At 41.1% G+C, this 72,089-nt stretch overlaps 2 protein-coding genes across 2 annotated transcripts in view; both read right to left on the bottom strand.

Moving 5' to 3' along the window:
- Nucleotides 1-17,586: 17,586 nt before the first annotated feature.
- LOC308652508 (NXPE family member 3-like) lies at nt 17,587-41,050 on the bottom strand (the record flags this gene model as incomplete). Its single annotated transcript, XM_081300348.1, has 5 exons — nt 17,587-18,353; nt 23,790-24,002; nt 26,436-26,515; nt 32,262-33,016; nt 40,994-41,050. 5 exons carry the CDS (start codon nt 41,048-41,050, stop codon nt 17,821-17,823), a joined length of 1,638 nt encoding a protein of 545 aa, XP_081156474.1. The 3' UTR covers nt 17,587-17,820.
- Nucleotides 41,051-68,563: 27,513 nt separating this feature from the next.
- Nucleotides 68,564-72,089, bottom strand: part of LOC308651213 (NXPE family member 3-like) — a gene marked incomplete at both ends in the record, with an annotated part of 22,712 nt that continues 19,186 nt past the window's right edge. Inside the window, one exon of the mRNA XM_081298167.1 lies at nt 68,564-69,096. Coding sequence (XP_081154293.1) covers nt 68,564-69,096 — 533 coding nt within the window. The remainder of the gene's footprint in view (nt 69,097-72,089) is intronic.

Here is a 72,089-nt window from a genome sequence, read left to right as displayed (position 1 = left end):
GAATTAATGTTAAGAAGACAGATTAGCGCTTGGTCCTGGGCAACTTGTTCTTGTTCTTGTGCACAATGGTTTGTGCTCCTACTCTTGTTTGATTAAAATTAATAACAAGTTAACCACTTGCCATAATCATGGCACCGGTTCCAGTCAGTAAGTCAAGAAAGAATAGTCAAGGTATAGGCCACTAGTTTGGGACATTTCTAACTATTATTAAAAGTTAACTAAGCAGAAACAGCTCAAAGCAAAACGCGAACTGAAAGTACAAATGCTTGCTTATGCATAAGCCAAGATACATTCTTCTATTCTAATTGTAGCTACATAATATTTTGTTTTGTTTGAATAATGATTCCTGTTTTGTAACCACAAAGTACTGTAAGCCTGCCAAAATGAAAAGTATATATGATTAACTTCACAAATAAAGATTGGGATTCAGCACCTTCACTTTGGTGTCTGTGTTGTTTCTCCACCCCCACTTTCGTCGAATCCTCACCATCCATTCGTCTCCTGAGACCCCCTGTTGGAGCTGGACTCTGACACATGGTTTTGGGGCTCCCCTCTGCTCATCCCTTTCTGTGTTTTTGTTTGCATCTCTTATTGGCCCTTTAAGATGAGGGCAATGTTCTGTTGATCCTACTGATTGAGAGTCTCTTGAAAAAGGTCTTAGCTAAAAAAGCCACACACAGGTATGAACCTGTCTAAGTAAAAGATGATGTTTGACTGTGACAAAATCTGGTCATTGAGTGGTATTCTGAATCCATATCCAATCTTGCCATTGGAGCTGGTCTGTCCAAGGTTAGATAAATGGGAGAAGTGCTATCTGTGCAGGGTGCTGTGCAGCTGTATGAGAAAGACTCTGAACAGTCAGAAACTAAGCTGATGGTCCAAAAAAGGCCCTGCCTCTTATTTGCAAGGAGAGCAGGACACCAGAAGTTTAGAAAGACATAAATCCTTTCAGCCCCATGCAGGCAAGCTTGGGCCTGCCCCAGGCAGCCCCAGCTCACTCCACCCCTGAGATATGGGGAAAACCCCAAGAAAGCTTCCTGGGGTGTAGAGAAATGGGCAAAGAGGACTTGGCCTCCGTCCTGCCTCCCAGCCCCTTGGGTCATGGGATAAGGGGATTGGCTGGCCAAAAAGGACATGGCAGTGAGTGTTGAGACTGCTAGACCATGACCTGGGGACAGGAATGGTCTCCCCTTTTAAGATCTGACAGGACATCTGTCAGATGGTGGCCAGGGGACACCCATCACTGGGAGATGGGCCATGACCAATGGACTATTTGTCAAAACAGCTTGACTCCACAGCAAAAAAGATGTCCCCAGCCCACCCCACCTTTGGGCAGTAACTGTCACTTGTGATTTACTACAAGAGGTTGAGAAATTCCCTTGAGGACAACCCATTAATGTGTTTGTTCTCACCAAGTCTTGGTCCTACTTGAACAGGGAAGTAGCTACTGGCTGACTGCTGGGAGGAGGGGAGATACCAGGCAACCCCAAGGTCAACCTTAAAATGGTGTCCACCTCAAATCCAGCAGCACTGTTTCCATTAGATGATAATGAGACCCTACAACCTAACTGCCTGAAATCTTAAGAGAGTGTCTATTGTATCAGGTTAGACTTGTCTGATGAGCCCATCACAGAGCTGAACTGCGACCTCTTCATGGATGGGAGTAGCTTCATGGGAAATGGAGCTGCAGAGAGATGGACGTGCTGTGGTCACAGAACAGCAGGTATTAGGAGCTGAGGCTTTGCCACCTGGAACATCAGCACAGAAAGCTGAGCTAATTGTCCTGACAAGCACTCTCAGACTGTCCAAAGGAAAGAAGTGGCCCAGCAAGTGAGCTGGTTGATTGGATGGGCAACAGAAGGTATGCACAGCCTGGGATCCCAATCTAGAGGGAAAACAGAAAAGATAAATCACACCTTAAGAAAACACAGTGGTTGCCAGGCGTGGTGGTGCATGCCTATAATCCCAGAAGCTCAGAAGGCTAGCACAGGAGGGTTGTGATTTCAAAGCCAGCCTCAGAAAGTGTGAGGTGCTAAGCAACTCAATGAGACCCTGTCTCTAAATAAAACACAAAATAGGACTTGGGATGTGGCTAAGTGGTTGAGTACCCCTCAGTTCAATCTCCAGTAGTCAAAAAAAAAAAAAAAAACAGTGGTTAAACTATGCTAAGAAACTCACCTGCAATGCCGTTAGGGTGTTGCCAACTGCTCACTTCAATAAGGGCATTCCCAGAAGCATGCTTAAATTGAGCCCAGGAAGAAACTGTATAGTAGAGACCCTTCCTGGTAACCTGGGGAAGGAGAGGGACAAAATGTGGCTATAGCAAAAAAAAACTAGATTAATATAGTATGTAGGACAATCAGTCAAATATTAATTGCTATATGTGAGTGTGCTTCTTCCAGATCCCCATCAAGATTGAATCACATCTCCATCTCTTCTAATAAAAGTCCCAAAGAAGCTGTACATGGTGTAATCCCAGTGACTAAGGAGGTTGAAGCAAAGGATTGCAAGTTCAAAGCCAGTCTCAGCAACTTAGTGAAGCACTTGGCAATTCAGCGAAACTCTGGGTCTAATAAAATATTTTAAAAGGTCTGGGATGTGGCTCAGTGGTTAAGCACCCCTGGGTTCAATCCTCAGGGTGTGTGTGTGTGTGTGTGTGTGTGTGTGTATGTATGTATATATATATATATATATATATATATATATATATATATATATATCCAAAAAAATGACAATAGGAGGTAATAATTTTCCATTCCAGGACCCCCTTCATTGCCCAGTTTCAGAAGGAAGCAGCTTGGAGATGACATTGTCCATAGACATTGACAGTGAGCACATATAACAGGTGTTCATTCCATGCTTTGAAGATAATTCTCACTGCTCAGGCACTGCAGCTTATTTGAAAACTGGTTTTGTTTGTTTGATTGGTTTATTCCCTTCCTTTTCTCCTTCTCTCCCTCCCCAATAATGGTAGAAACAATATTAACCTTCTTCCTGCCCTAGGCCAAGTTATCCTTCAGCCAACACACCACAGGAATGAAGGAGTCCAGGCTTCAGGACTGGCACTCGAGCATCTGAGACATGGCAGTCTCTCAAAGCAACAAGTGAATTAGGACTCCTTACAGGGTCCAGCTGGAGTGTAGCCTTTGAATCGCCTCTTTAAAAGCCTTTTGTTGCGCTGGGGATATGGCTCAAGCGGTAGCGCGCTCGCCTCGCATGCGTGCGGCCCGGGTTCGATCCTCAGCACCACATACCAACAAAGATGTTGTGTCCGCTGAGAACTAAAAATAAATGCTAAAAATTCTCTCTCTCTACTCTCTCACTAAAGAAAAAAAAATAAAAGCCTTTTGTTCCCCTTGCAGAAGCACAGCCTCTGGGACAGGAGTACCCTGAGTTTCTCCTTTGCTAGCAGAGCAATAGAACTTCTTTATCCTTTTTCCTCAAAACCTTGTCCTCATTATTGGATTGGCTTTGTGATAAGAACAGAACTCCCTCCCTCCAGTATCTTTATTTTTAAATTTTTCTGTGGTGCTGAGATATGGACCAGTGCTTCACTCATGCTAGTCAAGTGCTCCACCACTAAGCCACCCCAGCCCAAGAACAGAACTTTTAATATCAACAACTTACCTGGCACAGAAGTTGCTAGAGCCAGAGCCAGCCAAACACTTAATTACTGGGTCAGGGAAGAGGTAGATTTCATCCTGCTCCACGGAGGTGCAATGAAATTGGCCAGAAAATAGGTTTCATTTAAAGCCAGCTATGAAGAAAGAAGACTTTGTTGGTTGGTTGGTTCCTTGCATACAAGAAAGAAGGTTGCTGACACTAACAGGGACAGGACCCAGGGAGGAATCCCCTAGGAAGCAGGCAAGAGCAAGACCCCCCCTTCCCTCTAACCCTCCAAGGTACTGTGGGGAGGACGGGAGCAAATATCCCAACAGCCACTAGTAGGTGGGGCAGAAATGTTTGCAGAATCTCAGCCACAGACTCACAAAGCCTAGAATAGAAAAATAGGTTAGACTAGGCATAGTAATGGTGAGTACATAATACTCCCCGCTACTACAGCAGGTGAGCAGTAAGGTTTCAAGTTCAAGGTCAGCCTAAACAATTTAGTGAGACCCTTTCTCAAAATAAAAAGTAAAGAGTGTGGAGGATGTGGCTCAGTGGTAGAGCACTTGCCTAGCCTGTGCAAGGTCCTTGGTTTAATCCATAGAGAAAGGAAAGTGACCATGACACTTGGAGCAAACAAGAGATCTTTACTGTGGTGGTGTCTGATTAACAGCGAAGGAAGAGAAAAAGAGAGTGGGGGAGAAAGGAGAGAGCATTGAAGAGAGAAGAAAGAGAGAGAGTGGGGAGAGAAGAGAGAGAGAGAGAGAGAGAGAGAGAGAGAGAGAAGAAAGATAGAGTGAAGAGAGGGGAGAGTTTTTATAGCCAAAATCTAATGGGGCCTTTGGGTCTGCAAGCTGCCTTGTTGGCGTACAGTGATTGGATCACACAGTAGTTGTTAAGGGTGTCATCTTCTGCCTTCAGGCAGACTGGGCAGGGGCTAGATGTGGGTTTCCATTGCACCAGAATGGTGGGGGTCGAGTGTTTAGACTTGAAGCAAACAAGCGATAAGGAACCAGACAGGTGAGGGTGAGGGTAGAGTGTTCAGCCCATCCTGTAACTAACATTTGTTTAGCCTGCTCTGTAACTATCATTCCTCCCTTTTTGTTTTTCTAAGTGGTGGGGGGATGGCATAATTCAATCTGGCTACTTCCTGCTGAGAGGGGGAGGCATGGGGCCTACCTGGGAGAGAGAGAGGGAATGTTCAGAGGACAGGCTTGAGAATGCCAGGGTAGCTAGAGATAACATCCAATAACTATAGATACTTATCTTGGAAGGGACAAAGTCCATAAAGGTTCCTTGAAGCCATAGGTCGTCAATGGCATCAAACCATTCCTGAGCGGTTGGAGATCCTTGGTATCAGCCATTGGTCCTATTGTAGGAACTCTAGGAAATACTGGAGGTGGCTTTGTTGAATCCAATAATGTTAAGGATGACTGAAAGGGCAATCGCCTTGACTATAAACTGATAGTGGGTTTTGCCATCTGGTGCCATGTCGCTTGGATGTAGAAGTGCCATCTGTTGGGTTGGGATAGAAGATTGAGAGAGATTAATGATTATTAAAAGAAGAAGAAGGTTGGCAAGAAATCTTGAGTTTGGTGGGCCCCAATGTGGTGGAAGCCCAGAACTGGACATTTGGAACAAGCACCTTTTTAAGGTGGGAAACATGGAACCAGGGGGTGTGGCCCAAAAGCTTAGCCACCTTTGGGGTAGTAAGTATGACTGTATGGGGTCCTGTCTAGCGAGGTTCCAACAATTGAGGATGCAGTTCCCAAAGTAAGACTGTGCCACCCAGTTGAAGAGGGTCCGATTCAGTTTGTGGTTGCGTTGGGATTGAGGCAATGGATGGTGCAGAAGGCACCAATCTGTGTGTTCCCTTAGGAGTTTGTATAGAATTGTGAGATAGGGCAGGTAGGACATAAGGAGAGGAGGAGTGACTGAAAAGTTTTGGTTGATTAAGAAAGGGAATCTATAGAGTAGCTCAAAGGGGCTAAGGCTCTAGGGGGTGCCCAAATTCGGGTGAGGGTCAACAGCAGGAGATTGGGTGAAGAGAGTCTGAGTTCAATAGCAAGTTTAGTGAGATGATCCTTGAGAATGCTGTTATCCCTCTCAACCTTACCCAAGGACAGGGATCAGTAGGGGATGTGGAGCCTCCAAGTGATGTTGAGGCCTTTGGATACTAGTTGAACAACTTGAGAAATGAAGGCCTGACCATTGTCTGACTGGATGGAGGCAGGAAGTCTGAACCTGGGAATGATCTGTTCAATGAGGATGGAGGGAATGGTATTAGCAATTTCCCTAGAAGTAGGGAAGGCTTCTATCCATCCTAAAAAAGTATCAACCAAAGTAAGTAGGTAGTGAAGCTTTTTGTGCCTAGGCATGTGAGTGAAGTCGATCTGCCAGTCTTCGCCTGGCTGGTGGCTCCTTATCTGATGCCTGGAGAGTTTAGGTTTGATGCCCTCTTGTGAGGATACTGTAGAGCAGACAGAAAAAGCAGAGTGGACCTGCTGGAGAGTAGTTCTCATTCCTGGGAAGTGAAAGAAGAGTTGTAAAAACTGGAAAAGGGGTTAGAGAGGGTTTTATATAGGGGCAGAGTCTCTGGAGCAGGAGTTGGTCATGAGTCATAGGTCTCCATCTTGGGCATCAGGGGCTGGTAGTCTTAAAGTTAACAGTTGATTGACCAACTGGTTGGTGAATTTGTGTATCTGATCTTAGAGTAACTTTTGTAGGCAATTTAATAGAGATGGTCCTATTAGGAGAAACATAAAGAGTACTAATAGGGAGTCCTGTGAGGTGGAGGAGCCAAGGCCATACTTGACTGAACATTCCCTATGGAGACTGTTGGCCTAGTTGCTGTCTCCTCTTTTCTAGCTGTTATTGTCCTTCATCACCCCCAGGGATAACTGTGTTTTTGGTTTAACTGTTTTTGGTAGGTATTTAAGATCAAGCTGGTCAAAATTGATTTTGTTTCTATCTATTGTTAAGAGTCAGCTGAGTTCTCATAGGAGTCACTCATGGGGGAACTTGAGAGCAGCTTCTTCGTTCTGCTAGTGCCATTTGCACTAGGATGGGTCCAGGTCTTGCTTGACTATGCGGCTTCCCTTGGAAGCATCGGGGGTGTCTCCTTTTTCCAATGACCCTCCTATTTACAGCAAGTGCACTGATTGGCTTTTCATTCTCCAGTGGTCTCATTAATCTCCCTGATTGGGAGGTTATGTGGCCCAGAGTTCAAAGCTCTTTAGAGAAGTTCCCTGTTCCCTGGATTCAGACTGACTCAGAGGGTAAGAGCCAAGTATTGGGGTTTTCTTGTCCCTTTTAATTTATTTTTAATTTTAAGTCTTGATCTTGAACATCTAGCAAGTCAGTCTCACCAGTCTTAAATTAAGAGTACTGGGCTTCAACTGAATCTGGCCTATTTTGGAGTCATTCTGATATGTAGTAAGATGGGAGGCAGAAACTTATCTCAGGTAAGGCAGGATTCTTTATAAATCTTAGATAAGTGTTCTAGTATTGAAGCTGATCTTTGCTTCTTAAATATTGTTTTATAAGGTTTACATATATTGTTGTTCAAGGTCACATGAATATTAGCTAACACACTATGATATTACATTTAAATTGTATCCCGGTATGTAGTACTTTAATCTTATTGATAACAGGTCCAGTTACAGAACATTAAATGATATAAATAAGTCTCCAATGTTATTCTTATAAGCCTAAAATTACCATGCAACCTTTTGGAGAACATCAGCTTGATATAATTTCCTTTTAAAGCTTCTACCTTAAGACTTGTATACCTGGAAAATATGAACACATTTAATATACAAAGAAGAGTAATAGCTCCGTAATTACACTGATGTTTTTATATTAATCAGGTTTAGCTCTTAAAAAAATAATATATTACAATATTGCAAAATAACAGTTGTTGTTTAACTATAGTTGTATAATCCTTAATTTCTTCAAGAGTACTTGTTCAAAACACTTACATATATAGCCAAATTACACAGACCTTCTTTATCACTTACTTAAACCTTCTTATTTACTTAATCACATAGACTCTCTTATCCAGAAACACCCTTTTTTCCCTTCAATTAAATCCATACCTAGGTCTTCTAATTTCTCTTCCCCATCTGTTAACTCCTTATTTATTCACATTTTCAAACAATCTTTGTAAATTTCTGAATTTAGGCAAATTATTCCATTTTAATAAGAAATATATTCTTATTTATACTATACAGTTAATCACATGAAAACATAAACAATGAAACATAAACAATGTTTATGTTCATGAAAACATAAACAATGAAACATAAACAATGTTTATGTTCATGAAAACATAAACAATGTTTAAGTACATAGAACTAAAATGTTGTAGGGATGGACAAGGCAAGGCACCTAAGATAGCAGGAAACAGTTTTATTTGGCTGTAGCCAGATTCAGAGGGCACGCTTCTGCTGTAATCAATTAATCCCCTGAACCCCGAGTTTAGGCAGTTTCAGAATTTTATACCCAGCATATAAGGAGAGGGATTCAGAAGTTCACAGTCTGCAGAAGTTCACATAAAATCAGCTTTTTCTTTCACTGTTCTGGACATGTTAACCCTTCAAGGACAACACCTGAGAAGGGGAGATCTTTTTCTTCCCTGTCTTTCCTCCCCCTGCCAGCTGTTACCATGGAGCCCAATTGGTAACTTCTCTTATCTTAGAAATGTAGACAACACTGTGAAGCTCCAGCTTCATATTTCTACAAACTACTATTCTGGATGAATGTTTGTGGAAAACTAGTAAGGGGGTATCTAGCATCTGGAGTGCTGATTTTTTCCCAACCAGTGGCCAAGTAAAATAGGGCAACACAAAAAGAGGAAGTTTATCTACATTGAACTCTTTTGTAGAGACTTTTTTGCTGACAGTCCTAAAATCAGCCATGGTGAAGATTTCTGAAGAAGGTCAGACTTTTCTGTGGCCTAGGTAGTGTGGCGGGGGGATGGGAAGATAGGGCTGAGAGCAGCTTGGGTGGATCTGAGAATGAGGAAGGAGATGTAAAAGAATAATGGGAATGGGGTTTGGGGTTTCCCCTAGCAAGGAAAACTTGACCAGTAGAACAGGTAGAGCAGAGGGGAGGATGGGAGTGAATATCCCCAAAAGCCTGTAAGGGATTTTAATTCTTAGTAACCTTGTTTTCAATGATGACAAAGCAACTTTAAAGGTCATTTTCACCAGATCTCGGATAGGGGTCTGAGGACCCTCCTCAGCTTGTTCGAGCTTTGGGTTAGCTGGTGAGAGGGCCTGGTGGGACTGGGTATGGGCACTGAAGGGAGAAGAGAGGAGTGAATCGGGGGAGGGATACCTTCAGTACCTGCTAGCTCATGCAAGGGGGAAATGGTGTGAGGAAGTGTGGTGGAGTAGGTTTTTGATCTAGTAATTGGAGGGGAGAAAGCAGGTTGTTGAGGTGGGGGTGATGGTGGAAGGGCTGGGGTAGAAGGTTGAGGATGAGGACCTATTTGATCCAGGTGATAGGGTGGAGATTCATCAGCAGGGAAAGTAGTGGATGAGTCTGGAGGTGGAGAAAGTTGGGGGTCAGTGGTTGGGGGCGTTGGTTTGCAAGCTAGAAGAATTTGTAGAGGTTTGCAAGAGGTGCAGAGAGCAGAATTGGATCAGAGCAAGGAAAATGTTTGAATATAGGAGATCATTACCCACTTTTTCGAATGCTCATAGCAATTGTAGAGATCCCTTAGAATAGAGGCATCTAAAGACCCAAAAGGGGGCCATTTATTTTGACTGTCTAGGGGGCAATCCTGGGTGCTATATTTGATCAATTTGGGGGGTTTAATATCTGGTGTCAAGGAGAGGGTTTTGAGATTGTCGAAAAGAGAGAGTCGACAGGCAGAGAGGATGCATTACCCATGTTGCAAATGTAGTGTGTGTGTGTGGGGGGGCTAATTTATTGGCAAAAGAGGCGTCCCCACTAGAGCCAAAAATTAGACAGTGCCCAGTGGCAGGATTGAGCTGCAGAGACTGTTCATCACCAATTTCTGACAATCGAGGCTCCTGTCCTGGACGGCGCCAGAGCCGTGAGAGACCTTGGCCAAGGCTTTTTGGGACCCCTCCTGAAAAGGCTGGTGACTCCCAGGGCCAGAGAAGGAGAGGGGAAGGGGAGGGTAAGTGTATTTCTACCGGCCGAGTCTTAAAGGTGAGAGGACATTAGGAGGGCCACCGCGACCATGAAGGTCTGGGTGGGGTGTGATATTCAGTTCTCTGTTGTGTTCCCGGAGGTTACACAGTCCTTTGAGAGTGACATATAAAGTCTACGCTGGGGAAGGGGAAGGGAAATAATTTTGGACCTGAGAGTTGAATCTGAGGGAGGAGAGAGTCCCTGAGGACCACCGTGGCCTTGAAGGCTGTGGTGGGGTGCTTTCCTCCCCGAAGGTGAGTAAAGAGATTTGCTGGACAATCAATGGTCAAATCCTCCCAAAACCACCATTGGGTTTAGGACTCCAGGAAGGGGAAACTCACCAATTGAAGGCGGTGGTGGATGTAGTTCTGGCGGTCGAGAAAATGGGTTCAGGTCGTCTGGTGAGTAGCATTTTTGAAGGAAGAGGGACCCAGAAGTGGTTTCACCCTCTTCCTGGGTTTCAGCACCAAATGAAAGGAAAGTGACCACGACACTCTGAGCAACCAAGAGATCTTTATTGCAGTGGTGTCTGATTAACAGGGAAGGAGGATAGAGAGAGAGAGAGAGAGAGAGAGAGAGAGAGAGAGAGAGAGAGAGAAATAAAATAAAGGTATTGTGTCCAAGTACAACTAAAAATAAATTTTAAAAATGTTTTAAAATTTTTCCCTGTAAAATAAGATATAGGTTTGTCTGAAGAAAAACTCCCTGTTCACTGAGCTGTAGAAGACACAAGGAAGGGAGTCCTGTCGGATTTTTGGGGGGTGGAAGTAATAGTGATTGAACCCAGGGGCACTTAACCACTGAGCTACATTCCCTGACTTATTTTTTTAATATTCATTTTTGGATAGAATATCTTTATTTTTATGTGGTGCTGAGGATTGAACTTAGGACCTCTCACGTGCTAGGTAAGTGCTCTACTGCTGAGCCATAACCCCAGCCCTCCCAGCCCTATTTTTAAATTTCATTTAGAGTCAGGGTCTTAGGGCTTCACTAAGTTGCTGAGGCTGGCTTTGAACTCACAATCCTCCTGCCTTAGCCTCCCAAGCCACTGGGATTACAGGTGTGCACCACCATGACTGGCTAGTGCAGTTGTTTTAAGGACATTCAAAATAACAGGGTCTCTGAGAAGCATCTGTTTGGTTCCTTGGCCCATTTATTGATTGGGTTATTTGTTATTTTGGTGTTAAGTTTTTTGAGTTCTTTATATATCCTAGAGATTAATGCTCTATCTGATGTGCATATGATAAAAATTTTTTCCCATTCTGTGTTCTCTCTCTTCACCTCACTGGTTGTTCCTTTTGCCGAGAAGCAGCTTTTCAGTTCTCAGAAGATGATATACAATCAATCAACAAATATGTGAAAAAAATATTCAACATCTAGCAATTCAAGAAATGCAAATAAGGGCTGGGGATGTGGCTCAAGCGGTAGCGCGCTCGCCTGGCATGCGTGCTGCCCGGGTTCGATCCTCAGCACCACATACCAACAAAGATGTTGTGTCCACCTAGAACTAGAAAATAAATATTAAAAATTCTCTCCCCCCCCCTCTCTCTCTCCTCTCTCACTCTCTCTTTAAAAAAAAAAGAAATGCAAATAAGATTTCATCTCACTCCAGTCAGAATGACAGCTATGAAGAGCACGAACAACAGTAAGTGTTGGCGAGGTTGTGGGGAAAAAGGCACACTCATACATTGATGGTAGGACTGCAAATTGGTATAACCAATATGGAAAGCAATATGGAGATTCCTTGGAAAACTTGGAATGGAACCATAATTTGACCCAGTTATCCCACTCCTCCGTTTATACACAAAGATCTTCAAAGAGCATACTACAAGGACCCAGCCACATCAATGTTTATAGCAGCACAATTCACAATCGCTAAATTGTGGAACCAACTTAAATGCCCTTCAATAGATGAATAGATAAAGAAATTGTGGTACATATACACAATGAATTATTACTGAGCATTAAAATAGAGTAAAATCATGGCATTTGCAGGTAAATGGATGGAGTTGTAGATTATGATGCTACGTGAAGTAAGCCATTACCAAAAAACCAAGGGCCAAATGTTTTCTCTAATATGTCGATGCTGATCCACAATGGGGGTAGGGGGAGCAAGGGAGGAATGGAGGAACTTTAGATAGGGCAAAGGGGAGAGAGAAAAAGGGAGGGGGCATGGGGATAGGAAAGATGGTGGAAAGAGATGGACATCATTACCCTAAGTACATGTATGAACACACGAATGGTGTGACTCTACTTTGTGTACAACCAGAGACATGAAAAATCTTGTTCTATATGTGTACTATGCGTTGAAATGCATTCTGCTATCACGTGCAACAAATTAGAATAAATAAATTTAAAATAAAAAGATAACAGGGTCTCTGAGGGGAATGGAGTTTGGTTGAATAAGGTTATGGGTACAAGGGGTGAGGGAGGGAGTCATGCTCAGTGGTCTACAAGATGGAAGTCCAGCCTTTTCATATCTTTCCTGGTCAGTAGATTCCATGATGGGCTGTGGTCAGTGAGCTGTTCCTCTGAGTAGTCAAGCAAGTCTGGGAGCTGAGCACAAAGTAAGCCCTCACCAGAAGCCACCCCCAAGTGGTGACAGGCACCTGCCTTTCCCTGGGGCATATATTGCTGTAGCCCTGCTCCTAGACCAGGAAACTAGTCTGGACATACTGGAAAAATCTATAGCTTCCTTAAGTCATCTTTCAGAAAATGTACTTTCCAAATGTACAAATAGTTTGAGAAAATAAAGCCTGAGCTCCAGGTGGAGACTCTTTGGAAGAAATCAATCTTCAGCTGTACCCAGAGTCATTTTTAGCAAATGCGAGTCATAACCCTGAACATGATAGATAAAATTCTAGGAACTGTTGCGTATTTCTGCTGTCTCCTTTTGTCTCACTTAATCTTCAACTAAAAACTAAACAAACAAATTTCCATGTGATTTATGTCATCCCTGGGCATCTCTGTTCCCCGACCTAGAATGTTCTCCTGATGCTCTGTGCCTGACTGATCCAAAATCCTCTTCCAGATCTCAGCTCAGGTGTCTCCTATTTGTGGAATTCTTCCCTGGGCACGGAAGGATGACTTTCCTGTGAACTTGCATATTTCACCTCTATTATCACACTTTCCACAGGAAACTGTAATCACCACTAACCCCGGCAGCATAATCCCATAGCCTGATTAACCAGACTTCTTGTTTCAAGAAACAGAGGCCAATCCTGGCTGATTGTGGAAATGGACTATTAATAAAAGGATTCTTGACAGCCCATGTAAGTGTTGGGAGATTAGAAAAATGCTAAGTTGTCAGGAACTAAACCCTTAAACCACACTCAGAACGTGTCCGATGAGGCATTTTGATGCTGCATCAAAAATGTGTTTCTATTCCAAGGGTCAGACTCTATGACCACAGCCACTGAGAGACTAGGTAGTTCTGATGACACCCTCCCCAGCAGAATGGATTCTACATGGACTTCCTTTTTCCAGTTAGTCTCTTGCGAATTGAAGAATATGATAGTATGGAAGCCAAGAGAAGAGAAGAATTCAAGAAGGGAAAAATGATCTGTGATGTTAAAGGTTGCAGAAAGAATGATCAAAAGGTAAGGATTGGAAATTGTCCATTGATTTACCTGAAAGAGGCTTTTAATTTCCTTGGTGAGAATGGGTTTGATTGAAGGGAGTGGTAGTCAATTGAGAAGTGAAAAGGCAGAAAATTATTTTCATAATCTTAACTTGAAGAGATTCTTGTTGATCATATCTGAAGGAAGTTAACAGTCCAAACGATGATAGTAATTTATTGTAGACCATTGAAAAATGAGTCCATATTGACACAGATGAATGAACAAATAAATAAATTAGGATTGCTTTATTACAGTAGAATGACAACTAACACTGACATGTAGAAGGAGTAATGGAATGAGAAGAATCACCATTTGCAACTATCAAAGTAATAATGGTTTTAGGGGGGGAAAAGGTTGCTTAAACTGGTAGATAAAAGCTCAAGAAGGAACATGATGTCTACATACTCTCAAATGTATTCCCATTAATTATTTGCTAATTGCAAAGGGAGATCTAGTGGAACCACTTTAGCCATTAATCAAAGTAACATCATCAAGATTAGAGCAAAATTGGCACCATATAGTTCCTGAGCTGAATTGAAATGCTACATCACTCTTGTGGTGTTCCAAGAGCACGTAACTTGAAATTAATTACTAGAGACTTCAAAAATACTCCCAGTAGGGACTTTCTATGAAATAATGCCATGTATGCTCCAAAAGAAAGACCAAGAAAATAAAAGCAGCAGATTAAAGGAGATGACAGGGAAATGAAAAATTAATGCCCAATGGAATATTACTCAGTCATAAGGAAGAATGAAATTACAGCATTTGCAGGTAAATGGATGGAACTGGAGGCTGGCATGCTAAGTGAAATAAGCCAATCCCCAAAAACCAAAGGCTGAATGTTCTCTCTGGATGCTGACTCCCAAAGGGGGGTGGGGTGGGGGTGTGCAAATTCACCAGTTTGGATGGGGGGAGTAGGAAGAGGAATGGGGGGAAGGGTGGGGTGATAGGAATAGGAAAGACAGTAGAATGAATAGGACATGACTTTCCTACGTTCATATATTAATACATGACCAGTGTAACTCCACATCATGTACAACCACAAGAATGGTAAGTTATAATTGACGAATGTATATGTCAAAATACATTCTACAGTCATGTATAACTAAAAAGAACAAATAAAAATATTTTTAAAAATTAAAAATAAAATTAAAAAGAAAGAACATCTTATTACCATGTGACAAAAAAAAGAAAAGAAAAGAAAAAGAAGAAGAAAACTAAATGCTGTCTGTGTTTGGATCCTGATCCAGGAAAAATAATATCTATGGGGAACATTATTGGGATAACTTACTAAATTTGATATAGACTAGATATGAGATTATCCATATTAAGTTTCCTGAATTTGATCATTATACTCTGGATATTGAAGAAAATATGCTTGGTTTCGGGAGAGTCACTCTGAAGTACTTAGGAGAGAAGAGGAATGATATATGTAACTTTCTCTCAAATGGTTCAAAAAATGAAATGCTGAAAAGAATCCTGAATGTTGAGGGTGTGAGAACAAGCTTTGGGGTGGGTTTCAGAGTAGACTGTAGAATGAATTTAACTTATTTAACTTAGTAGAATTTAACTTATTTTCCCTAGCCTTAGAAATTTTATGATTATTTTATATGGTTCCTTAAAAGTAGTATTATGAATTTCAACCACCAAATTTAAGATTACTGACCCTGAGTTCTCCCTAGAAGAACCACTCCCCTTCCCACAGAAGTCCCTTCTTCAGAATTCTTCTGTAGTGAAGACCCACTGGAAAAGCCTCTCTCAGCTCCTGTTTGTCTGAAATGTTTTCACTTTATCTTTTCTTATGAACTGACTGGTGTCTCCCATATTCCTATGTCACCCCCAATGTGACTGTCTGTAGATAGCATCTTTATGGTAATGAAGGTTAAGTGAGGTGCTAAGCTCAGTCCTTCATGTTGGTCTTGAGGTCCCTCCCTGGACAGTTGCTATAGACTCTAACCCGGCCCTGATGGAGCTCTGGGGTATTTGGTAGTAGTGAGCCTTTATGGTGTTGAATACTTCATCCTAGCCGATGGCCTAATACCCAAGTGTCCAACATGTGAGCAGGTGCCTCTCCCACAGAAAACTTCTTTATCCTGACAGATGTCCATGAGGCTCTTGTCTGACCTGAGTCCAATCTATTCCTGCCAAGACAGCCACTCTCCAAGAGAACCTAGACTGGTGAAGAGGGTGTGTCAGTCAGGTGAGACACAGGAGGCAACTCAACAAAAGAGGTGCTATAACAAGTCCCAGATCCTGGAGACAAGAGGCAAGCACACCTCACAGGCCATTGGGAAAAAGAGGGAGCCATCAGGGATAAGCAGGAGCACCCAGCAGGTAAGAGACAGAAAGCAAGGGACCTGTGGACTGAAGCCTTCTTTGTGGTCCAGGACATTACCCAGGGAAATTTCCCATGAAGAATTCTAACTAGTGGCTTAAGAGCAAGAAGGCACAAGTTACAGAGTGGGGGGTGACACTGTGACTGGGAGGTAGTCACTGCAGGAAATGGGAGGTATGGGCTCAAACAAGTAGTTTGCATCAAGTAGTTTGCATAGGGAGGTGTCCCCACCAGGAGATTTTTAAAGGCAGATATCTGGATGAACCACAGTGTAGAACTGGGAGGAGGTGGAAAACTGGAAAGTGTGTCAAGGGTAACTAAGCACCGCTTCTGGTATGAGAAAGCTTTACTTATATTCAACATGGATGCCAAGGAAGCATACAGTTCTAAGAATTCACTCCATGAGGTTGTATGGATGGGGCCCTAATCCAGTAGGACTGATGTTGATGTTACAATAAGAAGAATAAATCAATCTCTCTCTCCCTCCCCAACCGCCTTTCTCTTTGTCTCTCTGTGTCTCCCTCTCTCTCTCTCTCTCTCTGTCTGCTCTCAACCCCAATTGATCCCTTTGGATTTCTATCACACCTAACATCTATTTCACATTTTCCATCCATGTTTTTCCTTTCTTGGATGAAACTGAAAATTTTCTTACATTCTTGCTCCCAATTCACTAATTCTTTCTCTGCTTCTGTCCAGCCTGCCTTTAAATATGCTCTTCATTTTTATTATAATTATTCTAGTTTTTATTTTAAGAGTTCTTTTTTACTCATATTGGTAAAAACCTCTTTTTGATTAATTCAATGTGTTTAAAGATACTAATTTCATATTTTTTCCAGTTGATCTAATATCTGGGAGTTTTGTAGATTGGGTTCTTCTGACTTTTTTTCCTGCTGTTTCTCACTCTTGCTGTGTTGTAACTGGTGTGTTTCATGATTGCTGAATGTCTGCAGCTCTTTTTCCTTATTATGTTCTCTGCAGAAAATTTTCTGCAATCTGAAAAAATGTCAGTTTCTCCAGAAATCACAGTTGATGTATTCAGGTGATCTGGAGGTATATGAGGCTAGACACACAACCTGGTCAGTGTGTGTGTGTGTGTGTGTGTGTGTGTGTGTGTGTGTAGCTGGGGATTGAACTCAGGACCTTGTGCATATAAGGCAAGCACTCTACCAACTGAGCTATATCCCCAGCCCTAGAGAATTTTTGAGCCACCCATATAGTGTCAAGTCAGGCTAAAAACCAGAGTGAAGACAGTGTATGGCTATCAATTCTTAGTGGATGCTTCCCCTACCCTTCCATTTACCAAATTTTGCAATGGTTCTCTTCTTTGTGCTCTTTGGTCCTGGGGATTTCTTGTTGGATCACCTCAGTCTGAGGATAAAGTCCTTTGAGACCCCAGTTTTTTGGAGACTCTCCTGATTGCCACTTTGGACAAACCCTGGGCTCTGTCATCTTTCCTTTGTAAAGCTACAAAACAACTGTTAAAGAATTAACCAGAAACCAGTATATGTGATAATGTTGCATAAAATAAATACATACAAATGAATGCAATAGGAGCTAGAGATATAGCCTCAGTGGTGGAGCACGAGGCCCTGAAGTCAATCCCCAGCACTGCAAAAAAAAAAAAAAAAAAAAAAAAAACAAGACACAGACACACAATTGAGGACAATAATACTGAGAAAATCTAAATAAGAATGTTGATTTTAATGTTAATATCCCAATAATGTACCCCATTTTGACAAGATGGTTACATTGGTAGAAACTAAGTACAGGATATAAGGGATCTCTGTATTACCCCTTACAAAACTGCATAATGTACAATTAAATCAATAAAAATTTCCAAAAAAGGGAACTGAAAATAGAGCATGTGAAATATCATCTCATTCATGTAATGCGTATTTATTCGTGCATTGCACAGAGAACTGTACGAGAGGACAGTCACCAAAATGTCACCAGTTTTTAATGCATGTGGCCATTCTTGGGGTAACTAATCTCCTCTGAATCGTTCCTCATTCTGGGTCCCATCACTGCTTCTCACATTTCCTGTGGCTGAGCTGCAGGCTCTCCATCAGCACACTGCCAGGACCCTCAGAACTCTCAGGTGGGACAGATGAAGGAGAGGAGCAAGTTCACTTCATTGCTCACAATGAGCTTCCCTGGGTGGATGTTGTCGGGCAGGGCCAGGCTGGAGGTCATTTCCCAAGCGTCCACAAAGGCCACACGGAGCCCAGCAAAGGCAGCTCTCAGGAGCCGGTTCACTTGCAGAGTGAACCAGTCACTGCCATACACAGACTTATAGCCAGTGTTGGCCAGTTTGATGACCACAAGGGTTCTGGGTTCCCGCTCCAGCAGGGCCATCACAGCTGCCCGAATCCCTGCCAGTCGTCTGGCAAAGATGGATGGAGGGAAGGTGGTGAAGTGGGCTCCCAGACCCAGCACCACCACGGTGTGGGGGCCCCCGGCCAGGCCCTCCAGCTCCTTGGCCACAGAGTGTAGGGAGGCCACTGGTGTGCGTTGGGAGCGCAGGGGCCAGCTGTGGGCTCGCCAGTGCAGCACTATGCCCCGAGTGGTCTCCACGGCCATCAGGGGCCCCACCTGATATATGGAATGTAGATCCACTGGTTTCAGGGCTGTTGGGAGGATGAGAGAGAAGTTTCCATAAGTTAACATATAACCGTGCGCCATATTATTTTACAAATAAAACTTCTAGCTCCCGCCTGCTTGCTTTATCAGACACAAACATTCTGTTCCTCAACTCCAAAAGCTCTCCCTAACAGTACCAACACTCTCTATGGCATTTGACTTTCCTCTGCTGGCCAACCTCTTCCAGAAATGTTCTTCCCTTTTTCCTTCTGTAATAATATACTGTCCCCTTGTTTCTACCTTTCTGGTCAATCCTTGTCCCTAATTATTGGCTTCTTATTTTCCCTGCACTTTATAAATAAAAGAATTCCCCAAATTCTATCCCTAGAATCTACTTTTCTTTTTCTTTTAATCTATAATATGTTTTATTTACTATCTCTACTTTTAACATACTTTGTGCACTTCTAAACATCTAGAAAAACCAGATGTTTCAAATGAGGACTTATATTTATTCACAATGTACACAGTAGTGTTGTTGAATAAATGATAGACAGGTAGCAATATTTATATCTGAAAGCATCTAAATAAGATCATGCTGGCCTAGAATCTTTCTTTCTTTCATTTCTTCTCTCCTATGTCACAAGTGACAGAGGCACAAGTGTCACTCAGATGTAATGTTACAATTTCACTTCCTAAAGTTCTTTTCAGAGGTCTCCCTTTCTATGAATTTTAACACAAAGTATACAAAAATGCGTTAGCTTACTAACTCTACTTTTGTGACACATTAGCAACCTCTGCATATCCAGAGACTAGATATTATAAAACTAGGACTCCTTTGTTCAGTACATATATAATATATTCAGTACAGCAAAGTTAAATGAAATGCACGTTATAGGGCAGTGGTAAACTGGGATTTTCAAGCACAAGCTAACAAAACACCTTTTGTAACTTCTTCCCTCCCACCTCCCTCAACCCAGTGAACAAGTACTGACAAGATACCATTCAGAGGTGGTTTAAGAATTCCAAACACAGTATTTCCTACTAGTTTTTAAAAGCTATTTACCAGGCTGGGATTGTAGTTCAGTGGAAGAGTGCTTGTCTAGCAAGCGTGAGGCCCTGGGTTTGATCCTCAGCACCACATAAAGACAAATAATCAAAATAAAGGTAACATGTCCATCTAAAACTTAAAAAATATATATTTTTTAAACAGCTATTTACAAAAAGTTTTATTTTAACTTCTACTTTAAAACATATCAAGCACTATTAAAGATATAGAAGGATTAAATATTCCACATAAGAATGTGTCCACTATGCACACATCAGTGTAAATAAATTGCACACATAGTAATGGTTATAATTTGATGTATCTTCTAGTATGACCATATCGTTCCTGACCCTTTCCCTCCTCCCTTTTTTCTGTCTACTCCCAGTTCAGTGGACAAGTACATGCATATGTAATGCTTAGAGATGGTTGAACAAATCATACCCAGCAGTCATTTACTGAAGTCAAGTTTTCCCATGAATTTAAACACAAAATGTAACAAACATGCTAATTTTACTACTTCTTCATGCACTGGAGACCTCTTTAATATCTAAAACTAAATGTTGCAAAATTGGGACTCATTTGCCCATTATATACACTACATACACAGCAAAACAAAATGCACCATACATACAGGAAACTGATGCCTGAAAATGTCCAGGTATAAACACACTAACATATTACCGTTTGCACTTGCTTCCCTCTCACCTCCTCCACATCACTGAACAAGGACAGACGGTACTATACTGCTCACAGAGGTGGCTTAACAGCTCCATTCCCAAAAGACTATATTCCATATGAATTTTGGCAAAAAGATATTTACAAAATGATATTTTACTAACTCTACATTTCACATACATTGGGACCTCTAAAATACCTAGACAGACTAGATATTTCAGGTAAGGACTCAACGTGTCCACTATGTACAGGACAGTGTTGCATAAACTACACATACAAAACAATAGTTCTACCTTGAAGATGTCTTCAAAATAGGAGCACCCTTCACTAATCCTATCCAAAGACATTCTTTCCTAAAAATTTTAACATAGAAACATACAACATTTGTTCACTAATTCTACTTTTGTCACACACTGCCAAGCACTTTAACATCTAGATAGACTAGATATTGATTAGGACTTATTTGCCCTTTAAATACAGTATGTACACAGCAAAGTAAAACAAAACGCACAGACATAAGGATACTCTTGCCTCATTAAGCACACTGGCATGATGCTCTGGAGAACTAGTATGCCACGTGTATTACCCAACAGGGGTTTGGCTATTGCCCCCAAAAACATTTTATAAGAATTTTAACAAAGAAATTTATAAAATGCATTATATTTTGCCACTTCTACTTTTAACATGCATCAAGCACTTTAGAACATCTAGGGCTAGCTTCTATTTCAGGTGCCCAATCAAAAAAGTACTTAGCTTTGTCAACTGTATATACAGATTGAGGAATAAAAGGCATACACAAAACAATGGTTATAATAGGAAAAATATCTTTTACACATAACCAGTCTGGCACAGGACCTTCTTCTCAAGGTCACAGTCTTCTCCATGTCCTCTAACCCACTGAACAAATGTGTTCAAGTGTTGCTCCTAGAGGTGTGAGAGTCACTTCCAGAAGACACTTCTTGTTGGATATTTTTAAAACAAATGGGCATTTCAAGACGTTATTTTCTGCCTCATAGTTCAGCAACCTCTACAACTAGAATGTCCAGATGTAGCAAAGGTTTTCAAAGGTTGGGGAGAAACTTGATTTTTAAATTTTGTTTTTTAATTGTAAGTGGACACAATGCCTTTATTTTGTTTATTTGTTTTCATGGGGTCCGAGGCTTGAACCCAGTGCCTCACACATGCAAAGCAAACCCAGGTCTTCTACAAACAGCTTTTGCAAAGGTCAGCGGCCACCTCCTATTGGTCACGTGCCTGTGCTCCTCTGCCTTTTCTCTCTTTGGTAGAATGAAGACCACCACCAGAGGGCCAAGGGCCGGTCCACCCGCATCCTCTGGGCTTCGCTCACCTTCCAGGGCAGATAATGCCATCGTGGGCCTTGTCCTCCAGATGGGGTGAGGGCCCTTGGACCCGTGCATGAACCAGCGCGAAGGACCCTGACCTCCGGCTCCGGTGTCCATTGCGGGACCACGCTCTCCTGTGCTCTCCTTCCCGGCCCCCCAAGACCTGCTGGCCCTCCAAGACCCTGCTGGCCTCGCCTGCCTGGCAAGGCTGCCAGGGGGTCATCCAGCAGCAGGGAGAGGCTTGCTTTCCTTCCCAGCCTGGGCCCCTCCAGGGCAGTCTCAGGGTGTCTGCAGGGCAGAGCCACAGCCTGTCCCCCAACACAAAAGAGCCACACTCTCTTTACCATTGACCTTCCCTGGGGATTCTTTGCCACCTCTTCAGATTTTGTCTAAGATCTGATCCTTAGTAAGCTTCTATTTCAGGTGCCCAATCAACATTTTCAAAATTTGCTTTGTTGCCTTGAATGCAATATGGATAAAGGGAATCTAGCATCTCCACACAAATCTTAGTTATACATGGACACAATATCTTTATTTTGTTTATCTATTTTTATGTGGTGCTGAGGATCAAACCCAGTGCCTCTCATGTGCGAGGCAAGCTATCTGCCACTGAGCCACAACCCCAGCCCAATTCCAGCCCTTTTTATGTTATATTTGGAGACAGGGTCTCCCATATTTGCCTAGGATCTCGTGGTGCTCCTGCCTCAATCCCCTAATCTCTGGAATTACAGGTGTACCCCTAGGACAGATTTCCAATGTTTTATCAGTTGAGGACACTTTTCTGCATGATGAATATGCTAATTATCTCATTTATGAAGGTTGTTCCATGAGTGTGAATGTATGTCAAAATTTAAATATCTGCCACTCATGGTTTGTCAGTTAGACCTCAACTAGCTGTTTTGTTGTGTTTTCTGCAGTGCTGGGGACTGAACCCAGGGCTTCCTGCAAGCTGGACAAGTACTCTACCACTGAGCTATATTCCCTGCCCTTTCTCAATTTTAAATTATTTTGAGACAGGATCTCGCTAGATTGCCCATCCTGGCCTTGAACTTATTATGCTCTTGCTTCAACCTCCCTAGTACCTGGAATCACAGGTGTGTGCCACTGTGCCCAGTCCAATTCACTGTTTAAAATAAAAGGGAACCTCAAATTGGACTTGGTGACTACAGTGACAATGTGGCTAATTTCTAAACTTTGCAGGATACCAAGAAAGCGTCCGAGCTTCCTTTCTGAGATTGGCTATAATATTAGGTGGACTTTCCTCAAAACCATGGTCAACAAGTGCTACAATTAGCCTGATGACAATTTTGTGATCAAATTTATAAGGGTCACGGCTATTGAACAGTGGTCCCAGTATGACAGACATTCTGGCTAGCTTTTCTATTATATCTTCCTATTTATCAGACATCTGAAGGACTGTAAATCAAAACATGTGTGTGTGTGTGTGTGTGTGTGTGTGTGTGTGTGTGTGTGTGATGCTGGGAATAGAACCTCGGGCCCTGCACATACTAGGCAAGTGCTCTGCCACTCGGTTAGAATCTAGGCCCTGCGATTTATAGTATATCTAAAGTAGGTACTGGTTGCTTGGAACAGAACAGAATTTCACTCAAAATCACTGCTAAAGATGCTGAGTATTTGCTTTTGTTTTCAAAAATGGCAGGAAGGTACTCAGAAGTCTTGTGATACTGTTTTCCATTAATCTTGACTATTTAGAAAAATGGAAGGTTTGGGATTGGGTTCTTCTAATTTTGAAGGGGACAAGACACATTCAGTGAAGTGACTGCCTCCTTAGGTGCTAAGGGAACCACTATCTCTACCAAGTGACTGTGCAAGATCAGCAAAAAATCCAACAACAGCAAGAAAAAAATTTGAGGTGCAGGGTGGTGGGTGAGATAAAATTTTGAACTTTGTGCCGGGCTGGGTGGCCCATGCCTATAATTCCCAGTGGTATGTAAGGCTAAGGAAAGAGGTTCTCAAGTACAAAGCCAGCCTCAGCAAGAGCGAGGTGCAAAGGTACTCAGTGAGACCCTGTCTCTCAATAAAATACAAAATAGGACTGGCAATGTGGCTCAGTGGTTGATTGCCCCTGAGTTCAAACCCCAGTACTCCTCCCAGCAAATGTGTGAACTTTGTGTTTTTCTCACTTTAATAATCTTTGAGAGACTCACTGAGGATTCTACTTAGAAATTAAATGAGGACTCTTGGAATCACCACACACTGTTATTTGAAAGGTTGGTGCTCTCATTTGAGTTCCATGGTAACTAAACCAGGAAGGCAGTCCAGTGATAATTCTGCCCTCCTCATTCACTCGCCTTTCAGGAGCACCCAGCATCCTGCCCACCTCTCCACCAAGCACCACAGTTTCCTTCAAATCCCTCTCTGGTCACCTGTTTCTTCATGAGTCCCCATGTGTCACTCACAGGGCACTGTGTCACGTAGATATTCCCACCACTGCCGAAGCGTGGAGTCCCCCATCATGTGCACAATGTGGCCAGCCAGGCAGCCCAGGATGCTGTCAACAGTGGGGAAGGACTGGCCAGAGCAGGACAGGGAATGCCATACATCTTGGTGGTAGAAGCCAGAGGGCTTTGGGGCCAGAAGGCCAGGGCGGCACTTGGTCTGTGGGGATAGCACTATAGGAAGGAGAAAAGCAGAACAGAATAAAAAACAAAAAGAACAAACATTAACATGTAGAAGATGTCAGGTACTCTTCTGTGTGCTTTACATGTATTTTTTCATTACTCTTTGACAAAACCTATGACATACCATTCTTATATCTGGTGAGAGTAGGGACACTAGGACATGAAATGTTAAGGAATATGTGATCAAGATCAATGATTGGCAGTTCAAAAAATAATGAACAGAACTCCTATGTGATGCAACAATACCACCCCTGGGTATATACTAAAAGGAAGTGAAATCAGGATCTCAAAAAGATTATCCACAGTTTCACATTCATTGGAGCATTATTCACAATATCTAAGACACGGAAATAACTGAGTGTCTAGCAATGGATCAATAGTTAAAGAAAACAGGACACACATACAGAGTAATATTATCCATTCTGAAGAAAGGACATTCTGCTTTTTAGGACAACATGGATGAACTTGAAGGGCATTATACTAAGGGAGATAAGCCAGACAGTTGGGCCTGGTGGTGCACCTCTGTAAACCCAGCAACTTGGGAGGATGAGATAGGTGGCTTGCAAGTTTGAGGCCAGCCTCGGCAATTTAGCAAGACCCTAAGTAGTTTAGTAAGATCCTGTTTCAAAATTTTTAAAAAAATAATAAAAGGGTTGGGGATGTAGTTCAGTGAAAAATGCCCCTTGGCTGAATTCCCTGTGTCCCCCGACACACACAAAAACAAAGAAGCCAGGCAGAGAAAGACAAATACCATATGATCTTACCTATGTAGAACCTAAAAATGAATTTTAAAAATAGAGTAGAATGAAGGTTGCCAGGGACTTGGAGAAAGGGCAAAATGGAAGATTTGGTTCAAAATGTACAAACTTGCATTTATAAGATCAATACATTCTAATGTATAGCATGGTGACAGTAATTCATAATTATCTGTATTATATACTTGAAATTTGCTAAGAGATTAAGTGTTATGTTGTCCTTATCACACTAAAAAAATACTAAAAATAAAACAACCAGGTAAACTATGAGAGACAATGGATGGGCCAATTGACTCAATTGTGGGTGATTGCTTCTTAACGTGTACCTATACCACATCAACACATTGTATGCTTTAAAAACATGCATTTCATTTGTCAGTTTTTCCTTGGTATAGCTAGGAAAATGAAAAAGCAAAAAGAAAAGGAATGAAACCCTGCCATTTGTGAAAACGTGGTTGATCTCCAGAGATGTTGTGTTAAGTGAAATAGGCCAAAGAAGGTCAAAGACCACTGGCTTCAATGACACAAGGGATCTAAACTATGAGACTCAAGAGGCAGACTGCAAAATGATGGTTGCCATGGGCGTAGGTGAAGAGAAAGCAGGAAGATGATGGAGAAAAGAGACAAAGTTTCAGTTTTACAGGATGAATAAGTCCAAGAGATCTACTCTACAACCCCTGAGTCTATAGTGAACAATACAGTATTGCAGAATGAAAATTTGCTGGGAGGGAAAAATCTTATGCCAAGTGTTACATACACCATAACAGTAATAATAAACACAAGTGGCAGGAGGAAATTTTGGAAGGTAATGAGTATGTTTTTTAACGTATATAGAGTATTTAATTAAAATATGCCTGGCTTGGTGGCACACGCCTGTAATCCCAGCAGCTCTGGAGGAAGATCCCGAGGGAGGAGGATCTCAAGTTCAAAGCCAGACTTAGCAACAGCAAGGCACTATGTAACTCAGTGAGACCCTGTCTCTAAATAAAATACAAAATAGGACTGGGGAAGTGGCTCCGTGCTTAAGTGCCCCTGAGTTCAATCCCCAAGACCAAATAAATATATAAATAAATAAAAATTTTAAAAATATATCATATTTTCAGGAGGGTATTAAAGCATATATTTTCCTTTACTATAGAACATCTCTAGATAAACAGGGCATGAAATGGCACTCAATTCCCTGCCCCATTATAGTAATCTATATAGAACAATAGATGGAAAACACATCCTCAGTGTTCTGTATATTCCAAAAATTGCAGAATAAAAATTGAGCTCCTTGGTCACAAAGTAAGATTTTAAAGTCTAATTTACTCTTGATCTTCTCTTCATCAGTCCCATCACAATCTTAAAGTATAATTGCTAGAAGTTGAATATGTTTATGGTACAGATTGTGGTGATGGTTTCATGGGTTGTGTTTATGGCCAAAGGCATCTAGTTGTACACAGCATTTAGTATGTCAATCCATACTTCAATGAAGTGGTTTGAAATCAGAAAAACAGTGACTGGCAGGGATAGTATGTGAATCCAAGAAGCCTGGTGTCACAGTCCATGCTGCTAACCCCTGTACTCTACCACCCTGGAAGGGAGAGGCTAGCCTCTTGGTCAAGGAACAAAACCCATATAGGTCCATCATCACCCTCCACTCCCAGCATGACTCAGCCTCACTCACCCCGACTGATGTTTTCTGTGGTTGCTGGTCTGATCAGAATTGGAGCAACACCCTGAGGTAGCAGCTTGTCAGTCACTTTGCTGGAGAAACAGAGAGAGAGAGAGAGCTTTGTGGGAAGGTCACCTGGTGAAATCTGGAGTTGCTAAAGGGATTTGATGATTGACTTGTCATTTCCCCTCTAATTCAAAAAAGGAATGAGAACATTCCAGTATAATTAGCACATTTATAATTTGGGACCATTATCAGGAGTCCTGGGGAGGGACTTTCTGCATTTCATCTACTCATTGGACTCTTGGCTTACTAAGAGTCAAGGTGAGGAAAGACAACCAAGCCAGATCACAGAGTTTTCTTTTTCTATAAATGGAAATACACAGAATGACAGGGATCACTTCCTGGCACTAAATTCTGAAAGGACAAAATCACTTCCTGGCACTAAATTCTGGAAGGACAGGGAGCAGAAGAATTTTTCATTGTTCTTACATGAACACTCAGACATTGAAGTCATACCTCTCCACTCTTTGAGTTGGGTTGTGCCTACTGATTTCCAAAGTTCAAAGGAGGTGGGGGGGGTTGCTTTACAGTGCAGAAACCTAACAAAAATCCCCTTGGCCAGGCAAACAAGGTTAACACCAATGGGCACAAACCACATTCATACTGTGTACCTGTGATGTCACCTGATGGAAATATAATTTACTTCCGCAATCTTCCTTCCTAAAATACACAATCCCAGTCTGATGATAAGCAAGAGACATCAGATATATTTCCATAGAGGGGAATCCCACAAGATAATTGATCAGTACTTCTCCAAAACTCAAGGTCATCAAAGACAAAGTCAGAAAGACTGTTACAACCAAGATAAGCCTGAATGTAATGTGGGAACTTGAATGGGATCTCCAATAAGAAATAAAAGACATTAGTTAAAAATCTAATGGATTGTAATGTTAATAATGCCTCACCACAAGTTCATGAATTGAAACAGATGTACCACATTCGTGTAAGATGTGAATCAGAAGAGATTCTATGCAGGAAATGAAACACTGGAACTTCACGCTATCTTCTCAGTTTCTCTGTTAATCTAAAACTGTTCTAAAAAATAATGTTTGTGAATATAAAAGCTGGATCTGTAGTTGTTTACCTAGTATGAAAATATTTGTCTACAAAACTCTCATACCTCAGGGCTGGGGAGGTAGCTCAATGGGTAGAGTGCCTGCCTCTCATGCACAAGTCACTGGGTTCAATCCCCAGCACCACAAAAAAAGAAAAAAAAAAAACACCTCATACCTCAATGTTCACAGCAGTCTTTTTATAACGGCCCAAACTGGAAATGACTCAGATGTTGATTGACAGGTGAATGGGCGAACAAATAGTGCTACCTCCATAAGACACAAGACGTTCAGCAATAGGAAGGAAAATATACTGATATACAACCACAGAGATGAGTCTCAGAAACATTTCACAGACCCAAAGGCAGATACAAGACTGTATACTGTGTGATTCTGGTTTTATGCAATTCTACAAAAGGCAAAACCCATATTTACTGTCAGAAGTCTATTTGGTTGCCTGGGACTGGAGGTTAGTACAGGAAAGAAATTGACAGTGAAGGGGTGCAAGAGAACGTTAGGGGCAAATATTCTCTAGCTTGACTGTCTTGGCAATCACAAAACACATTGACTTGCACATTAGAAACATGGTTATTTCATTGCATGTAAATGAAACTTCACTAAATTTGATTTTTTTAATGTTTAAACGAAAAGTTAAAACAGCTCCAGTCTTCCATTATTTGTTTGGTTTTTTGTTGTTGTTGTTGTTTTCTTTTCTTTTTAGTACCAAGAACTGAACCCAGGGGTGCTTAACCACTGAGCCACATCCCCAGCCCTTTTTTATTTTTATTTTTATTTTTATTTTTTGTTTTGAGACAGAGTCTTGCTGAGTTGCTCAGTGCCTCACTAAGTTGCTGAGGATGGCTTTAAACTTTGGATCTTCCAGCCTCAGCCTCCCAAGATAATGGTATCACAGTTGTGCACCACCACACCCATCCCATTATTACCTCCTTCTGTAGCTATAACTCCGTCAGGCTCCTTTACCCTCTTCTATGCATCATTAAAAAATGTCTTTATTGTGTACGTAATATATAGATCTATTAGATATTAACATTTTGCCAGACATGAATCCAATCTTTCTTTAAAAAGAAATTGATCAATAACTAAAATGTTAAAATACTAATGCTAAATGCAGGAGAGGACACAGAGAGACTGGGTCTCTTAAACATGGCTGGTGGGAATATAAAATGGTATAGCCACTCTGGCAAATAGTTTGGCAGTTTCTTTTTCTTTCTTTCTTTCTTTTTCTTTCTTTCTTTCTTTATTTATTTATTTTTTATTGGTTGTTCACAACATTACAAAGCTCTTGACATCATATTTCATACATTAGATTGAAGTGGGTTATGAACCCCCAATTTTACCCCAAATGCAGATTGCAGAATCACGTCGGTTACACATCCACAATTTTACATAATGCCCTATTAGTAATTGTTGTATTCTGCTACCTTTCCTATCCCCTACTATCCCCCCTCCCCTCCCCTCCCATCTTCTCTCTCTACCCCATCTACTGTAATTCATTTCTCTCCTTGTTTATTTTCCCATTCCCCTCACAACCTCTTATATGTAATTTTGTATAGCAATGAGGGTCTCCCTTCATTTCCATGCAATTTCCCTTATCTCTCCCTTTCCCTCCCATCTCATGTCTCTGTTTAATGTTAATCTTTTCTTCCTGCTCTTCCTCCCTGCTCTGTTCATAGTTGCTCTCATTATATCAAAGAAGACATTTGGTATTTGTTTTTTAGGGATTGGCTAGCTTCACTAAGCATAATCTGCTCTAGTAGTTTGGCAGTTTCTTGTAAAACTGAACATCTACCAATTGCACAACCAGGAAACTGCACTCAGGCATTTTGTTCCACATATATGACAAAAGAATCTTTTTTTAAACAAAAGAACCTGTATATAAATATTCATAGAAGCTTTATTATGATAGTTAAAATCTGGAAACACCCCAGTGTCCTTCAATGGGCAAATGGCTCAACAAACGTACACAGTGTCAAGAAAAAGGAGTGAATTATCAATAGATGCAACAGCATGGATGGGTCTAGAGAACTTTGTGTTTGTGGAAAAAAATCTCAAATGACTGCATTACTGTCTGATTCCACTTATAGAACCATCTAGAAATGACAAAACTGTGGAGATAGAGAACAGAAAAGAGTTACCAGGTGATAAGAACAGGCACTGGGGAGTGGGAGAGCCTAGAAGGGAGAGCAGAGGGGTTTCCTTTTGGAGAACATTTCTGAATCTTGATTGTATTGGTGGTTACACCAATCTATACGTAAGGTGAATTTGTAGAGAAACACACACACACACACACACACACACACACACACACACACACCCCTACATGGACCAGTCAAAGGAAACTGAATGATTTTGTGGTCTGGTTAACAGAATTGTATCAAAGCTTATTTTCTGTTTTGATTTTGTTCTTCATATATTAAATGTTGCCATTGGGGGAAATTGGGCCAGAGGGGCAGATGATTCAATGTATTCTTTTTGCAACTTCTTGTGGGTCTATAGTTATTCACAATCAATGGTTAAAAATGAATAGATTAATCATTACAGGTTCCTCAAGCACACCCTCCATGCTCCTGCCCTCTTTCATACTGTTCCTCAAAAAGATGAAGTCACTATTATGAATTCAGTATTTATATTCTCATCCATATTTGATACAGTTGATACATGTTTATGAATTCAAAATACTAATTGGAATTGTTTGCAAGTTTTAAAACTTTAGCTATAATATGTATATATCATTACTCATTATGTTTTCAAGATTTAGTAACGGTGTAACTAATGGTATTAACACACCTACCAGTGGATATGAGATTTTCTACCACTACCCATCCTCAACACTCTTTGTTTTTCCAGATTAAAAGGTTTTGTCCATATAAAAATTAAAGACATTATATTTGGGAGTCAAGTGTGGTGGTGCATGCCTGTAATCCCAGCAACTTGAGAGGCTGGGGCAGGAAGATTGCAAGTTCAACACCAGCATCAGCAACTTAGTGTGGCCCTAAGCAACTTAGCAAGAACCTGACTCAAAATTTAAAAAAATTAAAAGGAACCCCCCCAAAAAAACATATTATATCTTGATTTCATTGTAAATTTCCCTCATTGATTATGAGGATGAGTATATATTTTTTATTCACTATTCAAATCTTTCTTCTGTGATTTCTTATTTATATTTTTTCCTTATTGCTCTATTGGGCTATATAACATTTCTTATTGCTTTGTAATATTTCTTTACTTACTCCTAGTACTAATGTTATTATATCAATTAAATGTGTTATAGATATCATCTCCCAGATTTTAGTTTGACTTAATTAAGTTACTTTTTGTAAGGGAGAAGTATTTGATTTCTATGTAGCCCAATTTAACTATATTTTTCTTTGTGACACCATAATAGTATTTTCCTGATCCCAAATCAATTTACCAATAACATAAAACAAACCCAGAGACAAATATCCAGAATAGCATTGCCTTGAAATTTATGAAGTGAAAACTGCTGTGTTATAAAGACATATCATTGGGGCTGAGGTATAGCTCAGTGATAGAGCACATGCCTAGCATGCAAGAGGCCCTGGGTTCAATCTCTAACACCACAAAGAGAGAGAGGAAGCTGATCATAACCTATAAATCTATAAACACAATATAATACATTTATGTCTGAAGCTATTAGATTAAGCAGACACAAAATATTAGTGAAGATATAAAAGTTGAGAATTTAAAACTTAACAAGTTAGATTAAATAGGGTCAGAATTCTTTCTGGAAAAATACAGAATGTAAATTACTTTCAGTGAAATGTGGCATCCAAAGAAAAAGCAGGAGTCACTGTGATTAAAGACGTGTGCAGATATTTAGTAGATTTTTAATTTTAGGGGGTATTTTTAATTTTAGGGGTATTTCAACCCTAAACTCTCAAAATTCAAAAAATTTAAAAGTTAATAATTCACAAATCATTTACAAATTACCCAAAAACTTTAAAAGTAATTTGTAAATAACTCATGAATTAAAGAGGTAACAACTGTAGAAATTATAAAATATGTAAAACACAATAAAAATGAAGCCTCCATATGTAAAACTTTGGAGAATACAGCTAAAGCTGTACTCAGAGGGAAATTCATATCCCTGATCATTTTTACACAATAAAAGGAAGACTGAAATAGATGGTGTTAAGTGTTCTGAATCATGAAACTACAAAAAAGGAAATAAACTCTATAAGAAATTGAAGAAACCAATGTCAAAGATGCCACCCAAACTCATGAAAAAGAATGGCACACCTAGGTATTCACAACATATTTTGCTGAAAATAATTTAAAAATCTACTAAATATCTGCAGTAATGAACTCTTGGGTTGAAACAGAAATGAAAGCAAGAGCCTAGATAAATAAATGAAGCACTTCAGCTACTTTTGCCCTGAGATAAGTTGTGTTGTATTTAATGCTTTGCCTCTTATCTAGAGAAGTCCTCATAGAACTTCAAATCTAAGATCAATCAAAATCCTCTCTGAAGATACAGCCTGACCATGTACTATATGTCTGTCTAGCAATGTCTGTCACTTGGTAGTTGCCCAAGGAGCTCATGTTGGAATTGAGTAGAAATAATTGCTGAGGGGTGCAAGCGGTAGAAGTGGTGGAGGGCCACTGGATCACAGGAGTGAGTTTGGGAAGGAAAGATGACACTTAGGGTTGGGATCCATATCCCAGATTCTGGGTTTCTTACCCTGCCAGCAGGGCGTCATCACGTGGTGTGGTCACCTTCAGGTAACTCCCACCTGAGTGAGCAACCAAAGAGTTGCAGGGCAGAGTAGGGGGTTGAGCACAGAACCAGAGCTCACCAGAAACCACATCCCTGTACTGGCAGGTATGCCCTTTGGCTCCAGTTGAGTGAGGGTCAACATTGCAAATCACAGTCTCTTTAACACCAGAACTTCCCTGGAAATACCCCTTAAAATTAACAGTGGCCCTCTTCTCTTCCCAGATTCTGCGCAGAACCCCAACAGCCTCACTGGAGTGGATCAGCCGCACTTGCACCTGGGCCCTCCCAGCCCAGAGCAGAGGGAAGGACAATAGGTATGTGCCATTCTCCAGATCCTGGACATCCCCGGGGACCCCTGCTCTCAATTCTGGACCCAGCAATCTTGCCTGAAACAGATCCCCACCATGGGTCTTGGGCCTGCCTTGGTGGTCCCTGGCCACAAGGACAACCTCCAGGTAGCCTCCCAGGGCATAGGTGTCCTGAGCAGGACCCCTCAGGTGGTAGGTGGAGGTCTTGGGGCTGGTGGAGGCTAAAAAGTTCCCCCCATCTCCTGGAGTCAGAGGCCAGTATAGAAGGTGAGTCAGGTTGGAGAGCTCCTGGGGGAGACAGTCCAAGAGGGAGGGTGATTCCACAGAGTTGGAGACATATTTAGAGACAGGCCGGGGTCCTGGAGCCCGATAGATGACGTTGTCAGTCCAGGACATCTTGAAATAGAACACCTGTGGAGAGAGAAAGAGGAATCTGTTGGTGGTTTCTACTTCTCTCATTTTCTTCCTGGAAGGAGATTTCCATTCACCAAAGCTCAGTCCCCTCTGCCAGGTAGGACCCAGGGCATCTCCCTACCTGTATCATACTGTCTGACTCTCATAAGCCTGGCATCCAAGTCACCACCATCTTTATTCAAAAGAAGCATCTCATGTTGCAAAGGTGAAGTTAGTTCAACTGCTTCCTTCCCTTAGCCTTCTTATTCCGTCCACTGCCAACTGTCTCCCCATATCCACCCACTCCCTGAGTTATGAGCCAGTCTAGACCCAACCCTCAGATCTCTGATTTCCTCACTCTTCACAAATCCTGCTTCCTCCCCGGAGCCTGGTATTCTCAGTGACCTTCCCCTTCTCCTTGTGTTATGGGCCAGGCTATACGGGCAATGACCAGATTCCATTTTACCCTGATCATGTAAGAAAGTCTCCTCCCATGAGAAAACCCTGACTCTGTACCCAAAATAGTTACCTAGCATAACATACTTGGCAACATAAAATAGTAATTCTTATACAATGTAAAATTGTTCTCTTTGGTGTTCATTTTTCTTGGACAAGAATATCTAACTTGTACTGAACTAGGGTCATTTTGACCCACTTCCCTTCTGCTTGCTTGCTGTGTGCCAACCTGGAAAGTCTCATGGGAAATATCAATGTACCCATTGCATTATCTCGCTAACGGCCCAATTCAGCTTCTGTACCAGCTTACTTGCAGCTATGTCAACCAGATATGATTTTTGTGGATTTTGCCTTTAAATATCTTAAAGAGCTCAGGCTCAGGGCTGTTCCTTGCAGAGACCGTTATGGGTCCTGCAGGGTACAGTCCCTGGATGGCCAGCTAAATAAAGACTCTTCAATTTGGACAAAACTGGGACATGGTGTGTTTTCTGAGTGACATGCCTCACAATTCTGCAACTCCCCCACTGCCACATCCTATATATATATATATATATATATATATATATATATATATATATATAGAGAGAGAGAGAGAGAGAGAGAGAGAGAGGGGGGGGAGGAAGAAGGAGGAGGAGGAGGAGGAAAAAGGAATGGGGGGGAGTCTGAGAAAGACACTTTTAAAGAATAGTAAACTCAAAAAACTTATTCTACCAAATACTAAGACTCGCTATTTATCAGTGAAATTAAAAGTTTCTCAAAATCCCAACGGCATTTCTTATAGAAATAGAGAAAGCAATCAAGAAATTCATATGGAAAAATAAAAGACCCAGAATAGTAAAAACAATGCTAAGCAGGAAGTGTGAATCAGGCGGTATAGCGATACCAGATTTCAAACTATATTACAGAGCAATAGTGACAAAAACAGCATAATACGGTACCAAAATAGGTGGGTGGACCAATGGTACAGAATAGAGGACACAGAGACTAATCCACAAAGTTACAACTATCTTATATTTGATAAAGGGGCTAAAAGCATGCAATGGAGGAAGGATAGCATCTTCAACAAATGGTGTTGGGAAAACTGGAAATCCATATGCAACAAAATGAAACTGAATCCCTTTCTCTCGCCATGCACAAAAGTTAACTCAAAATGGATCAAGGAGCTTGATATCAAATCAGAGACACGGCATCTGATAGAAGAAAAAGTTGGCTACGATCTACATATTGTGGGGTCAGGCTCCAAATTCCTCAATAGGACACCCATAGCACAAGAGTTAATAACAAGAATCAACAAATGGGACTTACTTAAACTAAAAAGTTTTTTTCTCAGCAAAAGAAACAATAAGAGAGGTAAATAGGGAACCTACATCCTGGGAACAAATCTTTACTCCTCACACTTCAGATAGAGCCCTAATATCCAGAGTATACAAAGAACTCAAAAAATTAGGCAATAAGATAACAAATAACCCAATCAACAAATGGGCCAAGGACCTGAACAGACACTTCTCAGAGGAGGACATACAATCAATCAACAAGTACATGAAAAAATGCTCACCATCGCTAGCAGTCAGAGAAATGCAAATCAAAACCACCCTAAGATACCATCTCACTCCAGTAAGATTGGCAGCCATTATGAAGTCAAACAACAACAAGTGCTGGCGAGGATGTGGAGAAAAGGGTACACTTGTACATTGCTGGTGGGACTGCAAATTGGTGCGGCCAATTTGGAAAGCAGTATGGAGATTCCTGGGAAAGCTGGGAATGGAACCACCATTTGACCCAGCTATTCCCCTTCTTGGTCTATTCCCTAAAGCCCTAAAAAGAGCATGCTACAGGGACACTGCCACATCGATGTTCATAGCAGCACAATTCACAATAGCAAGACTGTGGAACCAACCCAGATGCCCTTCAATAGATGAATGGATTAAAGAAATGTGGCATTTATACACAATGGAGTATTGCTGCATTAAAAAATGTCAAAATCATAGAATTTGCAGGGAAATGGATGGCATTAGAGCAGATTATGCTAAGTGAAGCTAGCCAATCCCTAAAAAACAAATGCCAAATGTCTTCTTTGATATAAGGAGAATACCTAAGAACAGAGTAGGGTCGAAGAGCATGAGAAGAAGATTAACATTAAACAGGGATGAGAGGTGGGAGGGAAAGGGAGAGAGAAGGGAAATTGCATGGAAGTGGAAGGAGACCCTCAGGGTTATACAAAATTACATACAAGAGGAAGTGAGGGGAAAGGGAAAAATAATACAAGGGGGAGAAATGAATTACAGTAGAGGGGGTAGAGAGAGAAGAGGGGAAGGGAGGGGAGGGGAGGGGAGGGGGGATAGTAGAGGATAGGAAAGGCAGCAGAATACAACAGACACTAGAATGGCAATATGTAAATCAATGGAAGTGTAACTGATGTGATTCTGCAATCTGTATATGGGGTAAAAATGGGAGTTCATAACCCACTTGAATCAAAGTGTGAAATATGATATATCAAGAACTATGTAATGTTTTGAACAACCAACAATAAAAAAATTATATCAAGAAAAAAAAAGTTTCATTAAAAAGTCTTACCATAAAGCATTAATAATTAATAAGAGGTACATGAATAGACAAACAGAATAAGAGAATGGAGTATTTACAAATAGTCACTCTAAGTAGATGAAAGAACAAACATGAAAGACAAAAACTATGAAGATTTTTAGGTGACAAATTAGGAGACTGAAGGGTTATGGAAAATAATATGCCTACAAGACAGCTCCTCAGAAAAACCGAAGGGACAGTGTGACTCGGGAGGAGGGAGGGGAAATTAGCCAGACATTAAACCTGTCCCAGAACATCCTTTCTATTAGCAATGGGCCAACAGAAAGGAAAAAAGCAAACTTTTATCCCTTCCCAGATTCACCCCAGCATCTCCACCAAAAGCAAATATTTGCCCCTTCCCAACCCCAATGGGTCCTCAAGGAAGGAGGCAAATACTGAAATTCTGGGCCCTGGACTTTACCCTTCCCCATTGCAGATGAGTCCTGGAGGGAGAAAACCAAATAGTGAAGCTCTAGGTGACAGTGGGTCCCAGAGGAAGGAAGATAAGCAGTGAACACCAACTTGTAAGCTTTTCCAAATGATCCGAGGTTTGCTTCCCATCTCCTGCCTCTGTCCTTTGGTCACATGCACTTACAGAGACTATGTTCACATGTTTTAGATGAAGAAAACTAAACATAACTTTGATAACTGACAAACCCAACTTTGTAAAGTTGAGAAAAGATACCATTTGTTAAATGTCATTGAATGGTTTATTAAAGATCCTATTGCAAATGAAAGAAACTGCGAGGAAGCAGATATTTGCGACATACAACTAACTAAGCACTAAGAACCAGGATATATAAAGAAATCCTATGATTTAGAAAGAATACAGACAACTTGACAGAAAAATAAGCAAAAACTTGAACTGATCCTTTGCAAAAGACAACATCCAGAAATTCTGAATGATTAGGTAATGGTAAATGAAAACCACAATGAGATGCTATCACATACCCACAAAGTTAGCCTAAATGCCACTGTACCTGGTATTAATAGATGGAGGTCCCTGGGAACTCTCAGAGATTGCTTATAGAGTACAAATCAGTTCAAACAACCTGAACTGCAGACCATAAAAAGATAGGAACTCCCTGATTCATTTTATGTTACCACCTGCTCTTGATATCAACAGCAACCCTGTCTCATGTGCATTTACAGATATGAAAATTCTAAATAAAATACAGCAATAAAACAAATGGATAATAGACTTTATTCCAGTAGCTTTTATTTCAGAAACACAAAGGTGGTTCAATATCAAGAAATCTGTCATTGCTGCGTCTGGAGCTGTAGCACAGTGGTAGAGCACTTGCCTAGCACATGTGAGGCACCAAGTTTGAGCCTCAGCACCACAAAAAAAATAAACAAATAAAATAAAAGTATTGTGTCCATCTCTAACTAAAAGTATATTTTTAAAAAAGACATCTACCAATGCAATGTACTATTTCAAAGTCTAAAGATGAAAAAGAAATAGCCCATGCGAATTTACTAATAGATGCTGAAATGGCCTCTGATTTGTCAGCATCCATTCCTAGTTAGAAATCCAAGTAACAGAAGAAGAAACGACTTAAATATAATGAAAGGTACTTTCCTCTGCGGCCTATCCCTTCAGAGTCATACCAATTTTCTGGAGTGAATAATCTGGTTGCTGAGAATGGTCTTCATTCTCACAACAGATGTGGCAAAGGAAGATATAATATATGTAAAAAATCCTAAAGACTCCACCAAAAAACTGTGAGAATTGAAACTCATTCAGCAAAGTCACAAGACACACAAAATTAATATACAAAAATCAATACCATTTTTAAACACCAGTAATACACTTGCCGAGAAAGAGATCAAGAAAGTGATCACATTTATAATAGTCACAAAAAATAATAAAATTTCTAGGAATAAATTTAACTAAGAAAGTGAAAGTCCACCACAATTTTATATAAGACACCGATAGAAGAAATTGAAGAGGACACGGCAATAAATAAATAAAAATGAGAAGCTATCCCAAGTTCATGGATTGGAAGAATTTAATGTTGTAAACATGTTTAGACTACTCAGAGCAATTTACACATGCAATGTAATCCCCCAATGGCATTCTTCACAGAAATTGAAAAAAAAAGTTCTAAAATGAATGTGAAATTGTAAAAGACTCCAAATAGCTAAAGTAATCTTGAGCAAAGAGAATGAAGCCAGAGACCTCACAATATCTGACCTCAAAGCATATTACAATGTTGAAGTAACCAGTGAAGCATGATATGGGCATTAAAGCTGACACATGGAGAACCCAGAAATCGACCCACTCATCACAGCCAACTGATCTTTGGCAAAGGTGCCAGAAACATACATTGAAGAAAGAACAGTCTCTATGAACAGTACTGGGAAAAGTGGATATTCATATGCTGAAGAATGAAACTGGTTCCTCTCTCTCATCATATACAAAAAAAAAAAAAAAACCAAAAAACAAAAACAACAACAACAAAAAAAAACCCAAAAAACAAAAACAACAACAACAACATCAACAACAAAAAAAAAACACAAAATGGATCAAAGTCCTACATGGAAGACCAGAAAATATAAAACTACCAAAAGAAAACATAGCAGAAATATCTTAATATATTGATATAAGCAGTATTTTTTAAAAATATACCCAAGTAAGGCAACCAAAGCAGAAAATAGACAAATTCCATTTGTCTATTTTATTGAACTAAGACACTATTATGTTGAAATAAGAAAACTCTGCATAGCAGAGGAAACAATCAACAGAGGGAAGAAACAAACTGGAGAATAAGTTAAAATATTACTAACATTCAGAATATACAAGGAACAGCAAGAAAAGATCCAATTAAGAAATAAGCAAATTGCTGGTCATGGTGGCACACACCTGTAATCCCAGCAGCTCAGGAGGCTGAGGCAGAAGGATTGCAAGTTCAAAGTCAACTTTGTGAAGTCCTAAGAAATTTAGTGAGATCCATTCTCAAAATCAAAATAAAAAGGGCTGGGGATGTGACTCAGTGGTTAAGTGCCCCTGATTTAATCCCAGTACCTCACTCCCCAACAAAGAGCAAATGATCTTAGTAGACGTTACTCAAAAGAATGTACACATAAACAAGTACATGGTGTGATTACTTTTCTAAGAAATTCAAAGTCAGGCAAAATTAAACTATACTGTCATAAGTCGAGGTATTGGCTACCTTGGAAAGAAGTGAGGGTGGGAGTGACAGGAAGAGGGCATGAGAGGAGGCTTCTGAGGGTGATGGAAATTTCCATCTCTCAACTTGGATCAAGATCACACAGGTGTGGTATCTTTGACTTTTATTGAGAATTTAAGATTTTTATCTGTGTTGTAGCTTAACTACTTTTACAAGGTAGAAAGTTCTGGCTGAGACCCAAAGAAGTCTCACTCACCCTTTCACATGGACAAGGTTACTCTGGAAATGAAGTGGACACCTTCTTTGGATCTATTATTAAGGGTCTAGGATTTTTCTATTTAACTCTTTCATTGGTCTTAGGATGAAGACTGACTTGTCAAGGCATACTGAAGATCATCCACTTTCTAAGAAAAGTCAGAAATCTCTATTTCCATGCAAAATATCCTACTGTTTTTTGAGTGCCACAGCATGAATTTAGAGCTCAAAATTATCTATCATTGAAAGCTCAGTGTTAACTGATGCACAGACAGGGAAATGCATTCTCTGGAAGGTTTCATGGCTTCTGGCCTTTCCCGGGTTCCTCAGTGAAGCAATAAAATGTCACTCCATTCAATTGCTCACTTGCTCTTTCTGTAGTCAGGATTTTTTTTCTGATATAAAGCAAAACTGAACACCATAGACTTCCATCTCTTTCTTTTACACTGGGGCAGAAAGAAAACAAAAAACTTTGGGAAGATGAGAAAACTATGAACATCATGAATTGCTTTTTTTTCTCTCCATTGGGATTTCCCCATAACAATTTCTTACACCTGAGAGGAAACCCAAATAAACCTCTTGGCATCTCTTGGTTTTAGTTGATTTTTTCCTTTTACTTTTCTTTTTTGATACCAGAGATTGAACCTAGAGGCGCTTCCCATTAAGCAACACCCCCAGCCCTTTTTATTTATTTATTATTTTAATTTTGACACAGGGTTTCGCCAAGTTGCTTAGGGACTTATTAAGTTGCTGAGGCTGGCCTTCAAATTTTGATCCTCCTGCCTCAGTTTAGTTGACTAATTTTGGAGATTACACAGTTGAATGACGTACGATGATTCTTTTCCTATTTGCTGTCAATGCTACCTCAGATTGAATCCACCTAATAAGTTAAAACTGTTCTCTGGCAAAAAAAAAAAAAATAATAATAATAATCGCCTCTTGCTCTTCTCCCCTGTTCTGTATCTTAAGGATTAATTACAAGGTAGCTATTCCTGGAAAAAGGGACTTGCTGATAGTATTTTTTCTGGGTCTCTGAAAGACCCAGAGTATTCGGTGACTTCAGATAGCAGTGGCATGTATGTCAGAAAAACAGACGACCTAGAAATTTGTGACCACTTCTAGCGTCCTATCCATCTGTCTGAGACTAAAAGTATACCTCCTCCAAATCCCTATGTAAGCATTGTGCTTGAGTCCCTTGAGCAAGATGGCTCTTAAGGACCAGAGTCCCCATTTTCCAACTTGCTGACTTGTTGCCAGTAAGGCCCTTCCCCATAACTCTGTTTCTTGAGTTATTGCTTTCTTCGGGAGGCAGGGGAACCAGCTTTTTGACATTACATTCTGAATTTGTTTTAGATTCCCTGATGGAGCTCAAGATCCAACCTGGTCACCCTCTTCCTTAAACTGATATTCCACCGTGCAGTTACTCTTTCTTGAATCCAATGAGTTTGAGGTCAAAAATTTGTGCGCTTCCATTCATCCTCTCTCCTACAATCTAAACTGGAGATTGCATAAGGAAAGAAGAAATGAGCCAGCAATGAGAGGAATCAGAGGCGAGGGAAGTACTCACCCAAACCAGAAAGAGCAACCCCGCAATTAGAATCTTGTAGCCCTTGAATTGCTCCATAAATGGATTCGCTCAGCCTACGCTCTTGAGTATGAACGAGGCATTCAGTTGGAGAATAAAGAAGCACAGACTTAGATACTCCTATCACAGGGGAGTGAGTGTACTGTGGCGACTTTCCAATTTCCTTAAACACTGTCACCTGGCATTACCTACGTGTTCTATCAAATATCAGGTATCTATTCTAGCACTTGTGTGTCTCTGAGGTTCTCACAATCCACACCAGAATCCTAGAATCTCACTTTGGACTTTTAAAATGAACACAGTTTCCTGTAAGAAAAGGTTCCATTCCAGGGTATCAAAGACCACTTACCAAGTCTCTAGACTAAGACTCACTTATACATGGAAAAATCGCTGCTTTCACAAGTACTTTAGACTCAAGTATAGGTGATAATTCACTAAGTACAAAAGCCATCAGGGGGAGAATTTACAGTTCATTGTTTGCTTGAAAGTTTTCTTAGAATGTATTTTCTGTTTGTTGTAGTTGCTTTATTGATATATTGTTCCTACAGTGGGAGGACTTTAGCAAGACAGATGTCCAATGTTGGGAGAGGGCATCTATCTGAGAGTCCATTTGGATTATTCCAGTGGACGATGGAGAGATGACAAAATTAGGATGGAACTCAGCACGTGTCACTGCCCTGAAATACACATAAGCTATTGATAAGGTAAAAAAGAGAGTAGGAAAAATCAGATCTAAAGAAAGAGAATAAGAATTATTAATGTCGCTATTGGTTGACCTTTGAGTTTGATTTGAGACCCTGGCTCAGCTGGGATAAAAAGGGACAGTGCAAACCCTACCAGAATTCCCATCCTGCATTCCTGCAGTATGAATATCACATGATTTAGTCATGCCCATATGCTGCCTGCTTTACTTTTCCCTTTATATCTTTCTTTAAATTTACTCACCTTGAAAATGCAAAGATGTTCATAATTCTGAAGAGAATAATATGTATAAAAGTAAAGGTTTGGGCTGGTTTGGGCTGGGGCTATAGCTCAGAGGCAGAGCATTTGCCTAGCATGTGTGAGGCATTGGGTTCGATCCTTAAACATAAAAATAAACAAGTAAAATAAAGGCATTCTGTCCACCTACAACTGCAAAAAAAAATTTAGGTGAAGGTTCCAGAATCATATTTGTGAAAATTTCGAACATACAGAGAAGCATAAGAAAATAACAATTAAATCTTACTGTCACCTCCACCCAACTCCACCAAATCATAGCAGTTTGTCACCCACACCTCAAATTTGTGCAAAGAAATAAAATAGCTCCTCAGTTGCTTTCCCTCCATCCTTTCCCAAGTGGCTATTATGATGTTTCTAATCTCCATAGGGATTTATACTATCCCTAAAATACACCTATAAAAATGTGTATATGTAAGACTGTCATTGTCTGATCCAACCTGTAAATGAGTGGTATCATGTTGTAGCTCTCCTTTGGCAGCTTCCTTTTCTTTTTTTAAAATATTTTTTAGATGCATGGGCCTTTATTTTATTCATTTATTTATATGTGGTGCTGAGAATCCTCACACATGCTAGGCAAGTGCTCTACCACTGAGCCACAGCCTCAGCCCCATGACAGCTTCCTTTTCTTCCCAACTTGTTTTTGAGATTCATTCATATTGATATATGCAGTTCTGGTTTAATTCATGTAACATACTGAACCATTTCCCAGCATATGCATATTCCAAATTTTATTTCTCCTTTCTCTTGTCCATCGGTATTTTGGTTGTTTCCAAATTTTTGATTTTGGAAGCTAAGCTGTGACTCAGGACCTTTTAACCGTGTGAGTTTCTGTGGGAAACCGTGAGGATTTCTATGGGAAACGCACTCCCTACAGCTGAAGGATAGGTTGGTTTCCCATAAACTCACAAATTGATGCTTTTGTAAAATGTAATCAAAATAAATTTATGGAAAAGAGAGAAATGAAAAAAGGACATAAAAATAGGTGCCCTAATTTTATTTGTTATTAGAATCAAGTAACATAAAACTTAAGAGTATTTTCCTGTTCTGGTGGCTGGCCTGTCTGAACATATCCTACATAAAGTGACAACTTCAGAACATATCTTACACAAAGTGACAACTCCATATTGTGCTTTTTGACAATATAATTCTACCTAGATTCATGCATTTTACATGTGAGATTTAGTTGTTTTACCAGGAGGAGAGCATCCTTCTATGACACATCTACCAGAAGAACTGCCCTCTGAGCAATATCTGTGTTCATACAATTTCTAAGAAAAATACTTTGAGGGGTGGGCATGTAGCTCAGTGGTACAGCATCAAACTTTGGAAAGTTTATGTATTCTGTGAGTCAGTTGTTTGTTACTAACTAACTTTGAATATGTTAAGCTTATGGCATCTGTCCTGGGCAAACGATGTCATTAACATAGACCAAATATGTTTGTATCTTTCCACAATGTCAGAATTTATTGGATAATGATAAATTCACAAGCTATACCTCTTCCGTCAGTGGAGTTTACTGAATACTGTGGGTCTCCTGGTAGTCATAAACTGGGCAAAAACAAATTCTTTTATTCCAATCTTAATTTTTAATAATAATAGCACATCACACTTTACAGAAAAATATATGTTTCAGAATATCTATTTATCTATCAACTATATATAATTATTTAGATAGGGGGGTTCATCAGGCTAAAAGCAGAGAGCAGTTATGTATGAAAGAATAAATGCAAAGGGTCACTCTTGACAATCAGATATAAGTTTAGGAGCCAGACACAGTGGCACACGCCTGTAATCCCAGGGGCTCGGGAACCTGAAGCAGGATTTCAAATTCAAAGCCAGCCTCACCAAAAGTGAAGTGTTAAGCAACTCAGCGAGACCATGTTTCTAAATAAAATACAAAATAGGGCTGGGGATGTGGCTCAGTGGTTGAGTACCCCTGAGTTCAGTCTCTTATATTCCCTCCCAGCCCACTCCCCCCCCCACCACCAAAAAAAAGTCTAGGAACCAGCCTAAGAACTTTCTCAGGGTGCAGAGCTGTCAAAGTGCAGGAACTTGTTCATTCTAGACCACGGTCCAGACAGAGGGCAGTGTCAGAGTGTCAGCTTGAGATGTCAGCTTGGAGTGGGCTGTGAGAGTTGAGCAGGAGAAACTGCTAAAGCCTGAGGACAGAGATCTAGAGGTTGGTCACTATGACTATGGAGATTTTTCTGAACAAAGTTCATGAGGAGTAACCAGGTGGGTTGCTTCATTCAGTGATCCGGTGTGTTTAATAAGATCATGGACCTGGTTTTCCTGAGTGGAGTTTGATATGCCCATGCATCCTCGTGTGTCTGATTAGTTTGATCAGTCCATAGGAGCTCATGTTTATTATTGTGATTGACTTATCCGTTTGTGCCTCATGGTTGTGCCAAACAGTTGGGGCTGTTTACTGTACAAACAGGGTGTAGGGTCATTCCAACTCTGCACTTCACTCAAAATGGAGAAGGTCAAGGCAAACTCAGGTTCAAGCACAGCCTGAAAACTGCATATCATGGGCAGGGCACAGCCTGCTCTCCACAGTGTCATTAAAAAGTGACAACCTTATTTAATACAAATTTAAAATGTTTCCAAGCAAACAACTTTAATATAGCCTTTCCCTAATGTCTCAACAATTACTCATGTTTGTTTTGCTTGTTTTTTTTTTTCTTTCAGTCTTCATAGTCCAAATTGAGAGGATCACAAAGCACTAATGTTTTTCTGTGAAATATTGAATTCGGATTCTGTTGGCATTTTGTTTCCATACTCTTTTCATTTCAAATAATCACTATAGATTTTAAATTAAAATAATTTATATTTTCAGTTTATTTATTTAAATTATTTTTTCAAATAATTATTTTCTGTTTTAAATTAAGTTAAAATTAATAATTTAGTTAATTTAAGCATTAAAATTATTTATTTAAGTCCAAATAATTTTAAACCTAATATTTAAATTTTAAATCCCAGAAGACTTGAACACTTTTTTAAAAAGCCAATAAATAAATAAATAACACCCCACAGGCATTGCTAAGACATTAGAGGAAGGCTACATTGAAGATGTTTGTATAAATAAATCCCACTGACTTTTTTTAAAATAAATCTTTATTTTATTTATTTATTTTTTTAATGTGGTGTTGAGGATCGAACTCAGTGCCTTGTGCATACAAAGCAAGCACTCTACCAACTGAGCTATATCCCAAGCCCCCACTGACCTTTTGATAACTTCCTTTCTCCGTGAGCCTGCTCATATCCAAGAATATACACTGTAATCTCAGCTCTTCATGTCCATTGGCATCATGAAATGACTTTCAATAGATGAGGAATTGTGATTTAAATTTTAATATGAACTTTGGCCCTTATTCCATCAGAACAACTCCATCATCATTCTTTTATCATGAATTGAGTGCTTCAGAAAAGTCTGTTTTTTCTTCCTTTTAAGTTTTGATTATGGAAATCTTCAAATATGCAAACATAGAGGCACTGGTATAACAAACCTGTTGTACCCACCACTGAACTTCAACCATCATCAACACGTGGCCAATCTTTTTTCGTTTCTACCCCCTTCTACAATGTGACCCCCAGTTATTCTATAGTAAATCCCACACATCATATAGTTTTTTAAAAAATGTTTTTAGTTGTAGATGTACACAATAACTTTCTTTTGTTTATTTATTTTTATGTGGTGCTGAATATCAAACCCAGTGCCTCTCATGTGCCAGGCAAGTGCTCTACCACTGAGCTACAACTCCAGCCCTTCATATAATTCTATCTTTAAATACTTTGGTAAATAGTTTTAAAAAAAGTAATTCTTGATTGAATTAGAAATGTCAGTAGAAAAATAATTTTTAAATACTTTTCTATTTTACAAAGATTTGATAACTTTGACTGTAGCAGTTACTACAAAACATGAAGCTGGTTTTGGTCACAACCAGTGTATATCTGCTCAAAAAGACTGCAAGTTCACAAAACTTTCTGCATGTGGGTCCCTGAGAGAACTTTAAGGAGTAGTTGGTAATGACCAGTGGAATGCATGGCAAGGTCACGGGTTTACTTTTTGTTACTCTTAAAGTTTTTTTCTTTTTTCTTTTGGTACTAGGGATTGAACCCAAGATCTTAACCACTGAGCAACATCCCCACCCCTTTTTTATATTTTTATTTAGAGACAGGGTCTCACTGAATTGCTTAGAGCCTTGCTAAGTTGCCGAGCCTAGCTTTGAACCTGAGATCCTCCTGCCTCAGCCTCCCAAGCCACTGTGATTACAGGTGTGCACCACCGCACCCACCTAAAGTTTTCTTTAAATGGCAAATGAATAAGTAACTTGCAGCATATAACCTGTGGAAAAACATTGGTACACAGATCTTGCAAATAAGCAAATAGAAAAGAAAGGAGCTAATGGAGAGTGGGTGGCGGGTAATTGGGGAAATATATTGAGAAAGAAGGATTCTTGGCACTAACTCTCATTAACCTCATAATTCATCATTAACCATCATTAACCTCATAATTCTTCAATTGACCCTGACCTTGGTGAACCTCAGGGTTCACCAAGGTCAGGATCAAGTGAAGATGGGGTTCACCAAGGTCAGGGTCAAGTGAAGAATTAGGGCTATTGGGGCCTCCATATATTCTGTGCCGCAGTCTGGCTGGGCACAGAATCACGAGCCACTCACAGCTTTGTAGATTCAAACAGCAACTCTTTATTCCCGAACTCACACTGGCCCTCTACAAACACCTTCTCGGGAAATCCACGTTCTGCAGCAAAATTCACGCACTCCACCAGGCTTGAATCCCCAAAACTTTCTGAATTCCACAAGAACTCAACGGGAATTCAGGTAGCAGGATACGCCCTATTCCCAGCAGGAATAACCTTAAACCTGGAACTGCCCTAAACCCAGATTGTCCTAAACCGGGAACGCCCTAAACCCAAGGAGCAGGATACTTCCTAAAACCTGCAGGATACACCCTAAACCTGGATCCACCCTGGTCCTTGAGCAGGGTCACCTTTCTCAAACATACATGCAATGTCACAGCGAATGTACAAGGCAAGTCCATTTCCACGAGTCCTTCCTCTAAGCAACATGGGGTACGCTGGCAAGGAAATTTTGATGCGTCATTCCTACTTGGCAATGGCCCTCAGCAATTCTGGAAGGCAGGTTTTTTAGTAACTCAGGTGCACCAAGGTCAATTCTGACCGACACTGACCCCAATACCCACATTAACATGGGTTTGACTTGTAGATCAGCCTCCTCCCCAATAAGATGGCCATTGTGACAGTTTCCGAGAGGAACAATTAGGGACAAAAACTCTACCACCAGAGATGAAGGAGGAATTGAACACCTGCTTGGCAAAAAAAAGTGTGGTTCTCAATATAAACATCGAACAGTAATAAATTTAGAAGTGGCATTGTGTCCTTTGCTTAAAAAGAGTGCAAGTTCAGTGGTGGGTACACAGAGACAACCCACTGTCTCTAGAGTGCTCGCTGCTTGAGCCTCACTTTTCTTGCACTTGTAATAAAGTTCTCTTGCATAGCTTTGGGTGTCTGAAGTTCCATCTTCTTTTGTGGGAACACAAGAACCCAGGTTTGGAGCTTCAGCTGCCCACTCTCCCTGACAACGCCAGGGCTTCACATTTCAGGAAATGGTTGGCCTGCACTGCAGTGTCCCAAGACCTTAGTACAAACCAGAGCCGTCAGAAAGGGCATGGGAATCAAAAGTCAACATACCGTTTAAAAACATAAGAGATGCAAGGAGATAAAGTTAGTCACATGAACTCTTTCTCACTAGTTTAAACATTTTTTTTCTTTTTCAGGTCTTAATACATTTTATTTTTTTTTATTGGTTGTTCACAACATTACAAAGCTCTTGACATATCATATTTCATACATTAGATTGAAGTGGGTTATGAACCCCCAATTTTACCCCAAATGCAGATTGCAGAATCACATCGGTTACACATCCACAATTTTACATAATGCCCTATTAGTAATTGTTGTATTCTGCTACCTTTCCTATCCCCTACTATCCCCCATCCCCTCCCCTCCCATCTTCTCTCTCTACCCCATCTACTGTAATTCATTTCTCTCCTTATTTATTTTCCTGAAAGGGTAAAGTTTCTAAGCTGGAAAGCTTGAATTAAAATGTAAAAGATTAGGTATTAAGTTCCTCTGTTACACCCAGATTCCTGAGATAGTTAAGACAACGCCTTACTGGCCATTCAGCCTAGGGCCCTGTGCAGTTTGTCACAGGGCCCGAACCAATCAGTTTGAATGTGTACCCAGTTTAGAAGTGACCAATCACCCCTGCCCAGCCTGTTCCTGCCAATGAATGGACTAATCATGTATCAGAGTTGTTGTTCAATTTTCCCGCGCCTCATGATGATTTGTTCTGAGCCCCCCACCCTCTCCAAAAAGTGTACTTAAGCTCTGCTTGACCTCTGCTCTGGGCTCTGGGCTGCTCTCCCTTCTTGAGTGAGCACGGAGCCCCAGTGCGCTGGAACGGATCCCTAATAAATCCCCCTTGCCATTGCATGGAGCTAGTCTCGTGTGGTCTCTCCTTCTCCGACGTTTCGCCGGACCCTTACATTCCCATTCCCCTCACAACCTCTTATATGTAATTTTATATAGCAATGAGGGTCTCCCTTCATTTCCATGCAATTTCCCTTTTCTCTCCCTTTCCCTCCCATCTCATGTCTCTGTTTAATGTTAATCTTTTCTTCCTGCTCTTCCTCCCTGCTCTGTTCATAGTTGCTCTCATTATATCAAAGAAGACATTTGGTATTTGTTTTTTAGGGATTGGCTAGCTTCACTAAGCATAATCTGCTCTAGTGCCATCCATTTCCCTGCAAATTCTATGATTTTGTCATTTTTATTGCTGCATAGTACTCCATTGTGTATAAATGCCACATTTTTTTTATCCATTCATCTATTGAAGGGCATCTGGGTTGGTTCCACAGTCTAGCTATTGTGAATTGTGCTGCTATGAACATTGATGTGGCAGTATCCCTGTAGCATGCTCTTTTAAGGTCTTCAGGGAATAGTCCGAGAAGGGCAATAGCAGGGTCAAATGGTGGTTCCATTCCCATCTTTCCCAGGAATCTCCAAACTGGTTTCCAAATTGGCCGCACCAATTTGCAGTCCCACCAGCAATGTACAAGTGTACCCTTTTCTCCACATCCTCGCCAGCACTTGTTGTTGTTTGACTTCATAGTGGCTGCCTAGTTTAAACATTTCATGAGATTAGTATCTTGATATAAAAATAAGTTAATAACTTATTTTTATTATATGAGAGAGCTTTCTCATATAATAATCATTATGCTTTTCTATATGAACTTAAGTTTCCACAAAGTGCCTTTACTCCAGAATCCTATTAAAGAATCAAGAGATAAGGTTTTAGGGTTTGGGGGCTGCCTCCCCTCATTAAAAGTGTGGTGGAGTGGGAGCACATCTGGGGTAGTGGTGGTTGCATCTGTCTCTAAGAAAATCAGTAGTTAGCAAAAACTCCCCAAAAAATATATGAAGTAAAATGTTCAGCAGAGTTGGGGTATAGTTGTGCATGCCTGTAATACAAGTGGCTTGGGAGGTTAAAGCAGGAGGATCGCAAATTCAAAGCAAGCCTCAGCAATTTAGCAAGCCTCTAAGCAATTTAGCAAATTCCTGTCTTTAAAAAAAAGGTGGGGGGCTATTGATGTAGCTCAGTAGTTAAGCTCCCCTGGGTTTAATCCCTGGTACCAAAACCAAACAAACTATATGAGGTAAAATTTTCAACATAAAATGCCAACATTTTGGCTGGGTGCTGTGGTGCAGTCCTGTAGTCCCAGTGGCGCTGGAGGCTGAGGCAGGAGGATCCTCTTGTATTGAACCACCTCTTTCAAAGCCCTCTGTTTCTCCTGACAGACTCACAGCTTCTGGGACAGGAGTAACCTGTTTCTCCTTTGTTAGCAGAGCATTAGAACTTCTTTTTCCTTTTTCTCAAAATATTGTCTTCATTATTAGGTTAGCATCAGGGACAAGGATTGAGCTTTTGGCATCACATTTGGTGACTCATTTGGGACCCAAGAACACCCCCTCACCCCCCCACCACCACCACTCTAGTCTTCTGCACCCATGCTGAAGATGCAGGGTGTCTGGTGAGCTTGTTGAGAGCCAACCACTGGAGACTTAGGAGAGATGGTGAGTTTGCCTTGTGTTGACTCAAGGAGCTCTTCCTGTAAGTAAGAGGGACTGAGGGACTGTCCCAGTAGCTGCTGAGGCTCCTTTTGCTTTGTGGAACCCCCTCCTCTCTTCCGGAACAGTATGGGTTGCTCCACCAATTAATTGGTCTACTTTGAGAAAAAGGGAACAGAATGCAGTAAAGTTGCAACACTTTGGCCATCTGGTAAGCTTCCCCAGTGGGCCTGCAGAGACCCTTGATGCCACACATCTGGTCCCTTTTTGTGGGGACATCAGTGTCACCATTTGTGTAGGGGTCATGGTTAGGTAGGAGTAGGGAAACTATGGCCTTTTCCCCCTATCTGTCTGTTTTAAAGGTTTCTGTCTGTCAGCCATGGTCACTGTGCCCCTCCCCTGACTCAAGCAATGGCAAGGCCCTACTGAGGTGGATGGCGCAAGGCGTCCATCCTCTGGAGGAGCGCAGTATGTTTCTGGGAATGGGCTGATTTGTTTTTGTATTCCTTTAATAAGTATAGTTGCAACTTCTCATATGACCATTAAGTATGAAGGAAAAAACATGACTTTCCCAATTAATGCAACTACTTCTAAAGAATAGATCTGTTTGCTCTAAATGCAATGATTCAGCTGTGGAGCGTAAATTGTTAATGTCTAATGAAAAACTCCCTGTATTCCTGTCAAGGAAGTTTTTGAGAAATTAAATTAAAATCTAGAGAAGAAGAATTAATGTTAAGAAGACAGATTAGCGCTTGGTCCTGGGCAACTTGTTCTTGTTCTTGTGCACAATGGTTTGTGCTCCTACTCTTGTTTGATTAAAATTAATAACAAGTTAACCACTTGCCATAATCATGGCACCGGTTCCAGTCAGTAAGTCAAGAAAGAATAGTCATGGTATAGGCCACTAGTTTGGGACATTTCTAACTATTATTAAAAGTTAACTAAGCAGAAACAGCTCAAAGCAAAACGCGAACTGAAAGTACAAATGCTTGCTTATGCATAAGCCAAGATACATTCTTCTATTCTAATTGTAGCTACATAATATTTTGTTTTGTTTGAATAATGATTCCTGTTTTGTAACCACAAAGTACTGTAAGCCTGCCAAAATGAAAAGTATATATGATTAACTTCACAAATAAAGATTGGGATTCAGCACCTTCACTTTGGTGTCTGTGTTGTTTCTCCACCCCCACTTTCGTCGAATCCTCACCATCCATTCGTCTCCTGAGACCCCCTGTTGGAGCTGGACTCTGACACATGGTTTTGGGGCTCCCCTCTGCTCATCCCTTTCTGTGTTTTTGTTTGCATCTCTTATTGGCCCTTTAAGATGAGGGCAATGTTCTGTTGATCCTACTGATTGAGAGTCTCTTGAAAAAGGTCTTAGCTAAAAAAGCCACACACAGGTATGAACCTGTCTAAGTAAAAGATGATGTTTGACTGTGACAAAATCTGGTCATTGAGTGGTATTCTGAATCCATATCCAATCTTGCCATTGGAGCTGGTCTGTCCAAGGTTAGATAAATGGGAGAAGTGCTATCTGTGCAGGGTGCTGTGCAGCTGTATGAGAAAGACTCTGAACAGTCAGAAACTAAGCTGATGGTCCAAAAAAGGCCCTGCCTCTTATTTGCAAGGAGAGCAGGACACCAGAAGTTTAGAAAGACATAAATCCTTTCAGCCCCATGCAGGCAAGCCTGGGCCTGCCCCAGGCAGCCCCAGCTCACTCCACCCCTGAGATATGGGGAAAACCCCAAGAAAGCTTCCTGGGGTGTAGAGAAATGGGCAAAGAGGACTTGGCCTCCGTCCTGCCTCCCAGCCCCTTGGGTCATGGGATAAGGGGATTGGCTGGCCAAAAAGGACATGGCAGTGAGTGTTGAGACTGCTAGACCATGACCTGGGGACAGGAATGGTCTCCCCTTTTAAGATCTGACAGGACATCTGTCAGATGGTGGCCAGGGGACACCCATCACTGGGAGATGGGCCATGACCAATGGACTATTTGTCAAAACAGCTTGACTCCACAGCAAAAAAGATGTCCCCAGCCCACCCCACCTTTGGGCAGTAACTGTCACTTGTGATTTACTACAAGAGGTTGAGAAATTCCCTTGAGGACAACCCATTAATGTGTTTGTTCTCACCAAGTCTTGGTCCTACTTGAACAGGGAAGTGGCTACTGGCTGACTGCTGGGAGGAGGGGAGATACCAGGCAACCCCAAGGTCAACCTTAAAATGGTGTCCACCTCAAATCCAGCAGCACTGTTTCCATTAGATGATAATGAGACCCTACAACCTAACTGCCTGAAATCTTAAGAGAGTGTCTATTGTATCAGGTTAGACTTGTCTGATGAGCCCATCACAGAGCTGAAGTGCGACCTCTTCATGGATGGGAGTAGCTTCATGGGAAATGGAGCTGCAGAGAGATGGACGTGCTGTGGTCACAGAACAGCAGGTATTAGGAGCTGAGGCTTTGCCACCTGGAACATCAGCACAGAAAGCTGAGCTAATTGTCCTGACAAGCACTCTCAGACTGTCCAAAGGAAAGAAGTGGCCCAGCAAGTGAGCTGGTTGATTGGATGGGCAACAGAAGGTATGCACAGCCTGGGATCCCAATCTAGAGGGAAAACAGAAAAGATAAATCACACCTTAAGAAAACACAGTGGTTGCCAGGCGTGGTGGTGCATGCCTATAATCCCAGAAGCTCAGAAGGCTAGCACAGGAGGGTTGTGATTTCAAAGCCAGCCTCAGAAAGTGTGAGGTGCTAAGCAACTCAATGAGACCCTGTCTCTAAATAAAACACAAAATAGGACTTGGGATGTGGCTAAGTGGTTGAGTACCCCTCAGTTCAATCTCCAGTAGTCAAAAAAAAAAAACAGTGGTTAAACTATGCTAAGAAACTCACCTGCAATGCCGTTAGGGTGTTGCCAACTGCTCACTTCAATAAGGGCATTCCCAGAAGCATGCTTAAATTGAGCCCAGGAAGAAACTGTATAGTAGAGACCCTTCCTGGTAACCTGGGGAAGGAGAGGGACAAAATGTGGCTATAGCAAAAAAAAACTAGATTAATATAGTATGTAGGACAATCAGTCAAATATTAATTGCTATATGTGAGTGTGCTTCTTCCAGATCCCCATCAAGATTGAATCACATCTCCATCTCTTCTAATAAAAGTCCCAAAGAAGCTGTACATGGTGTAATCCCAGTGACTAAGGAGGTTGAAGCAAAGGATTGCAAGTTCAAAGCCAGTCTCAGCAACTTAGTGAAGCACTTGGCAATTCAGCGAAACTCTGGGTCTAATAAAATATTTTAAAAGGTCTGGGATGTGGCTCAGTGGTTAAGCACCCCTGGGTTCAATCCTCAGGGTGTGTGTGTGTGTGTGTGTGTGTGTGTGTATGTATGTTTATATATATATATATATATATCCAAAAAAATGACAATAGGAGGTAATAATTTTCCATTCCAGGACCCCCTTCATTGCCCAGTTTCAGAAGGAAGCAGCTTGGAGATGACATTGTCCATAGACATTGACAGTGAGCACATATAACAGGTGTTCATTCCATGCTTTGAAGATAATTCTCACTGCTCAGGCACTGCAGCTTATTTGAAAACTGGTTTTGTTTGTTTGATTGGTTTATTCCCTTCCTCTTCTCCTTCTCTCCCTCCCCAATAATGGTAGAAACAATATTAACCTTCTTCCTGCCCTAGGCCAAGTTATCCTTCAGCCAACACACCACAGGAATGAAGGAGTCCAGGCTTCAGGACTGGCACTCGAGCATCTGAGACATGGCAGTCTCTCAAAGCAACAAGTGAATTAGGACTCCTTACAGGGTCCAGCTGGAGTGTAGCCTTTGAATCGCCTCTTTAAAAGCCTTTTGTTGCGCTGGGGATATGGCTCAAGCGGTAGCGCGCTCGCCTCGCATGCGTGCGGCCCGGGTGCGATCCTCAGCACCACATACCAACAAAGATGTTGTGTCCGCTGAGAACTAAAAATAAATGCTAAAAATTCTCTCTCTCTACTCTCTCACTAAAGAAAAAAAAATAAAAGCCTTTTGTTCCCCTTGCAGAAGCACAGCCTCTGGGACAGGAGTACCCTGAGTTTCTCCTTTGCTAGCAGAGCAATAGAACTTCTTTATCCTTTTTCCTCAAAACCTTGTCCTCATTATTGGATTGGCTTTGTGATAAGAACAGAACTCCCTCCCTCCAGTATCTTTATTTTTAAATTTTTCTGTGGTGCTGAGATATGGACCAGTGCTTCACTCATGCTAGTCAAGTGCTCCACCACTAAGCCACCCCAGCCCAAGAACAGAACTTTTAATATCAACAACTTACCTGGCACAGAAGTTGCTAGAGCCAGAGCCAGCCAAACACTTAATTACTGGGTCAGGGAAGAGGTAGATTTCATCCTGCTCCACGGAGGTGCAATGAAATTGGCCAGAAAATAGGTTTCATTTAAAGCCAGCTATGAAGAAAGAAGACTTTGTTGGTTGGTTGGTTCCTTGCATACAAGAAAGAAGGTTGCTGACACTAACAGGGACAGGACCCAGGGAGGAATCCCCTAGGAAGCAGGCAAGAGCAAGACCCCCCCTTCCCTCTAACCCTCCAAGGTACTGTGGGGAGGACGGGAGCAAATATCCCAACAGCCACTAGTAGGTGGGGCAGAAATGTTTGCAGAATCCCAGCCACAGACTCACAAAGCCTAGAATAGAAAAATAGGTTAGACTAGGCATAGTAATGGTGAGTACATAATACTCCCCGCTACTACAGCAGGTGAGCAGTAAGGTTTCAAGTTCAAGGTCAGCCTAAACAATTTAGTGAGACCCTTTCTCAAAATAAAAAGTAAAGAGTGTGGAGGATGTGGCTCAGTGGTAGAGCACTTGCCTAGCCTGTGCAAGGTCCTTGGTTTAATCCATAGAGAAAGGAAAGTGACCATGACACTTGGAGCAAACAAGAGATCTTTACTGTGGTGGTGTCTGATTAACAGCGAAGGAAGAGAAAAAGAGAGTGGGGGAGAAAGGAGAGAGCATTGAAGAGAGAAGAAAGAGAGAGAGTGGGGAGAGAAGAGAGAGAGAGAGAGAGAGAGAGAGAGAGAGAGAGAGAGAGAGAGAAGAAAGATAGAGTGAAGAGAGGGGAGAGTTTTTATAGCCAAAATCTAATGGGGCCTTTGGGTCTGCAAGCTGCCTTGTTGGCGTACAGTGATTGGATCACACAGTAGTTGTTAAGGGTGTCATCTTCTGCCTTCAGGCAGACTGGGCAGGGGCTAGATGTGGGTTTCCATTGCACCAGAATGGTGGGGGTCGAGTGTTTAGACTTGAAGCAAACAAGCGATAAGGAACCAGACAGGTGAGGGTGAGGGTAGAGTGTTCAGCCCATCCTGTAACTAACATTTGTTTAGCCTGCTCTGTAACTATCATTCCTCCCTTTTTGTTTTTCTAAGTGGTGGGGGGATGGCATAATTCAATCTGGCTACTTCCTGCTGAGAGGGGGAGGCATGGGGCCTACCTGGGAGAGAGAGAGGGAATGTTCAGAGGACAGGCTTGAGAATGCCAGGGTAGCTAGAGATAACATCCAATAACTATAGATACTTATCTTGGAAGGGACAAAGTCCATAAAGGTTCCTTGAAGCCATAGGTCGTCAATGGCATCAAACCATTCCTGAGCGGTTGGAGATCCTTGGTATCAGCCATTGGTCCTATTGTAGGAACTCTAGGAAATACTGGAGGTGGCTTTGTTGAATCCAATAATGTTAAGGATGACTGAAAGGGCAATCGCCTTGACTATAAACTGATAGTGGGTTTTGCCATCTGGTGCCATGTCGCTTGGATGTAGAAGTGCCATCTGTTGGGTTGGGATAGAAGATTGAGAGAGATTAATGATTATTAAAAGAAGAAGAAGGTTGGCAAGAAATCTTGAGTTTGGTGGGCCCCAATGTGGTGGAAGCCCAGAACTGGACATTTGGAACAAGCACCTTTTTAAGGTGGGAAACATGGAACCAGGGGGTGTGGCCCAAAAGCTTAGCCACCTTTGGGGTAGTAAGTATGACTGTATGGGGTCCTGTCTAGCGAGGTTCCAACAATTGAGGATGCAGTTCCCAAAGTAAGACTGTGCCACCCAGTTGAAGAGGGTCCGATTCAGTTTGTGGTTGCGTTGGGATTGAGGCAATGGATGGTGCAGAAGGCACCAATCTGTGTGTTCCCTTAGGAGTTTGTATAGAATTGTGAGATAGGGCAGGTAGGACATAAGGAGAGGAGGAGTGACTGAAAAGTTTTGGTTGATTAAGAAAGGGAATCTATAGAGTAGCTCAAAGGGGCTAAGGCTCTAGGGGGTGCCCAAATTCGGGTGAGGGTCAACAGCAGGAGATTGGGTGAAGAGAGTCTGAGTTCAATAGCAAGTTTAGTGAGATGATCCTTGAGAATGCTGTTATCCCTCTCAACCTTACCCAAGGACAGGGATCAGTAGGGGATGTGGAGCCTCCAAGTGATGTTGAGGCCTTTGGATACTAGTTGAACAACTTGAGAAATGAAGGCCTGACCATTGTCTGACTGGATGGAGGCAGGAAGTCTGAACCTGGGAATGATCTGTTCAATGAGGATGGAGGGAATGGTATTAGCAATTTCCCTAGAAGTAGGGAAGGCTTCTATCCATCCTAAAAAAGTATCAACCAAAGTAAGTAGGTAGTGAAGCTTTTTGTGCCTAGGCATGTGAGTGAAGTCGATCTGCCAGTCTTCGCCTGGCTGGTGGCTCCTTATCTGATGCCTGGAGAGTTTAGGTTTGATGCCCTCTTGTGAGGATACTGTAGAGCAGACAGAAAAAGCAGAGTGGACCTGCTGGAGAGTAGTTCTCATTCCTGGGAAGTGAAAGAAGAGTTGTAAAAACTGGAAAAGGGGTTAGAGAGGGTTTTATATAGGGGCAGAGTCTCTGGAGCAGGAGTTGGTCATGAGTCATAGGTCTCCATCTTGGGCATCAGGGGCTGGTAGTCTTAAAGTTAACAGTTGATTGACCAACTGGTTGGTGAATTTGTGTATCTGATCTTAGAGTAACTTTTGTAGGCAATTTAATAGAGATGGTCCTATTAGGAGAAACATAAAGAGTACTAATAGGGAGTCCTGTGAGGTGGAGGAGCCAAGGCCATACTTGACTGAACATTCCCTATGGAGACTGTTGGCCTAGTTGCTGTCTCCTCTTTTCTAGCTGTTATTGTCCTTCATCACCCCCAGGGATAACTGTGTTTTTGGTTTAACTGTTTTTGGTAGGTATTTAAGATCAAGCTGGTCAAAATTGATTTTGTTTCTATCTATTGTTAAGAGTCAGCTGAGTTCTCATAGGAGTCACTCATGGGGGAACTTGAGAGCAGCTTCTTCGTTCTGCTAGTGCCATTTGCACTAGGATGGGTCCAGGTCTTGCTTGACTATGCGGCTTCCCTTGGAAGCATCGGGGGTGTCTCCTTTTTCCAATGACCCTCCTATTTACAGCAAGTGCACTGATTGGCTTTTCATTCTCCAGTGGTCTCATTAATCTCCCTGATTGGGAGGTTATGTGGCCCAGAGTTCAAAGCTCTTTAGAGAAGTTCCCTGTTCCCTGGATTCAGACTGACTCAGAGGGTAAGAGCCAAGTATTGGGGTTTTCTTGTCCCTTTTAATTTATTTTTAATTTTAAGTCTTGATCTTGAACATCTAGCAAGTCAGTCTCACCAGTCTTAAATTAAGAGTACTGGGCTTCAACTGAATCTGGCCTATTTTGGAGTCATTCTGATATGTAGTAAGATGGGAGGCAGAAACTTATCTCAGGTAAGGCAGGATTCTTTATAAATCTTAGATAAGTGTTCTAGTATTGAAGCTGATCTTTGCTTCTTAAATATTGTTTTATAAGGTTTACATATATTGTTGTTCAAGGTCACATGAATATTAGCTAACACACTATGATATTACATTTAAATTGTATCCCGGTATGTAGTACTTTAATCTTATTGATAACAGGTCCAGTTACAGAACATTAAATGATATAAATAAGTCTCCAATGTTATTCTTATAAGCCTAAAATTACCATGCAACCTTTTGGAGAACATCAGCTTGATATAATTTCCTTTTAAAGCTTCTACCTTAAGACTTGTATACCTGGAAAATATGAACACATTTAATATACAAAGAAGAGTAATAGCTCCGTAATTACACTGATGTTTTTATATTAATCAGGTTTAGCTCTTAAAAAAATAATATATTACAATATTGCAAAATAACAGTTGTTGTTTAACTATAGTTGTATAATCCTTAATTTCTTCAAGAGTACTTGTTCAAAACACTTACATATATAGCCAAATTACACAGACCTTCTTTATCACTTACTTAAACCTTCTTATTTACTTAATCACATAGACTCTCTTATCCAGAAACACCCTTTTTTCCCTTCAATTAAATCCATACCTAGGTCTTCTAATTTCTCTTCCCCATCTGTTAACTCCTTATTTATTCACATTTTCAAACAATCTTTGTAAATTTCTGAATTTAGGCAAATTATTCCATTTTAATAAGAAATATATTCTTATTTATACTATACAGTTAATCACATGAAAACATAAACAATGAAACATAAACAATGTTTATGTTCATGAAAACATAAACAATGAAACATAAACAATGTTTATGTTCATGAAAACATAAACAATGTTTAAGTACATAGAACTAAAATGTTGTAGGGATGGACAAGGCAAGGCACCTAAGATAGCAGGAAACAGTTTTATTTGGCTGTAGCCAGATTCAGAGGGCACGCTTCTGCTGTAATCAATTAATCCCCTGAACCCCGAGTTTAGGCAGTTTCAGAATTTTATACCCAGCATATAAGGAGAGGGATTCAGAAGTTCACAGTCTGCAGAAGTTCACATAAAATCAGCTTTTTCTTTCACTGTTCTGGACATGTTAACCCTTCAAGGACAACACCTGAGAAGGGGAGATCTTTTTCTTCCCTGTCTTTCCTCCCCCTGCCAGCTGTTACCATGGAGCCCAATTGGTAACTTCTCTTATCTTAGAAATGTAGACAACACTGTGAAGCTCCAGCTTCATATTTCTACAAACTACTATTCTGGATGAATGTTTGTGGAAAACTAGTAAGGGGGTATCTAGCATCTGGAGTGCTGATTTTTTCCCAACCAGTGGCCAAGTAAAATAGGGCAACACAAAAAGAGGAAGTTTATCTACATTGAACTCTTTTGTAGAGACTTTTTTGCTGACAGTCCTAAAATCAGCCATGGTGAAGATTTCTGAAGAAGGTCAGACTTTTCTGTGGCCTAGGTAGTGTGGCGGGGGGATGGGAAGATAGGGCTGAGAGCAGCTTGGGTGGATCTGAGAATGAGGAAGGAGATGTAAAAGAATAATGGGAATGGGGTTTGGGGTTTCCCCTAGCAAGGAAAACTTGACCAGTAGAACAGGTAGAGCAGAGGGGAGGATGGGAGTGAATATCCCCAAAAGCCTGTAAGGGATTTTAATTCTTAGTAACCTTGTTTTCAATGATGACAAAGCAACTTTAAAGGTCATTTTCACCAGATCTCGGATAGGGGTCTGAGGACCCTCCTCAGCTTGTTCGAGCTTTGGGTTAGCTGGTGAGAGGGCCTGGTGGGACTGGGTATGGGCACTGAAGGGAGAAGAGAGGAGTGAATCGGGGGAGGGATACCTTCAGTACCTGCTAGCTCATGCAAGGGGGAAATGGTGTGAGGAAGTGTGGTGGAGTAGGTTTTTGATCTAGTAATTGGAGGGGAGAAAGCAGGTTGTTGAGGTGGGGGTGATGGTGGAAGGGCTGGGGTAGAAGGTTGAGGATGAGGACCTATTTGATCCAGGTGATAGGGTGGAGATTCATCAGCAGGGAAAGTAGTGGATGAGTCTGGAGGTGGAGAAAGTTGGGGGTCAGTGGTTGGGGGCGTTGGTTTGCAAGCTAGAAGAATTTGTAGAGGTTTGCAAGAGGTGCAGAGAGCAGAATTGGATCAGAGCAAGGAAAATGTTTGAATATAGGAGATCATTACCCACTTTTTCGAATGCTCATAGCAATTGTAGAGATCCCTTAGAATAGAGGCATCTAAAGACCCAAAAGGGGGCCATTTATTTTGACTGTCTAGGGGGCAATCCTGGGTGCTATATTTGATCAATTTGGGGGGTTTAATATCTGGTGTCAAGGAGAGGGTTTTGAGATTGTCGAAAAGAGAGAGTCGACAGGCAGAGAGGATGCATTACCCATGTTGCAAATGTAGTGTGTGTGTGTGTGGGGGGGGGGGGCTAATTTATTGGCAAAAGAGGCGTCCCCACTAGAGCCAAAAATTAGACAGTGCCCAGTGGCAGGATTGAGCTGCAGAGACTGTTCATCACCAATTTCTGACAATCGAGGCTCCTGTCCTGGACGGCGCCAGAGCCGTGAGAGACCTTGGCCAAGGCTTTTTGGGACCCCTCCTGAAAAGGCTGGTGACTCCCAGGGCCAGAGAAGGAGAGGGGAAGGGGAGGGTAAGTGTATTTCTACCGGCCGAGTCTTAAAGGTGAGAGGACATTAGGAGGGCCACCGCGACCATGAAGGTCTGGGTGGGGTGTGATATTCAGTTCTCTGTTGTGTTCCCGGAGGTTACACAGTCCTTTGAGAGTGACATATAAAGTCTACGCTGGGGAAGGGGAAGGGAAATAATTTTGGACCCGAGAGTTGAATCTGAGGGAGGAGAGAGTCCCTGAGGACCACCGTGGCCTTGAAGGCTGTGGTGGGGTGCTTTCCTCCCCGAAGGTGAGTAAAGAGATTTGCTGGACAATCAATGGTCAAATCCTCCCAAAACCACCATTGGGTTTAGGACTCCAGGAAGGGGAAACTCACCAATCGAAGGCGGTGGTGGATGTAGTTCTGGCGGTCGAGAAAATGGGTTCAGGTCGTCTGGTGAGTAGCATTTTTGAAGGAAGAGGGACCCAGAAGTGGTTTCACCCTCTTCCTGGGTTTCAGCACCAAATGAAAGGAAAGTGACCACGACACTCTGAGCAACCAAGAGATCTTTATTGCAGTGGTGTCTGATTAACAGGGAAGGAGGAGAGAGAGAGAGAGAGAGAGAAATAAAATAAAGGTATTGTGTCCAAGTACAACTAAAAATAAATTTTAAAAATGTTTTAAAATTTTTCCCTGTAAAATAAGATATAGGTTTGTCTGAAGAAAAACTCCCTGTTCACTGAGCTATAGAAGACACAAGGAAGGGAGTCCTGTCGGATTTTTGGGGGGTGAAAGTAATAGTGATTGAACCCAGGGGCACTTAACCACTGAGCTACATTCCCTGACTTATTTTTTTAATATTCATTTTTGGATAGAATATCTTTATTTTTATGTGGTGCTGAGGATTGAACTTAGGACCTCTCACGTGCTAGGTGAGTGCTCTACTGCTGAGCCATAACCCCAGCCCTCCCAGCCCTATTTTTAAATTTCATTTAGAGTCAGGGTCTTAGGGCTTCACTAAGTTGCTGAGGCTGGCTTTGAACTCACAATCCTCCTGCCTTAGCCTCCCAAGCCACTGGGATTACAGGTGTGCACCACCATGACTGGCTAGTGCAGTTGTTTTAAGGACATTCAAAATAACAGGGTCTCTGAGAAGCATCTGTTTGGTTCCTTGGCCCATTTATTGATTGGGTTATTTGTTATTTTGGTGTTAAGTTTTTTGAGTTCTTTATATATCCTAGAGATTAATGCTCTATCTGATGTGCATATGATAAAAATTTTTTCCCATTCTGTGTTCTCTCTCTTCACCTCACTGGTTGTTCCTTTTGCCGAGAAGCAGCTTTTCAGTTCTCAGAAGATGATATACAATCAATCAACAAATATGTGAAAAAAATATTCAACATCTAGCAATTCAAGAAATGCAAATAAGGGCTGGGATGTGGCTCAAGCGGTAGCGCGCTCGCCTGGCATGCGTGCTGCCCGGGTTCGATCCTCAGCACCACATACCAACAAAGATGTTGTGTCCACCTAGAACTAGAAAATAAATATTAAAAATTCTCTCCCCCCCCCTCTCTCTCTCCTCTCTCACTCTCTCTTTAAAAAAAAAAGAAATGCAAATAAGATTTCATCTCACTCCAGTCAGAATGACAGCTATGAAGAGCACGAACAACAGTAAGTGTTGGCGAGGTTGTGGGGAAAAAGGCACACTCATACATTGATGGTAGGACTGCAAATTGGTATAACCAATATGGAAAGCAATATGGAGATTCCTTGGAAAACTTGGAATGGAACCATAATTTGACCCAGTTATCCCACTCCTCCGTTTATACACAAAGATCTTCAAAGAGCATACTACAAGGACCCAGCCACATCAATGTTTATAGCAGCACAATTCACAATCGCTAAATTGTGGAACCAACTTAAATGCCCTTCAATAGATGAATAGATAAAGAAATTGTGGTACATATACACAATGAATTATTACTGAGCATTAAAATAGAGTAAAATCATGGCATTTGCAGGTAAATGGATGGAGTTGTAGATTATGATGCTACGTGAAGTAAGCCATTACCAAAAAACCAAGGGCCAAATGTTTTCTCTAATATGTCGATGCTGATCCACAATGGGGGTAGGGGGAGCAAGGGAGGAATGGAGGAACTTTAGATAGGGCAAAGGGGAGAGAGAAAAAGGGAGGGGGCATGGGGATAGGAAAGATGGTGGAAAGAGATGGACATCATTACCCTAAGTACATGTATGAACACACGAATGGTGTGACTCTACTTTGTGTACAACCAGAGACATGAAAAATCTTGTTCTATATGTGTACTATGCGTTGAAATGCATTCTGCTATCACGTGCAACAAATTAGAATAAATAAATTTAAAATAAAAAGATAACAGGGTCTCTGAGGGGAATGGAGTTTGGTTGAATAAGGTTATGGGTACAAGGGGTGAGGGAGGGAGTCATGCTCAGTGGTCTACAAGATGGAAGTCCAGCCTTTTCATATCTTTCCTGGTCAGTAGATTCCATGATGGGCTGTGGTCAGTGAGCTGTTCCTCTGAGTAGTCAAGCAAGTCTGGGAGCTGAGCACAAAGTAAGCCCTCACCAGAAGCCACCCCCAAGTGGTGACAGGCACCTGCCTTTCCCTGGGGCATATATTGCTGTAGCCCTGCTCCTAGACCAGGAAACTAATCTGGATATACTGGAAAAATCTACAGCTTCCTTAAGTCATCTTTCAGAAAATGTACTTTCCAAATGTACAAATAGTTTGAGAAAATAAAGCCTGAGCTCCAGGTGGAGACTCTTTGGAAGAAATGAATCTTCAGCTGTACCCAGAGTCATTTTTAGCAAATGCGAGTCATAACCCTGAACATGATAGATAAAATTCTAGGAACTGTTGCGTATTTCTGCTGTCTCCTTTTGTCTCACTTAATCTTCAACTAAAAACTAAACAAACAAATTTCCATGTGATTTATGTCATCCCTGGGCATCTCTGTTCCCCGACCTAGAATGTTCTCCTGATGCTCTGTGCCTGACTGATCCAAAATCCTCTTCCAGATCTCAGCTCAGGTGTCTCCTATTTGTGGAATTCTTCCCTGGGCACGGAAGGATGACTTTCCTGTGAACTTGCATATTTCACCTCTATTATCACACTTTCCACAGGAAACTGTAATCACCACTAACCCCGGCAGCATAATCCCATAGCCTGATTAACCAGACTTCTTGTTTCAAGAAACAGAGGCCAATCCTGGCTGATTGTGGAAATGGACTATTAATAAAAGGATTCTTGACAGCCCATGTAAGTGTTGGGAGATTAGAAAAATGCTAAGTTGTCAGGAACTAAACCCTTAAACCACACTCAGAACGTGTCCGATGAGGCATTTTGATGCTGCATCAAAAATGTGTTTCTATTCCAAGGGTCAGACTCTATGACCACAGCCACTGAGAGACTAGGTAGTTCTGATGACACCCTCCCCAGCAGAATGGATTCTACTTGGACTTCCTTTTTCCAGTTAGTCTCTTGCGAATTGAAGAATATGATAGTATGGAAGCCAAGAGAAGAGAAGAATTCAAGAAGGGAAAAATGATCTGTGATGTTAAAGGTTGCAGAAAGAATGATCAAAAGGTAAGGATTGGAAATTGTCCATTGATTTACCTGAAAGAGGCTTTTAATTTCCTTGGTGAGAATGGGTTTGATTGAAGGGAGTGGTAGTCAATTGAGAAGTGAAAAGGCAGAAAATTATTTTCATAATCTTAACTTGAAGAGATTCTTGTTGATCATATCTGAAGGAAGTTAACAGTCCAAACGATGATAGTAATTTATTGTAGACCATTGAAAAATGAGTCCATATTGACACAGATGAATGAACAAATAAATAAATTAGGATTGCTTTATTACAGTAGAATGACAACTAACACTGACATGTAGAAGGAGTAATGGAATGAGAAGAATCACCATTTGCAACTATCAAAGTAATAATGGTTTTAGGGGGGAAAAAGGTTGCTTAAACTGGTAGATAAAAGCTCAAGAAGGAACATGATGTCTACATACTCTCAAATGTATTCCCATTAATTATTTGCTAATTGCAAAGGGAGATCTAGTGGAACCACTTTAGCCATTAATCAAAGTAACATCATCAAGATTAGAGCAAAATTGGCACCATGTAGTTCCTGAGCTGAATTGAAATGCTACATCACTCTTGTGGTGTTCCAAGAGCACGTAACTTGAAATTAATTACTAGAGACTTCAAAAATACTCCCAGTAGGTACTTTCTATGAAATAATGCCATGTATGCTCCAAAAGAAAGACCAAGAAAATAAAAGCAGCAGATTAAAGGAGATGACAGGGAAATGAAAAATTAATGCCCAATGGAATATTACTCAGTCATAAGGAAGAATGAAATTACAGCATTTGCAGGTAAATGGATGGAACTGGAGGCTGGCATGCTAAGTGAAATAAGCCAATCCCCAAAAACCAAAGGCTGAATGTTCTCTCTGGATGCTGACTCCCAAAGGGGGGTGGGGTGGGGGTGTGCAAATTCACCAGTTTGGATGGGGGGAGTAGGAAGAGGAATGGGGGGGAAGGGTGGGGTGATAGGAATAGGAAAGACAGTAGAATGAATAGGACATGACTTTCCTATGTTCGTATATTAATACATGACCAGTGTAACTCCACATCATGTACAACCACAAGAATGGTAAGTTATAATTGACGAATGTATATGTCAAAATACATTCTACAGTCATGTATAACTAAAAAGAACAAATAAAAATATTTTTAAAAATTAAAAATAAAATTAAAAAGAAAGAACATCTTATTACCATGTGACAAAAAAAAAAAAGAAAAGAAAAAGAAGAAGAAAACTAAATGCTGTCTGTGTTTGGATCCTGATCCAGGAAAAATAATATCTATGGGGAACATTATTGGGATAACTTACTAAATTTGATATAGACTAGATATGAGATTATCCATATTAAGTTTCCTGAATTTGATCATTATACTCTGGATATTGAAGAAAATATGCTTGGTTTCAGGAGAGTCACTCTGAAGTACTTAGGAGAGAAGAGGAATGATATATGTAACTTTCTCTCAAATGGTTCAAAAAATGAAATGCTGAAAAGAATCCTGAATGTTGAGGGTGTGAGAACAAGCTTTGGGGTGGGTTAGGGTTAGGGTTAGGGTTAGGGTTAGAAGAACCACTCCCCTTCCCACAGAAGTCCCTTCTTCAGAATTCTTCTGTAGTGAAGACCCACTGGAAAAGCCTCTCTCAGCTCCTGTTTGTCTGAAATGTTTTCACTTTATCTTTTCTTATGAACTGACTGGTGTCTCCCATATTCCTATGTCACCCCCAATGTGACTGTCTGTAGATAGCATCTTTATGGTAATGAAGGTTAAGTGAGGTGCTAAGCTCAGTCCTTCATGTTGGTCTTGAGGTCCCTCCCTGGACAGTTGCTATAGACTCTAACCCGGCCCTGATGGAGCTCTGGGGTATTTGGTAGTAGTGAGCCTTTATGGTGTTGAATACTTCATCCTAGCCGATGGCCTAATACCCAAGTGTCCAACATGTGAGCAGGTGCCTCTCCCACAGAAAACTTCTTTATCCTGACAGATGTCCATGAGGCTCTTGTCTGACCTGAGTCCAATCTATTCCTGCCAAGACAGCCACTCTCCAAGAGAACCTAGACTGGTGAAGAGGGTGTGTCAGTCAGGTGAGACACAGGAGGCAACTCAACAAAAGAGGTGCTATAACAAGTCCCAGATCCTGGAGACAAGAGGCAAGCACACCTCACAGGCCATTGGGAAAAAGAGGGAGCCATCAGGGATAAGCAGGAGCACCCAGCAGGTAAGAGACAGAAAGCAAGGGACCTGTGGACTGAAGCCTTCTTTGTGGTCCAGGACATTACCCAGGGAAATTTCCCATGAAGAATTCTAACTAGTGGCTTAAGAGCAAGAAGGCACAAGTTACAGAGTGGGGGGTGACACTGTGACTGGGAGGTAGTCACTGCAGGAAATGGGAGGTATGGGGTCAAACAAGTAGTTTGCATCAAGTAGTTTGCATAGGGAGGTGTCCCCACCAGGAGATTTTTAAAGGCAGATATCTGGATGAACCACAGTGTAGAACTGGGAGGAGGTGGAAAACTGGAAAGTGTGTCAAGGGTAACTAAGCACCGCTTCTGGTATGAGAAAGCTTTACTTATATTCAACATGGATGCCAAGGAAGCATACAGTTCTAAGAATTCACTCCATGAGGTTGTATGGATGGGGCCCTAATCCAGTAGGACTGATGTTGATGTTACAATAAGAAGAATAAATCAATCTCTCTCTCCCTCCCCAACCGCCTTTCTCTTTGTCTCTCTGTGTCTCCCTCTCTCTCTCTCTCTCTCTGTCTGCTCTCAACCCCAATTGATCCCTTTGGATTTCTATCACACCTAACATCTATTTCACATTTTCCATCCATGTTTTTCCTTTCTTGGATGAAACTGAAAATTTTCTTACATTCTTGCTCCCAATTCACTAATTCTTTCTCTGCTTCTGTCCAGCCTGCCTTTAAATATGCTCTTCATTTTTATTATAATTATTCTAGTTTTTATTTTAAGAGTTCTTTTTTACTCATATTGGTAAAAACCTCTTTTTGATTAATTCAATGTGTTTAAAGATACTAATTTCATATTTTTTCCAGTTGATCTAATATCTGGGAGTTTTGTAGATTGGGTTCTTCTGACTTTTTTTCCTGCTGTTTCTCACTCTTGCTGTGTTGTAACTGGTGTGTTTCATGATTGCTGAATGTCTGCAGCTCTTTTTCCTTATTATGTTCTCTGCAGAAAATTTTCTGCAATCTGAAAAAATGTCAGTTTCTCCAGAAATCACAGTTGATGTATTCAGGTGATCTGGAGGTATATGAGGCTAGACACACAACCTGGTCAGTGTGTGTGTGTGTGTGTGTGTGTGTGTGTGTGTGTGTGTGTGTAGCTGGGGATTGAACTCAGGACCTTGTGCATATAAGGCAAGCACTCTACCAACTGAGCTATATCCCCAGCCCTAGAGAATTTTTGAGCCACCCATATAGTGTCAAGTCAGGCTAAAAACCAGAGTGAAGACAGTGTATGGCTATCAATTCTTAGTGGATGCTTCCCCTACCCTTCCATTTACCAAATTTTGCAATGGTTCTCTTCTTTGTGCTCTTTGGTCCTGGGGATTTCTTGTTGGATCACCTCAGTCTGAGGATAAAGTCCTTTGAGACCCCAGTTTTTTGGAGACTCTCCTGATTGCCACTTTGGACAAACCCTGGGCTCTGTCATCTTTCCTTTGTAAAGCTACAAAACAACTGTTAAAGAATTAACCAGAAACCAGTATATGTGATAATGTTGCATAAAATAAATACATACAAATGAATGCAATAGGAGCTAGAGATATAGCCTCAGTGGTGGAGCACGAGGCCCTGAAGTCAATCCCCAGCACTGCAAAAAAAAAAAAAAAAAAAAAAAAAAAAAACAAGACACAGACACACAATTGAGGACAATAATACTGAGAAAATCTAAATAAGAATGTTGATTTTAATGTTAATATCCCAATAATGTACCCCATTTTGACAAGATGGTTACATTGGTAGAAACTAAGTACAGGATATAAGGGATCTCTGTATTACCCCTTACAAAACTGCATAATGTACAATTAAATCAATAAAAATTTCCAAAAAAGGGAACTGAAAAGAGAGCATGTGAAATATCATCTCATTCATGTAATGCGTATTTATTCGTGCATTGCACAGAGAACTGTACGAGAGGACAGTCACCAAAATGTCACCAGTTTTTAATGCATGTGGCCATTCTTGGGGTAACTAATCTCCTCTGAATCGTTCCTCATTCTGGGTCCCATCACTGCTTCTCACATTTCCTGAGGCTGAGCTGCAGGCTCTCCATCAGCACACTGCCAGGACCCTCAGAACTCTCAGGTGGGACAGATGAAGGAGAGGAGCAAGTTCACTTCATTGCTCACAATGAGCTTCCTTGGGTGGATGTTGTCCGGCAGGGCCAGGCTGGAGGTCATTTCCCAAGCGTCCACAAAGGCCACACGGAGCCCAGCAAAGGCAGCTCTCAGGAGCCGGTTCACTTGCAGAGTGAACCAGTCACTGCCATACACAGACTTATAGCCAGTGTTGGCCAGTTTGATGACCACAAGGGTTCTGGGTTCCCGCTCCAGCAGGGCCATCACAGCTGCCCGAATCCCTGCCAGTCGTCTGGCAAAGATGGATGGAGGGAAGGTGGTGAAGTGGGCTCCCAGACCCAGCACCACCACGGTGTGGGGGCCCCCGGCCAGGCCCTCCAGCTCCTTGGCCACAGAGTGTAGGGAGGCCACTGGTGTGCGTTGGGAGCGCAGGGGCCAGCTGTGGGCTCGCCAGTGCAGCACTATGCCCCGAGTGGTCTCCACGGCCATCAGGGGCCCCACCTGATATATGGAATGTAGATCCACTGGTTTCAGGGCTGTTGGGAGGATGAGAGAGAAGTTTCCATAAGTTAACATATAACCGTGCGCCATATTATTTTACAAATAAAACTTCTAGCTCCCGCCTGCTTGCTTTATCAGACACAAACATTCTGTTCCTCAACTCCAAAAGCTCTCCCTAACAGTACCAACACTCTCTATGGCATTTGACTTTCCTCTGCTGGCCAACCTCTTCCAGAAATGTTCTTCCCTTTTTCCTTCTGTAATAATATACTGTCCCCTTGTTTCTACCTTTCTGGTCAATCCTTGTCCCTAATTATTGGCTTCTTATTTTCCCTGCACTTTATAAATAAAAGAATTCCCCAAATTCTATCCCTAGAATCTACTTTTCTTTTTCTTTTAATCTATAATATGTTTTATTTACTATCTCTACTTTTAACATACTTTGTGCACTTCTAAACATCTAGAAAAACCAGATGTTTCAAATGAGGACTTATATTTATTCACAATGTATACAGTAGTGTTGTTGAATAAATGATAGACAGGTAGCAATATTTATATCTGAAAGCATCTAAATAAGATCATGCTGGCCTAGAATCTTTCTTTCTTTCATTTCTTCTCTCCTATGTCACAAGTGACAGAGGCACAAGTGTCACTCAGATGTAATGTTACAATTTCACTTCCTAAAGTTCTTTTCAGAGGTCTCCCTTTCTATGAATTTTAACACAAAGTATACAAAAATGCGTTAGCTTACTAACTCTACTTTTGTGACACATTAGCAACCTCTGCATATCCAGAGACTAGATATTATAAAACTAGGACTCCTTTGTTCAGTACATATATAATATATTCAGTACAGCAAAGTTAAATGAAATGCACGTTATAGGGCAGTGGTAAACTGGGATTTTCAAGCACAAGCTAACAAAACACCTTTTGTAACTTCTTCCCTCCCACCTCCCTCAACCCAGTGAACAAGTACTGACAAGATACCATTCAGAGGTGGTTTAAGAATTCCAAACACAGTATTTCCTACTAGTTTTTAAAAGCTATTTACCAGGCTGGGATTGTAGTTCAGTGGAAGAGTGCTTGTCTAGCAAGCGTGAGGCCCTGGGTTTGATCCTCAGCACCACATAAAGACAAATAATCAAAATAAAGGTAACATGTCCATCTAAAACTTAAAAAATATATATTTTTTAAACAGCTATTTACAAAAAGTTTTATTTTAACTTCTACTTTAAAACATATCAAGCACTATTAAAGATATAGAAGGATTAAATATTCCACATAAGAATGTGTCCACTATGCACACATCAGTGTAAATAAATTGCACACATAGTAATGGTTATAATTTGATGTATCTTCTAGTATGACCATATCGTTCCTGACCCTTTCCCTCCTCCCTTTTTTCTGTCTACTCCCAGTTCAGTGGACAAGTACATGCATATGTAATGCTTAGAGATGGTTGAACAAATCATACCCAGCAGTCATTTACTGAAGTCAAGTTTTCCCATGAATTTAAACACAAAATGTAACAAACATGCTAATTTTACTACTTCTTCATGCACTGGAGACCTCTTTAATATCTAAAACTAAATGTTGCAAAATTGGGACTCATTTGCCCATTATATACACTACATACACAGCAAAACAAAATGCACCATACATACAGGAAACTGATGCCTGAAAATGTCCAGGTATAAACACACTAACATATTACCGTTTGCACTTGCTTCCCTCTCACCTCCTCCACATCACTGAACAAGGACAGACGGTACTATACTGCTCACAGAGGTGGCTTAACAGCTCCATTCCCAAAAGACTATATTCCATATGAATTTTGGCAAAAAGATATTTACAAACTGATATTTTACTAACTCTACATTTCACATACATTGGGACCTCTAAAATACCTAGACAGACTAGATATTTCAGGTAAGGACTCAACGTGTCCACTATGTACAGGACAGTGTTGCATAAACTACACATACAAAACAATAGTTCTACCTTGAAGATGTCTTCAAAATAGGAGCACCCTTCACTAATCCTATCCAAAGACATTCTTTCCTAAAAATTTTAACATAGAAACATACAACATTTGTTCACTAATTCTACTTTTGTCACACACTGCCAAGCACTTTAACATCTAGATAGACTAGATATTGATTAGGACTTATTTGCCCTTTAAATACAGTATGTACACAGCAAAGTAAAACAAAACGCACAGACATAAGGATACTCTTGCCTCATTAAGCACACTGGCATGATGCTCTGGAGAACTAGTATGCCACGTGTATTACCCAACAGGGGTTTGGCTATTGCCCCCAAAAACATTTTATAAGAATTTTAACAAAGAAATTTATAAAATGCATTATATTTTGCCACTTCTACTTTTAACATGCATCAAGCACTTTAGAACATCTAGGGCTAGCTTCTATTTCAGGTGCCCAATCAAAAAAGTACTTAGCTTTGTCAACTGTATATACAGATTGAGGAATAAAAGGCATACACAAAACAATGGTTATAATAGGAAAAATATCTTTTACACATAACCAGTCTGGCACAGGACCTTCTTCTCAAGGTCACAGTCTTCTCCATGTCCTCTAACCCACTGAACAAATGTGTTCAAGTGTTGCTCCTAGAGGTGTGAGAGTCACTTCCAGAAGACACTTCTTGTTGGATATTTTTAAAACAAATGGGCATTTCAAGACGTTATTTTCTGCCTCATAGTTCAGCAACCTCTACAACTAGAATGTCCAGATGTAGCAAAGGTTTTCAAAGGTTGGGGAGAAACTTGATTTTTAAATTTTGTTTTTTAATTGTAAGTGGACACAATGCCTTTATTTTGTTTATTTGTTTTCATGGGGTCCGAGGCTTGAACCCAGTGCCTCACACATGCAAAGCAAACCCAGGTCTTCTACAAACAGCTTTTGCAAAGGTCAGCGGCCACCTCCTATTGGTCACGTGCCTGTGCTCCTCTGCCTTTTCTCTCTTTGGTAGAATGAAGACCACCACCAGAGGGCCAAGGGCCGGT

The sequence above is a fragment of the Spermophilus citellus genome (genome assembly GCF_964194105.1).
Source record: "Spermophilus citellus genome assembly, chromosome: 6".
NCBI classification, from domain to species: Eukaryota; Metazoa; Chordata; class Mammalia; order Rodentia; family Sciuridae; genus Spermophilus; species Spermophilus citellus.
The sequence above is the reverse complement of the archived record's forward strand: the minus strand, read 5'-3'. Positions and strand labels throughout refer to the sequence as shown.